General features: G+C 45.7%; 1 long non-coding RNA gene, 3 other non-coding genes and 2 pseudogenes across 4 annotated transcripts; 1 reads left to right on the forward strand and 5 right to left on the reverse strand.

Moving 5' to 3' along the window:
- Nucleotides 1-9,388: 9,388 nt before the first annotated feature.
- Nucleotides 9,389-9,544, reverse strand: LOC112940381 (5.8S ribosomal RNA). Its single transcript, XR_003244460.2, has one exon. It is a non-coding gene; the product is annotated as a 5.8S ribosomal RNA (ribosomal RNA).
- Nucleotides 9,545-20,578: 11,034 nt separating this feature from the next.
- Nucleotides 20,579-25,048, reverse strand: LOC112940386 (28S ribosomal RNA; annotated as a pseudogene).
- A 210-nt stretch (nucleotides 25,049-25,258) lies between these two features.
- LOC112940390 (5.8S ribosomal RNA) lies at nucleotides 25,259-25,414 on the reverse strand. The gene has a single exon (XR_003244464.2). It is a non-coding gene; the product is annotated as a 5.8S ribosomal RNA (ribosomal RNA).
- A 19,158-nt stretch (nucleotides 25,415-44,572) lies between these two features.
- LOC112940385 (28S ribosomal RNA) lies at nucleotides 44,573-49,658 on the reverse strand (annotated as a pseudogene).
- Nucleotides 49,659-49,893: 235 nt separating this feature from the next.
- Nucleotides 49,894-50,049, reverse strand: LOC112940417 (5.8S ribosomal RNA). The gene has a single exon (XR_003244489.1). It is a non-coding gene; the product is annotated as a 5.8S ribosomal RNA (ribosomal RNA).
- A 4,529-nt stretch (nucleotides 50,050-54,578) lies between these two features.
- LOC112940353 (uncharacterized) lies at nucleotides 54,579-57,150 on the forward strand. Its single transcript, XR_003244362.2, has 2 exons — nucleotides 54,579-55,593; nucleotides 56,584-57,150. It is a non-coding gene; the product is annotated as an uncharacterized lncRNA (long non-coding RNA).
- The last annotated feature ends 14,939 nt before the right edge of the window (nucleotides 57,151-72,089 follow it).

The raw sequence follows: 72,089 nt of genomic DNA on the forward strand, positions 1-72,089 counted from the left end.
GTCATGATATTAGCTTCAGCCCCGGAATCTACCATGGCCCGAACTGGTTGCCCATTGATGGAGATATCCACATATTGCGTACTGAAATCCCCTGCGTGGTCGGCCTGTTTGGCTATGGCTCCACAGATTCCAACCATGCCCAACTGAGTGGTGTCTACCGATTTCGCCTTGTCTTGTGCCTCCTTTTCCTTCCGCTCACGAACGATGGCACTAAGGCTCTTCATCTCTGGGCACCTGGCATAACCGTGTGGTCCGCCACATATATAGCACCCGTCTCCATTGCTGGAATGCGTCCGCTTCTCCGAGTACTTCTGACGTTCAAACCGTCTGCCATCGGGCTTGGGCGTGTCTCTGCCTCGGCCACGGTCTCCCCCGCCTTTAGCTTGACTACCCCCTGCCTCCTTGCCCTTCGCCTTGTCCAAACGATCATGTTTGAAATCTGTCAAGGTTTCGGCTTGAGTGATGGCCTCATCAATGGTTTTTACTTGACGCCGCTCTAACTCTGTCCTCGCCCAATTCTGCAGCCCGTCCATGAAGGTGAACAGCATGTCATCTTCCGTGAGTTGGGGAATTTGGATGGTCAAGATTGTGAGCTCTTTCATATATGCCCTAATACTTCCCGTCTGCTTCAACTCTCGGAGTTTGCGTTTCATTTCATAAACAGCATTGTTGGGGAAGAAAGCTTTCTTGAATTCCTCAAGGAATTGTTCCCATGTGTTGATGGTGCGTGTGCCCATCTTGATCTCGGCATCTTTGCGTTTCCACCACAACATGGCTACATCCAAAAGATACAACACGGCAGTGTTGATCTTGTTTGCATCGCTCCTGACCCGATTACACCTGAAAATAATTTTCCAAGTGCCATAGGAAATTTCCTACCTCTAGGGCATCGCAGACACCCTTGAATGTTGGTGGCTTGGGAACCTCGACTCTGGACTACCTTTCCTGGACAAGTGATGTTGATGCTCCAACCTCCCTCTCTTCTTCGAGAGATTCTACCTTGTTCTTCAGTGTCTGGATCATCGTAAGGGCGTCCGAAAATCTGAACTCAAAGGAAGTAATGGTTTCCTTCATCGCTAATACAGACCGCTTGCATACCTCCAACTCCTTCCTAATGGCGTCAACTTCCTCAAGGGATTGCTCTTCAGGTCTTTGACATCACTGTCCAACCCATTCAAGCGCTGGCCTAAAATCTCAACAGCTAGCCTTGCCCTCTCGACGCTTGCAAGACATTCATGTCCAAAAGTGACGTCGATGGTATCTTCGTTGTCGTCGTCGTCACTTCCATTGACAATATTATGCTGGAAAGATGTTTGTCCATCGCTTGGTGGAGGAACATCTGGCGGTAGACCGCCTGATGGAAGACCGCCTGGTGGAAGACTGCTTGATGGAAGACTGCCTGATGGAAGACCGCCTAGTGGATGATCAGTTGGTGGAGGATCAGTGGGTGGAAGATCGGGCAAATTGGGCAGATTGGGTTCATTTCCCTTCTGCTGCTTCTTCCCTCTCTTGTTATTCTTTACTACCTGAACGTTGGGGGTGTTGCTAGCGCCGCTTCCGTCTCCTTCGTTCGTCATTCTATTACGATGAACCTGCTCTGATACCAATTGTCACGGACTTTTTGATTCGAACAATACTCCGTGCGGCACTTGACGGTTTACTCACGATTCTTGCATGTTCTTGCAAACTCAAGTTAGCCTCTCACTCGGATCGCTAAGAAAATAAGAAGTAGACAGAATTTTGGAAGAAGGAACTTCTATTACTTGCTGAAATTATTGGATGCTTTACAAGTAAAATGAACTACTATTTATACTACTCTAATGCCTAAGAGTTAGTAAATGCTACACTATACAAGTTCCTAAGTCTATGCCTACAAGACATGCTTCTAACTCTTTCAAAAATGACTCCTAGATGCTCCTAGTCTGCCCTAACGCCTAGAGGCCTTGAACAAGCCTCTTCAATGCTTGTAACTTCCTCCCCACTACCTGCTGTAACAGCTGTAACAGCTGTAACTACCGTAACTGCTGAAATTGTTGTAACGGTTGCCTCTCCAACTGCTGCCTGCCCCTTGGCCTGCTGGCCGGCTTGGGCTGTCTCCCCCCTTGCGCCTGCTACTGGCTGCCAGGTTGGGTGGCGTTCTGCCTGGATGGATGGCTGGACGTCTTAGTAGGCTTTCATTGAGCACTCTAATTCTTCAAAGTAACAGCGTCGGAGGCATGACCCGGCCACTAAACGACATGAGCGCATCGCCCGACAGAAGGGACGAGATGACCGGTGCACATCTAGGGCGGACCGGCGGACCCATCCCAAAGTCCAACTACGAGCTTTTTAATTGTAAAAACTTAAATATACGCTATTGGAGCTGGAATTACCGCGACTGCTTGCACCAGACTTGCCCTCCAATGGATCCTCGTTAAGGGATTTAGATTGTACTCATTCCAATTACCAGACTCATGGAGCCCAGTATTGTTATTTATTGTCACTACCTCCCCGTGTCAGGAATGGTTAATTTGTGCACCTGCTGCCTTCCTTGGATGTGGTAGCCGTTTCACAGGCTCCCTTTCCAGAATCTAACCCTAATTCTCCGTCACCCGTCACCACCATGGTAGGCCACTACCCTACCATCAAAAGTTCATAGGGCAGAAATTTGAATGATGCGTGGCCGGTATGACTGCCGTGCGATCCGTCGAGTTATCATGAATCATCGCAGCAACTGGCAGAGCCCGCGTCGACCTTTTATCTACTAAATGCATCCCTTCCAGAAGTCAGGGTTTGTTGCACGTATTAGCTCTAGAATTACTACGGTTATCCGAGTAGTAGATACCATCAAACAAAGTATAACTGATTTAATGAGCCATTCGCAGTTTCACAGTCTGAATTTGTTCATACTTACACATGCATGGCTTAATCTTTGATACAAGCATATGACTACTGGCAGGATCAACTAAGTAGCATTCCTCAAAAACGTCACGCGCCGCATGAGACCGGCGTGCCCTTTTAGTCACGGTCGGGTCTAAGGAGAGCGCGACGGTTATTCGGAAGGAGCATTCATTTTTGGCAGATAGAAGCCGATGAAGGCCCCATGCCCACTATATCTACCGTATCTGAGAATTTGACGCGCCGCTCACGGACCACGCCATTGTACAACGAAGCGAGGGAAGGCGTGGGACGCGGAAGCGTCTTTTGGGTTCACCCCGCACTTGAGACTCGAAGGGAGAAAGGGGACCATTTGCACGTGCACAATGCCTAGGCATTAGGTATGCAGCACAGGATTCCGACGTCCGACCATCCTAGATTACGCTTCATCCGCCACGGAATTGGCATGTGAGTTAAGACGTCGCTTCTCGAAACAGGGATCCAACCTACCAACAAATTCCCAAAACCACTCATGCGCCATAGCTGAATAGCTCTGTCAATGCACGCTCGACATCCACCCTGACGCCCGACATGAGATGTCGTGCGAAGACTCCGATTCCTTCTTTGCAAGGCCAATGCTACACCCGCCGTTGCACTCCTACCCAAGGGAGTTGAGAATTTAATCACTGCAAAGATTGTTGGAGGAAGACCAAGGTTCACACAAGGGAACCGCCCACGACGTCGTTCGACCGTGTGCGCTGTCCAAAGGCGGTGAGAGCATGCCACGCCCGACGTCGTTTGACCGTGTTTGCCATTCAAGGGCTATGATGGCATTCCACGCCCGATGTCGTTCGACTGTCTGTGCTGCCCAAAGACGATGATGGCATGCAACGATCGACGTCGTTCGACCGTGTGTGCTGTCAAAAGGCAGTGATGTCATGCCACGCCCGACGTCGTTCGACCATGTGTGCTGCCCAAAGGCGATGATGGCATGCCACGCCCGACGTCGTTCGACCGTGTTTTCCGTCCAAGGGCGATGATGGCATGCCAAGCCCGATGCCATTCGACTTTGTGAGCTAGTCCAAAGGCGATGATGGCATTCCACGCCTGATGTCGTTCGACCGTTTGTACTGCCCAAAGGCGATGATGGCATGCCACGCCCGACGTCGTTCGATCGTGTGTGCTGCCCAAAGGCGATGATGGCATGCCACGCTCGACGTCGTTCGACCGTGTGTGCTGTCCAAAGGCGGTGATGGCATCTCACGCCCGACGTCGTTCGACCGTGTGTGCTGTCCAGATGTGGTGATGTCGTGCCACGCCTGACGTCGTTTGACCGTGTGTGCTTCCCAAGATGATGGCATGCAAAGCACGATGTCGTTCGACCGTGTGTGCTTTCCAAAGGCAATGATGGAATGTCATGCCTGACGTCGTTCGACCGTGTGTGCTGTCCAAAGGCGGTGATGGCATCTCACGCCCGACGTCGTTTTACCGTGTGTTCTGCCCAAAGGCGATGATGGCATGCCACGCCTGACATCGTTCGAGCGTGTGTGCTGTCCAAAGGTGGTGATGTCATGCCATGGTCGACGCACTCCAACCGTGTGTGCTACCCAAGTGCGGTGATGTCATGCCACGCCCAGCGTTGCTGACCGTGTGTGTTGTCCAAGGGCGGTGATGTCATATCACGCCCAACGTTGCTGACCGTGTGTGTTGTCCAAGGGCGGTGATGTGCTGCCACACCCGACGTCATCTGACCGTGCATGCAGTCCAAGTGGTGGTGTCATGCCACGCCCGACGTCGTTCAACCTTATGTGCTGTCCAAGGGCGGTGATGTCATACAACGCCCGACGTCGTCCGACCCTGCGTGTAGTCCAAGGGTGGTAATGTCATGCAACGCCTGACGTTGTCCGACCGTATGTGCGGTCCAAGGGCAGTGATGTCATGCCACATCCGACGTCGTCCTACCATATGTGCTATCCAAGGGCGGTGAGGCATGTCACGCCCGATGTCGTTTGACCGTTTGTGCTGTCCAAAGGTAGTGATGTCATGCCACGCCTGATGTCGTTCCACCATGTGTGCTGCCCAAAGGCGATGATGGCATGCCACGCCCGACGTCGTTCTACCGTGTGTGCTTTCCAAAGGCCGTGATGGCATGTCACGCCTGACGTAGTACGTTGAGAAAGAGAGTACAGAGTTAGAGATTAGAGATAGAGAGTAGAGTGTTGAGAGAGTAGAAGATGAATAGATGATTTTGTGATTTAAAAGAATGAAATTTAGGGGTATTTATTGGTAAAAAAAAATGGGTTAAACTGTAATTTTTAAAACTTTAGGGTATTAAAAGGTTAGGGTGGGTAGGGCTCCTATTGGCTGAAATTCTACTCAAATATCGTTGGGGGCCCCACTAGCCTATACCCAACGGCAGGTAATGGATTTATTTTTTTAAAATTTTTTTTTAACCGAACCGGTTATTATCAAAACCGATAAATTCCAGTATTTACCAATTTCTGTCCCGGTACCTGTACCGGAACAGAAATTAACGGTGATTAACGGTACTAACTGGTACTGAACCGGACCGGGACAGGCCGGATTGGAATCTGGTAAGTACCGATTCCGCTGCCACGTATAGATAGGAGTAGACATTGATTTTCTAGAGAATCATAATGGAAATGTACAACCCAAATATGCACGTTCTAAGGTACAAAAACACATCAGCTTTCACAAATGACTTTAATATGTATAAAAAATATTTTTCACCATTTTTTTTAATTTTTTTGAAAATTCCAAAAAATTAGTAATAAATTAATAAAAATAGGGAAAATATCGAAAAAAATATGAAATCAACTCCGAAAATTCACAAATAAATATGAGAACCTTAAAATAAAAAATTAAATGAATTTTAATTTTTAAAAGGAGATGTAAAAAATTAAAAAGCGTAAAAATAAATTTTAAAATAATGATTAGAAGTCAGAAAAATACGAAAATGCTTGAAAACACTTCTAAGTCGCTGGCATGTTTTTGTTGGTGGAGCACGGTCTCCCCGCAGATGTCGGTGGCGTGTTTTTATAAGCGCCCAACGGCGAAGCACGGACTAACAACCATGCCGTCAAGCGCCCACACAACACGCCTACTAAGCCCACAGGACACCCTTGACGTCCGCCTGCTTTCGCCTCAGTTGCCCCGCAGAAGTCGCTGGCATGTTTTTGTTGACGCCCAACGGCATAGCACGGACAAGCAACGCATGTCGTCAAGCGCATATGTAGCACGCCTACTATGCCCAAAGGACGCCCATGACATCCGCCTGCAACCGCCTCAAACGCCCTGCAGACGTCGCGGACATGTTTTTGTAAACGCCCAACGGCGTAGCATGGACAAGCCATGCATGCCGTCAAGCGCCCACGCAGCACGCCTACTAAGCCCACAGGACGCCCATGACGTTTGCCTGCCACCGCCTCAAACGCCCTGCAGATGTCGCAGGCGTGTTTTTGTAAACGCCCACAGCGTAGCACGGACGAGCCATGCATGCCGTCAAGTGCCCACGCAGTATGCTTACTAAGTCCATAAGACGCCCTTGACTTTCGCCTGCCTTCGCCTCAGCCGCCCCGCAAACGTCACTAGCATGTTTTTGTAGACGCCCAACGGCGTAGCACGGATGAGCCATGCATGCCATCAAGAACCCACGCAGCACGCCTACTAAGCCCACAGGACGCCCTTGACGTCTGCCTACCTTTGCCTCACTCGACCCGTCGACGTCGCCAATGTATTTTAGTAAACGCCCAACGGCGTTGCACGGACAAGCCATGCATGCCATTAAGCAACCACACAACACGCCTAATAAGCCCAAGGGACGCCTATGCCGTCTGCCTTCCTACGCCTTAGTCTGCATCCAACACCTCTATCCCCTTTATATATGCTTAAAAAAGTTTTACCCATGTGACAGGAGTAGACATTGATTTTCCAGAGAATCATAATAGAAATGTACAACCCAAATGTGCACGTTCTAAGGTACAATCACATATATGCTTTCACAAATGACTTTAATATATATATATATACTATTTTTCAACATTTTTTTATTTTTTTCGAAATTTTCGAAAAATTAGTAATCAATTAATAAAAAATCGGGAAAATATCGAATAAATATGAAATCAACTCCGAAAATTCACAAATAAATGTGGGAACCTTAAAATAAAAAATTTAATAAGTTTTTATTTTTAAAACGAGACGTGAAAAATTTAAAAGCGTAAAAATAAATTATAAAATAATGATTAAAAGTTGGAAAAATACGAAAATGCTCGAAAACACTTCTAAACATGTCAAATTAATGATAAGATATATACTTGCACAAATAAAAGATGTTTCAAAATCATACGAACCGTAGAAGTAATGAAAATGATGCGAAAGAGCCACATAAGGTGGAAACGTTAGAGAATAGATAAAAAAGTCGATGAATATGTTTGTTATGCATGGGAGTTGTTTCAAAATCCTTCGATTCATGTACGTCATGAACATCCGCATGTTTCATCTAGTTATCGAACAATGTTGTGCAAGCCACGATCTATGCGGGACGGCCACGGCGGACCGTGGTGTGTAGGCATGTCCGACGACGGCCGACCGTTTGTGCTGTCCAAGAGCTATGACGGCATGTCACGCCTGACGACGGCCGACCATCTGTGCTGTCCAAGGGCGATTATGGCATGCCACGCTCGACGCCTTCCAACCGTCTGTGCTTCCCAAGGGCGAAGATGGCTTGCCACGCCCGTCGTCGTCCGACCGTGTCAGCTTGTCCAAAGGCGACGATGGCATGCGACGCCTGATGTCGTCCGACTGTGTCTGCTGGTCCAAAGGCGATGATGGCATGCCACGCCCGACGTCGTCTGACCGTGTCTGTTTTCCAAGGGCGATGATGGTATGCCACGCTTGACGACGACCTACCCGCCGCGCCCTCCTACTCATCGGGGCCTGGCACTTGCCCTGACGGCGGGTGTAGATCGCGCGCTTAAGCTCCATCCATTTTCGGGGCTAGTTGATTCGGCAGGCGAGTTGTAACACACTCCTTAGCGGATTTCGACTTCCATGACCACCATCCTGCTGTTTTAATTGACCAACACCCTTTGTGGGATCTAGGTTAGCGCACAGTTTCGCACCGTAACCCGGCTTCCGATTCATCCTGCATCGCCAGTTCTACTTACCAAAAATGGCGCACTTGGAGCTCTTGATTCTGTGGCGCGGCTCAACAAAGCAGTCGCACCGTCCTACCTATTTGAAGTTTGAGAATAGGTCGAGGGCGTTGCGCCACCGAGGCCTCTAATCGTAGACTTTACCTGATAGAACTCGCACGCGAGCTCCAGCTATACTCAAGGAAACTTCAAACGGAACCAGCTATTAGACGGTTCGATTAGTCTTTCGCCCCTATACCCAGGTCAGACAATTGATTTGCACGTCAGTATCGCTGCGGGGCTCCACCAGAGTTTCCTAGGGCTTTGCCCCGCTCAGGCATAGTTCACCATCTTTCGGGTCCCAACAGGTATGCTCACAGTCGAACCCTTCTCAGAAGATAAGGGTCGGTCGGCGGTGCACCCCTCAGGGGGATCCCACCAATCAGCTTTCTTACGTCTTACGCGTTTACTCGACCGTTGACTCGCACACATGTCAGATTCCTTGGTCCGTGTTTCAAGACGGGTCGAATGGGGAGCCCACAAGCAAGCGCCCGGAGTGCACAGATGCCGAAGCACGCCGGAGGCGTGCGCTGTCTTCCATAATAGGGGAGATGGCGTTCCATGGTCATATCGAGAGCCCGGGCTTTGTCCTCCCCCCCAATCCACGTTGGTCCATGCCCCGAGTCGATCGACGGACCGGCTCGTCACCTTTCCACATCCGATCGTGGCGCATCGCCGGCCCCTATCCGCTTCCCTCCTTATAATTTCAAGCACTCTTTGACTCTCTTTTCAAATTCCTTTTCATATTTCCCTTGCGGTTGTTGTTCGCTATCAGTCTCTCGCAAGTATTTAGCCTTGGACGGAATTCACCCCCCGATTTAGGCTGCATTCCAAAACAACCGAACTCGTAGACAGAGCCTCGTGGTGCAACAGGTTCCGGGCACGACAGGGATCTCACCCTCTCCGGCGCCCCCTTCCAGGGGACTTGGGCCCGATCCGCCGTTGAGGACGCTTCTCCAAACTACAATTCGGATGACAGAGATGCCCAATTCTAAGGCTGGGTTGTTCCCGCTTTGCTCGCTGTTATTAGGGGAATCCTTGTAAGTTTCTTTTCCTCCGCATATTGATATGCTTAAACTCAGCGGGTAATGCCGCCTGACCTGGGGTCGCGGTCGGAGCGCCCGATGAGGCGCAGTGAGGGTCGGGGAGTCCGGACATACGACGGGCTGTAGTCGCGACAACTAGAGAGAATTGAGTTTCAACAACCCATTTCCGCGACGTACGTCGACGTGGACTCACATATAGGCCGGGCGCACGGGAGGCCAGCTTTCGCCTCCGCGCTCAGCCTTGCAACGTGCAGAGGAGGGCAACGTGATGCGTGACGCCCAGGCAGACGTGCCCTCGGCCAAATGGCTTCGGGCGCAACTTGCGTTCAAAGACTCGATGATTCACGGGATTTTGCAATTCACACCAAGCATCGAATTTCGCTACCTTCTTCATCGATTCGAGAGCCAAGATATTCATTGTGAAGAGTCGTTTGTGTTATCAGCGCAGTGTGCATCCCCCATGATCCGTGAACAGGGCGCGAGGGGAGGGCTGTCAATTGTTGTATTCCTTGGTGCTTTCCGCTCCGGGATTCGGTGGTCGCCCGAAGAGCTTGAGCGCATTGGGTGACAGGAGGGAGGCGCGCAACGAGCGAGCGCCTTCCCCAGGTGTTTAAAACGAGTTCGCAGGTCGTTCTGCTGTGCAGGTTTCGACAATGATCCTTCCGCAGGTTCACCTATGGAAACCTTGTTACGACTTCTCCTTCCTCTAAATGATAAGGTAAAATGGACTTCTCGCAACATTGTGGGAAGCGAACCGCCCATGTCACCGCGATCCGAACATTTCATCGGATCATTCAATTGGTAGGAGCGACGGGCGGTGTGTACAAAGGGCAGGGACATAGTCAACACGAGCTGATGACTCGCGCTTACTAGGAATTCCTCGTTGAAGACCAATAAATGCAATAATATATCCCTATCACGATGAAATTTCAAAGATTACCCGGGCCTGTCGGCAAAGGCTATAAGCTCGTTGAATAATCAGTGTAGCGCACGTGCGGCCCATAACACTTAAGGGCATCACAGACCTGTTATTGCCTCAAACATCCGCGGCCTAAAAGGTCGTAGTCCCTCTATGAAGTTGGCCGCGAAGGGATACCTCCGCATAGCTAGTTAGCAGGATGAGGTCTCGATCGTTAACAGAATTAACCAGACAAATCGCTTCACCAACTAAGATAAGCCATATACCACCACCCGTAGAATCAAGAAAGAGCTCTCAGTCTGTCAATCCTTACTATGTTTGGACATGGTAAGTTTCCCCGTGTTGAGTCAAATAAAGCCGCAGGCTCCACTCCTGGTGGTGCCCTTCCGTCAATTCCTTTAAGTTTCCGCCTTGCGACCATACTCCCTCCGGAACCCGAAAATTTTGATTTCTCATAAGGTGGCAGCAGAGTCCTAAAAGCAACATCCGTCGATCCCTGGTCGGCATTGTTTATGGTTGAGAATAGGATGGTATATGATCATCTTCGAGCCCCCAAATTTCGTTCTTGGTTAATGAAAATATTCCTGGCAAATGTTTTGCAGTTGTTCATCTTTCATAAATCCAAGAATTTCACCTCTGACTATGAAATACGAATGCCCCTGACTATCCTTGTTAATCATTACTCCTATCCTGAAGGCCAACGTAATATGACCGAAATCCTATAATGTTATCCCATGCTAATGTATGCAGAGCATAGTGTCACGGACTTTTTTATTCGGACAATACTCCGTGCGGCACTTGACAGTTTACTCACGATTCTTGCACGTTCTTGCAAACTCAAGTTAGCCTCTCACTCGGATTGCTAAGAAAATAAGAAGTAGACAGAATTTTGGAAGAAGGAACTTCTATTACTTGCTGAAATTATTGGATGCTTTACAAGTAAAATGAACTACTATTTATACTACTCTAATGCCTAAGAGTTAGTAAATGCTACACTATAGAAGTTCCTAAGTCTATGCCTACAAGACATGCTTCTAAGTCTTCCAAAAAGGACTCCTAGATGCTCCTAGTCTGCCCTAACGCCTAGAGGCCTTGAACAACCTCTTCAATGCTTGTAACTGCCGCCCCACTACCTGCTGTAACAGCTGTAACGGCTGTAACTGCCGTAACAGCTGAAACTGTTGTAACGGCTGCCTCTCCAACTGCTGCCTGCCCATTGGCTTGCTGGCCGGCTTGTGCTATCTGCCCCCTTGCGCCTGCTGCTGGCTGCCAGGTTGGGTGGCGTTCTGCCTGGATGGATGGCGGGACGCCATAGTAGGCTTTCATTGAGCACTCTAATTCTTCAAAGTAACAGCGTCGGAGGCATGACCCGACCACTAAACGCCATGAGCGCATCGCCCGACAGAAGGGACGAGACGACCGGTGCACATCTAGGGCGGACCGGCCGGCCCATCCCAAAGTCCAACTACGAGCTTTTTAATTGCAACAACTTAAATATACGCTATTGGAGCTGGAATTACCGCGACTGCTTGCACCAGACTTGCCCTCCAATGGATCCTTGTTAAGGGATTTAGATTGTACTCATTCCAATTACCAGACTCATGGAGCCCAGTATTGTTATTTATTGTCACTACCTCCCCGTGTCAGGGTTGGGTAATTTGCACACCTGCTGCCTTCCTTGGATGTGGTAGCCATTTCACAGGCTCCCTCTTCGGAATCGAACCCTAATTCTCCGTCACACGTCACCACCATGGTAGGCCACTATCCTATCATCAAAAGTTCATAGGGAAGAAATTTGAATGATGCGTCGCCGGCACGATGGCCGTGCGATCCGTCTAGTTATTATGAATCATTGCAGCAACCGGCAGAGCCTGCGTCGACCTTTTATCTAATAAATGCATCCCTTCCAGAAGTCGGGGTTTATTGCATGTATTAGCTCTAGAATTACTACGGTTATCCGAGTAGTAGATACCATCAAACAAAGTGTAACTGATTTAATGAGCCATTCGCAGTTTCACAGTCTGAATTTGTTCATACTTACACATGCATGGCTTAATCTTTGATACAAGAATATGACTACTGGCAGGATCAACAAGGTAGCATTCCTCAAAAACATCACGCGCCGCATGAGACCGGCGTGCCCTTTCAGTCACGGTCGGGTCTAAGGAGAGCGCGACAGTTATTCGCAAGGAGCATTCGTTTTGGGCAGATAGAAGCCGATGAAGGCCCCATTCCCACTATATCTACCATATCTGAGAATTTGAGGCGCCGCTCACGGACCACTCCATTGTACAACAAAGCGAGGGAAGGCGTGGGACGCGAAAGCGTCTTTTGGGTTCACCCCGCACTTGAGACTCGAAGGGAGAAAGGCGACCATTTGCACGTGCACAATGCCTAGGCATTAGGTATGTAGCACAGGATTCCGACGTCCGACCATCCTAGATTGCGCTTCATCCACCACTGAATTGGCATGTGAGTTAAGACATCGCTTCTCGAAACAGGGATCCAACCTACCAACAAATTCCCAATACCACCCATGCGCCATAGCTGAATAGCTCTATCAATGCACGCTCGACATCCACCCTGACGCCTGACATGAGATGTCGTGCGAAAACTCCGATGCCTTCTTTGCAAGGCCAATGCTATACCCGCTGTTGCACTCCTGCCCAAGGGAGTTGAGAATTTAATAACTGCAAAGATTGTTGGAGGAAGACCAAGGTTCACACAAGGGAACCGCCCACGATGTCGTTCGACCATGTGCGCTGTCCAAAGGCGGTGATAGCATGCCACGCCCGACATCGTTTGAACGTGTTTGCCATTCAAGGGCTATGATGGTATTTCACGCCCGAAGTCGTTCGACTGTCTGTGCTGCCCAAAGGCGATGATGGCATGCCACGATCGACATCGTTCGATCGTGTGTGCTGTCAAAAGGCGGTGATGTCATGCCACGCTTGACGTCGTTCGACCATGTGTGCTGCCCAAAGGCGAAAATGGCATGCCATGCCCGACGTCGTTCGACCGTGTTTTCCGTCCAAGGGCGATGATGGCATGCCAAGCCCGATGCTGTCCAAATTTATGAGCTAGTCCAAAGGCGATGATGGCATGCCACGCCCAACGTCGTTCGGTCGTTTGTGCTGCCCAAAGGCGATGATGGCATGCCACGCTCGACGTCGTTCGACCGTGTGTGCTGCCCAAAGGCGATGATGGCATGCCACGCCTGATGTCGTTCGACTGTGTGTGCTGTCCGAAGGTGGTGATGGCATCTCACGCCAGACGTCGTTTGACCATGTGTGCTCTCCAGATGTGGTGATGTCATGCCACGCCAGACGTCGTTTGACCGTGTGTGCTGCCCAAAGGCGATGATGGCATACCAAGCCCGACGTCGTTCGATCGTGTGTGCTTTCCAAAGGCGGTGATGGCCTGTCTCGCCTGACGTCGTACGACCGTATTTTTCGTCCAAGGGCTATGATGGCATGCCACGCCCGACGTCGATCTACCGTGTGTTCTGCCCAAAGGCGATGATGGCATGCCACGCCTGACGTCGTTCGAGCATGTGTGTTGTCCAAAAGTGGTGATGTCATGCCATGGTCGACGCACTCCGACCGTGTGTGCTACCCAAGGGCGGTGATGTCATGCCACGCCCGACGTTGCTGACCGTGTGCGCTGTGCAAGGGCAGTGATGTCATGTCACGCCCGATGTTGTTGACCGTGTGTGTTGTCCAAGGGCGGTGATGTGCTGCCACACCCGACGTCGTCTGACTGTGCATGCAGTCCAAGCGGTGGTGTCATGCCACGCCCGACGTCGTTCAACTTTGTGTGTTGTCCAAGGGCGGTGATGTCATGCCACGCCCGACGTCGTCCGACCTTGCGCGTAGTCCTAGGGTGGTAATGTCATGCCACGCTTGACGTTGTCTGACGGTATGTGCTGTCCTAGGGCCGTGATGGCATGCCACGCTCGACGTCGTCCGACCATGTGTGCTATCCAAGGGCGGTGAGGCATGTAACGCCCGACGTCGTTCGACCGTTTGTGTTGTCCAAAGGCAGTGATGTCATGCCACGCCTGATGTCGTTCGACCGTGTGTGCTGCCCAAAGGCGATGATGGCATGCCACGCCCGATGTCGTTCAACCGTGTGTGCTTTCCAAAGGCCGTGATGGCATGTCACGCCTGACGTCGTATGTTGAGAAAGAGAGTACAGAGTTAGAGATTAGAGATAGAGAGTAGAGAGTTGAGAGAGTAGAAGATGAATAGATGATTTTGTGATTTAAAAGAATGAAATTTAGGGGTATTTATAGGTAAAAAAAATGGGTTAAAGTGTAATTTTTAAAACTTTAGGGTATTAAAAAAGTTAGGGTGGGGTAGGGCTCCTATTGGCTGAAATTCTACTCAAATATCGTTGGGGGCCCCACTAGCCTATACCCACCGGCTGGTAACGGATTTATTTTTTTAAAAAATTTTTTTTAACCGAATCGGTTATTATCGAAACCGATAAATTCCCGTATTTACCAATTTCTATCCCGGTACCTATATCAGAACAGAAATTAACGGTGATTAACGGTACTAACAGGTACTTAACCGGACCAGGACGGGCCGGATTGGAATCCGGTAAGTACTGGTTCCGCTGCCACGTATAGACAGGAGTAGACATTGATTTTCTAGAGAATCATAATGGAAATGTACAACCCAAATATGCACGTTCTAAGGTACAAACACACATCAGCTTTTACTAATGACTTTAATATGTATAAAAAATATTTTTCAACATTTTTTTTAATTTTTTTGAAAATTCCAAAAAATTGGTAATAAATTAATAAAACATAGGGAAAATATCGAAAAATATGAAATCAACTCTGAAAATTCACAAATAAATATGAGAACCTTAAAATAAAAAATTAAATAAATTTTAATTTTTAAAAGGAGATGTAAAAAATTAAAAAGCGTAAAAATAAATTTTAAAATAATGATTAAAACTCAGAAAATACGAAAATGCTCGAAAACACTTCTAAACATGTCAAATTAATGATAACATATATATTTGCACAAATAAAAAATATTTCAATATCGTACGAACTATAAAAGTAATTAAAATGATGTGAAAGAGCCACGTTGGGCGGAAACATTAGATAATAGATAATTGAAAGTAGATGAATATGTTTGTGATGCAAAAAGGTTCTTTCAAAATCCTTTGATTTATGTACGGCATGAACATCCACATGTTTCATCTAGAACTCTTACAATGTCGCGCAAGCCACGACTAATGCGGGCAGGCCATGGCCCACCGTTGTGTGCAGGCGCGTCCAACGACGGCCGACCATTTGTGTTGTCCAAGGGCTATGATGGCATGCCATGCCCGACGTCGTCCGACCGTCTATGCTGCCCAACGGCGAAGATGGGATGCCACGCCCGACGTCATCCTACCGTATCATCTATTCCAAAGGCGATGATGGCATGCGACACCCGATGTCGTCCGACCATGTCAGCTAGTCCAAAGGCGACGATGGCATGCCACACCCAACGTCGTCCGACCGTGTGTGTTGCCCTAGGGCTATGATGACATGCCATGCCCGACGACGGCTACCGTCTGTGCTGTCCAAAGGCGATGATGGCATGCCACGCCCGATGTCGTCCGACCGTGTGTGCTGTCCAAGGGAAATAATGGCATGCCACGCCCGACGACGACCGACCATCTGTGCTGTCAAGGGGTGATGATGGCATGCCACGCCCAACGTCGTCCGACCGTCTGTGCTGCCCAAAGGCGATGATGGCATGCCACGCTTGGAGTCGTCCGACTGTGTGCGTTGTCCAAAGCGTGATGGCATGCCACGCCCGACGTCGTTCGACCATGTTTGCCGTCTAAGGGAGATGATGGCATGCCACGCCCGACGCCGTCTGATTGTGTCTGCTAGTCCAAAGGAGATGATGGCATGCCACTCCCGACGTCTTTCGACTGTGTTTGCCGTCCAATGGCTATGATAGCATGCAACGCCCGACGTTGTTCGACCGTGTGTGCTGTCCAAGGTCCATGATGGCATGCCACACCCGACGTCATTCGTTCGTGTGTGCTGTCCAAATGCCATGATGGCATGTCACGCCCCAAGGGAGATGATTGCATGCAACACCCGAAACTGTCTGACTGTGTGAGCTAGTCCAAAGGCGATGAGGGGATGCTACGCCTGACGTCGTTCGACCGTTTGTGCTGCCCAAAGGCGATGATAGAAAGCCACGCCCGACGTCGTTCGATCGTGTGTGATACCTAAGGGCGGTGATGTCATGCCACGCCCGACGTCGTCCGACTGTGTGTGGTGTCCAAGGTCGGTGATGTCATGCCACACCCGATGTTGCCAACCGTGTGTGGTGTCCAATGGTGGTGATGTCATGCCACGCCCAACGTTGCCGACCGTGTGTGCTGTCTAAGGGCTGCAATGGCATGCCACGCCCGACGTCGTTTGACCGTGTGTGTTGTCCAAGGGTGGTGATGTCATGCCACATCCTTCCATGAGTTCATTCCAAGAGCGGTGATGTCATGCAAAACCTGACGTCGTCCGACCGTGTGTGCTGTCCAAGGGCGGTGATGGCATGCCACGCCCGACGTCATCCGACCATGTGTGCTGTCCAAGGGCGGTGATATCATGCCACTCCCGACGTCGTCTGACCGTCTGTGCTGCCCAAAGGCGATGATGGCATGACACGCCCGACGTCGTCCGACCTTGTGTGCTGTCCTAAGGCAGTGATGGCATGCCACGCCCGACGTCGTTCGACCGTGTTTCCCGTCAAAGGGCGATGAGGGCATGCCACGTCGGACGTCGTCCAACTGTGTCAGCTAGTCCAAAGGAGATGATGGCATGCCACACCCGATGTCGTTCGACCGTATTTGCCGTCCAAGGGCTATGATGGCATGCCACGCCGGACGTCGTTCGGCCGTCTGTGCTGTCAAAAGGCCATGATAGCATGCCACGCCCGACGTCATTTGACCGTGTTTGCCGTCCAAGGGCTACGATGGCATGCCACGCCGACGTTGTTCGACCGTGTGTGCTGCCCAAAGGTGATGATGGCATGCCACGCCCCACGTCGTTTGATCGTGTGTGCTGTCCAAAGGCAGTGATGTCATGCCACGCCTGACGTCTTTCGACTGTGTGTGCTACCCAAAGGCGATGATGACATGCCACGCCCGACGTCGTTCAACCGTGTTTGCCGTCCAAAGCGATGATGGCATGCCACGCCCGACATCGTCCAACCGTTTCTGCTACCCAACTATGATGATGGCATGCCGCGCCCAATGTCGTTCGACCGTGCGTGCAGTTCAAAGGCGGTGATGGAATGTCACGCCCAAAGTCGTTCGACCGTGTGTGCTGTCCAAAGGCGGTGATTGCATGTCACGCCAGATGTCGTTCGACCGTGTTTGCCGTCCATGGGCTATGATGCCATGCCACGCCAAACATCGCTCGACCATGTGTACTGTCCAAAGGCGGTGATGGCATGTCACGCCCGACGTCGTTCGACCGTGTTTGCTGTCCAAAGGCGGTGATGTCATGCCACGCCTAACGTCGTTCGATTGTGTGTGCTGTCCAAGGGCCATGATGTCATGCCACGGTCGATGTGGTTCGACCGTGTGTGCTGCTCAAAGGTAATGATGACATGCCACGCCCGACGTTGTTCAACCTTTTGTGCTCCCAAAGGCGATGATGGCATGCCATGCCCGACGTCTTTCGATCGTGTGTGTTGCCCAAAGGCGATGCTCGCATGCCACGCCAGATGTCGTTTGACTGTTTGTGCTGCCCAAATGTAATGATGGCATGCCACGCCCGACATCGTTGGACCTTTTGTTCTTCCCAAAGGCGATGATGGCATGCCACGCCTGACATCGTTCGACCGTGTGTGCTGCCCAAAGGTGATGATATCATGCCACGCCCGATGTCGTTCGATCGTGTGTGCTGTCCAAGGGCCAAGATGGCATGCCATGCCTGATGTCATTCGACCGTGTATGTTTTCCAAAGGCGGTGATGGCATGTCACGCCTGACGTCATTCGACCGTTTCTGCTACCCTACTATGATGATGGCATGCCACGCCCGATGTCGTTCGACCGTGCGTGCAATCCAAAGGCGGTTATGGCATGTCACGCCCGAAGTCCTTCGACCGTGTGTGCTGTCCAAAGGCAATGATGTCATGCCAAGCCCAACGTTTTTCGACCGTGTGTGCATCCCAAAGGCAATGCTTGCATTCCTGACGTCGTTCGACCGTGTGTTCTGCCCAAAGGTGATTATGGTATGCAACGCCCGACGTTGTCGACCGTGTGTGTTGTCCAAGTGCGGTGATGTCATGCCACGCCTGACATCGTCTGACCGTGCGTGCTATCCAAATGCGGTGATGTCATGCCATGCCCGACGTCTTTCGACCGTGTGTGCTTTCCAAAGGCGATGATGGCATGCCACGCCCGACGTCGTTCGACCGTGTGTGCTGTCCAACGGCGGTGATGGCATGTCACACCTAACGTCGTTCGATCGTGTTTGCCGTCCATGGGCTATGATAGCATGCAATGCCCGACGTCGTTCGACCGTTTATGCTGCCCAAAGGCGATGATGGCATGCCACGCCCGACGTCGTTCGACCGTTTGTGCTACCCAAAGACGATGTTGGCATGCCATGCCCGACGTCGTTCGACCGTGTGTGCTGTCCAAAGGCGGTGATGGCATGTCACGCTCGACGTTGTTCGACTGTGTGTGTTGTCCAAAGGCGGTGATGTCATGCCACGCCTGACGTCGTTCGATCGTGTGTGCTGTCCAAGGTCCATGATGGCATGCCACGCTTGACGTCGTTCGACCGTGTGTGCTGCCAAAAGGTAATGATGGCATGCCACGCCCGACGTTGTTCGACCTTTTGTACTTCCAAAGGCGATGATGGCATGCCATGCCGGACGTCTTTCGATCGTGTGTGCTGCCCAAAGGCGATGCTGGCATGCCACGCCCGACGTCGTTTGACCGTTTGTGCTGCCCAAATGTAGTGATGGCATGCCACGCCCGACGTTGTTGGACTTTATGTGCTGCCCAAAGGTAATGTAGGCATGCCACACCCGTCGTCGTTCTACCGTTTGTGCTGCATAAAGGAGATGATGGCATGCCACACCCGACGTCGATCGACCGTGTGTGCTGTCCAAAGGCGGTGATTTCATGCCAGGCCCGACGTCTTTCGACCGTTTGTGTTGCCTAAAGGCGATGATGGCATGCCACGCCCGACATCGTTCGACCGTATATGCTGTCTAAAGGCGGTGATGGCATGTCACGCCAGATGTCGTTCGACCGTGTTTGCTGTCCATGGGCTATATTGCCATGCCACGCCCGACGTCGTTCGACCGTGTGTGCTGCCCAAAGGCGATAATAGCATGCCACGCCCGATGTCATTCGACCGTGTGTGCTGTCCAAAGGTAGTGATGTCATGCCACATCCGATGTAGTCCGAACGTGTGTGCTTCCCAAGGGCGGTGATGTCATGCAATGCCGGATGTCGTCCGACCTTGTGTGCTGTCCAAGGGCGATGATGTCATTCCACGCCCGACGTTGTCGACCGTGTGTGCTATCCAAAGGCGGTGATGTCATGTGATACCAGATGCCATCCGACCGTGCGTGCGGTCCAAGGGCGATGATGTCATGCCATGCCCGACGTTGTTCAACCGTGTGTGCCGTCCAAGGGTGGTGATGTCATGCCACGCCCAACGTAATACGACTATGTATGCTGCCCAAGGGCAGTGAGGTCATGCCACGACTGGCGTTGTTTGACCGTGTGTGCTGTCCAAGGGCGGTGATGTCATGCCACGCCCAACGTCGTCCGACCGTGCGCGTAGTGCACGGGCGGTGATGTCATGCCATGCACGACGTCGTTCGACTGTGTGTGTTGTCCAAGGGCGGTGATGTCATGCTATGCCCGACGTCGTCTGACCGTGCATGCAGTCCAAGGGCGATGATGTCATGCCATATCTGACGTCATCCGACCGTGTGTGATGTCCATGGGCAGAGATGGCATGCCATGCCCGATGTCGTCCGACTGTGTGTGCTGTCCAAGGGTGGTGATGGCATGCCACGCCCAACGTCGTTCGACCGTTAATGTTGTCCAAGGGCGTTTTTTTGCAGTCCATGCCCATGCTCCGCGGGCCTTGGCAGATGCCGCTTGGCCGCGGACATGCTGCATACGCAGACCCATTTGCCCCTTGACATCTAACTTGGCTTTAAAAATCGCTCCCGACATCTCGAAAACCTTTTATAGTGACATGTCATTAGCCCCTTAACATTTCATTAGGCTTAATAAATGAACTCACCATCACGAAAACCTCGCAATGGGGCTTAGTTATAGGACAAGTGTTTGACCGTCGTATAACGTCTAGCTCAACACTTAGCGGTAGACTAGTGAACTTCACGTGCAATGTTACTTTCGATACTTATATTTCAACACTTAGTTATTTTTTCCCCTTCCAAGGATGCAAGAAGCACGCGAACCTCTCATTTGAAAAGTTAGAAATGATTGGATTTGATTTTGGGGGAAGGGGAGTGTGGGGGGGACGAATAGGAGCGACAAAGGGCTGAATCTCAGTGGATCGTGGCAGTAAGGCCACTCTGCCACTTACAATACCCTGTCGCTTATTTAAGTCGTTTGCAAAGGATTCTACCCGCTGCTCCATGGAAATTGTACTTCAAGGTGGTCACTACGACGCTTATGTTGAGGCGACTTAGCCAACGACACGTGCCCTTGGGGGCCATAGGCCCCTACTGCCGGTCGGCAAGCGGAAGGCGGGCACATGCGTCGCTTCTAGTCCAGATTCTGATTTAAAGGTGTTCAGTCATAATCCAGCACACGGTAGCTTCGCGCCACTGGCTTTTCAAAGGTAAAATTAACCTGTCTCACGACGGTCTAAATCCAGCTCACGTTCCCTATTGGTGGGTGAACAATTAAACATTTGGTGAATTATGCTTCACAGTGACCAAAAGAGCCGACATCGAAGGATAAAAAAGCAACGTCGCTGTGAACGCTTGGCTGCCACAAGCCAATTATCCCTGTGGTAACTTTTCTAAAAAGCTCTAGCTTCGAATTCCAAAGGTCTAAAGGATCGTTAGGCAACTCTTTCACGGTTCGTATTCGTTCAGGATATTAGAATATAACGAGCTTTTACCTTTCTCTTACACACGAGATTTCTTTTCACGTTGAGCTCATCTTAGGACACTTGCGTTATCTTTTAACACATGTGCCACCCTAGCAAAACTCCCCACCTGACAATGTCTCCTTCCCGGATCGGCCCGCAAAGCGAGACTTGGGTCCAAAAAGAGGGTCAGTGCCCCGCTTCCGATTCACGGAATAAGTAAAATAACATTAAAAGAAGTGGTATTTCACTTACGCCTTTCGGCTCCCACTTATACTACACCTCTCAAGTCATTTGACAAAGTCAAACTAGAGTCAAGCTCAAAAGGGTCTTCTTTCCCCACTAATTCTGCTAAGCCCGTTCTATATGTTGTGCTTTTGTTGGATAGTAGACAGGCACAGAGGGAATCTCGTTAATCCATTCATGCGCGTCACTAATTTGATGACGAGGCATTTGTCTACCTTAAGAGAGTCATAGTTACTCCTGCCGTTAACCGCGCTTGGTTGAATTTCTTCACTTTGACATTCAGAGCACTGGGCAGAAATCACATTGCGTAAACATCCTTTGGGACCATCACAATGCTTTGTTTTAATTAAACAGTGGGATTCCCCTTGTCCGTCCCCAATACGGCACGCGGCGACCCGCTCTCGCCGCGAGAGCAACTCGAGCAATCCAACAACGGGTTCGGGACTGGGATCCACGTGCCCATCCCTCAGAGCAAATCCTTTTCCCGAAGTTACGGATCCACTTTGCACACTTCCCTTTCCTACATTGTTTCATCGACCAGAGGTTGTTCACCTTGGAGACCTGATGCGGTTACGAGTACGACCCAGCGTGGACGACATTCGGTCTCCAGATTTTCAAGGTCCGCCGGGAGCGCACCGTACACCACGCGACGTGCGGTGCTCTTCCAGCAGCTGGACCCTACCTTTGGCTGAGCCGATTCCAGGGTGGGCAGGCTGTTAAACATAATAGATAACTCTTCCCGAGGCTCCCGTCGACGTCTCTGGACAGCCCTGTGGCCGTACATGGCCTTACGTGCGCCATGCGTGCGACGCCTAGAGTTAGCTGTAACAGGAGCTCTAGAACTCGCCACTCGTACGAAAGCGCTACAGTTTCCACACCAAACGCTAGTATAAACCAATCTTGAGAAGTTCCCTCGGCGGAGCACGGTCTCCCCGCAGACGTCGGTGGCCTGTTTTTGTAAGAGCCCAACGGCGAAGCATAGACGAGCCATCCATGCCGTCAAGCGCCCACACAACACGCCTACTAAGCCCACAGGACACCCTTGACGTCCGACTGCTTTCGCCTCAGTTGCCCCACAGACGTCGCTGGCATGTTTTTGTCGACGCCCAACGGCATAGCACGGACAAGCCACGCATGTCGTCAAGCGCCCATGTAGCACGCCTACTAAGCCCAAAGGACGCCTATGTCGTCTGCCTTCTTACGCCTCAGTCTGCATCCAACACCTCTACCCCCCCCCCCCTTTATATATGCTTAAAAAAGTTTTACCCATGTGACAGGAGTAGACATTGATTTTCCAGACAACCCAAATATGCACGTTCTAAGGTACAAACACACATATGCTTTCACAAATGACTTTAATATATATATAAAATATTTTTCAACTTTTTTTTATTTTTTTTGGAATATGCAAAAAATTAGTAATAAATTAATAAAAAATAGGGAAAATATCGAATAAAATATGAAATCAACTCCGAAAATTCACAAATAAATATGGGAACCTTAAAATAAAAAATTTATTAAGTTTTTATTTTTAAAAGGAGAATGTAAAAAATTTAAAAGCGTAAAAATAAATTATAAAATAATGATTAATAGTTGGAAAAATATGGAAATGCTCGAAAACACTTCTAAACATGTATAATTAATGATAAGATATATCTTTGCACAAATAAACGATGTTTCAATATCATACGAACACCGTAGAAGTAATGAAAATGATGTGAAAGAGCCACGTTAGGTGGAAACGTTAGAGAATAGATAAAAAAAGTCGATGAATATGTTTGATATGCATGGGGGTTGTTTCAAAATCCTTTGATTCATGTACGTCATGAACATCCGCATGTTTCGTCTAGTTATCGAACAATGTTGCGCAAGCCACGATCTATGCGGGACGGCCACGACCGACCGTTGTGTGTAGGCACGTCCGACAATGATCGACCGTTTGTGCTGTCCAAGGGCTATGACGGAATGCCACTCTCGACGACGGCCGACCGTCTGTGCTGTCGAAGTGCGATTATGGCATGCCACGCCCGACGCCTTCCGACCGTCTGTGCTGCCCAAGTGCGAAGATGGCATGCCACGCCCGACGTCGTCCAATCGTGTCAGCTAGTCCAAAGGCGACGATGGCATGCGACGCCTGATGTCGTCTGACTGTGTCTGCTAGTCCAAAGGCGATGATGGCATGCCACGCTCGACGTCGTCCAACCGTATCTGTTTTCCAAGGGCTATGATGGCATGCCACGCTTGATGACGGCCGACCCGCCGCGCCCTCCTACTCATCGGGGCCTGGCACTTGCCCTGACAGCCGGGTGTAGATTGCGCGCTTAAGCTCCATCCATTTTCGGGGCTAGTTGATTCGGCAGGCGAGTTGTAACACACTCCTTAGCGGATTTTGACTTCCATGACCACCGTCCTGCTGTCTTAATTGACCAACACCCTTTGTGGAATCTAGGTTAGCGCGCAGTTTCGCACTGTAACCCGGCTTCCGATTCATCCTACATCGCCACTTCGGCTTACCAAAAATGGTGCACTTGGATCTCTTGATTCCGTGGCGCGGCTCAACAAAGAAGTCGCATCGTCCTACCTATTTGAAGTTTGAGAATAGGTCGAGGGCGTTGCACCGCCGAGGCCTCTTATCATTGACTTTACACGATAGAACTCGCACGCGAGCTCCAGCTATACTCAGGGAAACTTTGGACGGAAACAGCTATTAGACGGTTCTATTAGTCTTTCGCACCTATACCCAAGTCAGACGATCGATTGGCACGTCACTATCACTGCGGGCCTCCTCTAGAGTTTCCTCTGGCTTCACCCTGCTCAGGCATAGTTCACCATCTTTTGGGTCCCAACAGGTATGCTCACAGTCGAACCCTTCTCAGAAGATCAGGGTCGGTCGGCGGTGCAGCCCTCACGGGGATACCACCAATCAGCTTCCTTACGCCTTACGGGTTTACTCGACCTTTGACTCGCACACATGTCAGATTCCTTGGTCTGTGATTCAAGATGGGTAGAATGGGGAGCCCACAAGCCAGCGTCCGGAGCGCGCAGATGCCGAAGCACGCCGGAGGCGCGCGCTGCCTTCCACAATCGGGGAGACGGCGTTCCATGGTCGTATCGAGAGCCCGAGCTTTGTCCTCCCCTCAATCCACGTTGGTCCACGCCTCGAGTCGATCAATGGACCGGCTCGTCACCGTTCCACATCCGATCGTGGCGCATCGCCGGCCCCCATCCGCTTCCCTCCTGATAATTTCAAGCACTCTTTGACTCTCTTTTCGAATTCCTTTTCATCTTTCCCTTGCTGTAGTTTTTCGCTATCGGCCTCTCGCAAGTATTTAGCCTTGGACGGGATTCACCCCCGATTTACGCTGCATTCCAAAACAACCCAACTCGTAGATAGAGCCTCGTGGTGCGATAGGGTCCGGGCACGACAGGGATCTCACCCTGTTCGGTGCCCCCTTCGAGGGGACTTGGGCCCGATCCGCCGTTGAGGACGCTTCTCCAAACTACAATTCGGACGACAGAGATGCCCGATTCTAAGGCTGGGTTGTTCCCGGTTTGCTCGCCGTTATTAGGGGAATCCTTGTAAGTTTCATTTCCTCCGCTTATTGATATGCTTAAACTCAGCGGGTAATGCCGCCTGACTTGGGGACGCGGTCGAAGTGCCTGGTGAGGTGCAGTGAGGGTCGGGGAGTCCAGACGCACGACGGGTTGTAGTCGCGACAACTCGAGAGAATTGAGTTTCAACAACCCATTGCCGCGACATCCGTCGACGTCGACTCACATTTATGCCAGGCACACGGGAGGCCATCTTTCGCCCCCGCGCTCAGCCTTGCGACGTGCAGGGGAGGGCAACGCGATGCGTGACGCCCAGGCAGACGTGCCCTCGGCCAAATGGCTTCGGGCGCAACTTGCGTTCAAAGACTCGATGGTTCACGGGATTCTGCAATTCACACCAAGCATCGCATTTCGCTACCTTCTTCATCGATTTGAGAGCCGAGATATTCGTTTTCAAGAGTCATTTGTGTTATCAACGCAGCGCACATCCCCCCATGATCCGTGAACAGGGCGCAAGGGGAGGGCTGTCAATTGTTGTATTCCTTGGAGCTTTCTGCTCTGGGGTTCGGTGGTCTCCCGAAGAGCTTGAGTGCGTTGGGTTATAGGAGGGAGGCGTGCAGCGAGCGAGCGCCTCCCCCAGGTGTTTAAACGAGTTCGCAGGTCATTCTGATGTGCAGGTTTAGACAATGATCCTTCTGCAGGTCACCTATGGAAACCTTGTTACGACTTCTCCTTCCTCTAAATGATAAGGTTCAATGGACTTCTCGCGACATCGCGGGCAGCGAACCACCCATGTTGCCATGATCCAAACATTTCACCGGATCATTCAATCGGTAGGAGCGACGGGCGGTGTGTACAAAGGGCAGGGACGTAGTCAACGCGAGCTGATGACTCGCGCTTACTAGGAATTCTTCGTTAAAGACCAATAAATGCAATGATATATCCCTATCACGATAAAATTTCAAAGATTACACGGTCCTGTCGGCCAAGGCTATAAGCTCGTTGAATAATCAGTGTAGCGCACGTGCGGCCCATAACATCTAAGGGCATAATAGACCTGTTATTGCCTCAAACATCCGTGGCCTAAAAGGTCGTAGTCCCTCTAAGAAGCTGGCCGCGAAGGGATACCTTCGCATAGCTAGTTAGCAGGATGAGGTCTCGTTCGTTAATGGAATTAACCAGACAAATCGCTTCACCAACTAAGAACGTCCATGCACCACCACCCGTAGAATCAAGAAAGAGCTCTCATTCTGTCAGTCCTTACTATGTGTGGACCAGGTAAGTTTCCCCATGTAGTGTCAAATAAAGTCGCAGGCTCCACTCCTGGTGGTGCCCTTTTGTCAATTCCTTTAAGTTTCAGCCTTGCGACCATACTCCCCCCGGAACCCAAAAACTTTTATTTCTCATAAGGTGGCGGCAGAGTCCTAAAAGCAACATCCGTCGATCCCTGGTCGGCATCGTTTATGGTTGAGACTAGGACGGTATCTGATCATCTTCGAGCCCTCAAATTTCGTTCTTGGTTAATGAAAATATTCTTGGTAAATGCTTTCGCAGTTGTTCATCTTTCATAAATCCAAGAATTTCACCTTTGAATATGAAATACGAATGCCCCTGACTGTCCTTGTTAATCATTACTCCGATCCTGAAGGCCAACGTAATATGACCAAAATCCTATAATGTTATCCCCTGCTAATGTATACCGAGCATAGTGTCACGGACTTTTTGATTCGGACAATACTCCGTGCGGCACTTGACGGTACTCACGAGTCTTGCACGTTCTTGCAAACTCAAGTTAGCCTCTCACTCGGATCACTAAGAAAATAAGAAGTAGACAGAATTTTGAAAGAAGGAACTTCTATTACTTGCTGAAACTATTGGATGCTTTACAAGTAAAATGAACTACTATTTATACTACTCTAATGCCTAAGAGTTAGTAAATGCTACACTATACAAGTTCCTAAGTCTATGCCTACAAGACATGCTTCTAAGTCTTCCAAAAAGGACTCCTAGATGCTCCTAGTCCGCCCTAACGCATAGAGGCCTTGAACAAGCCTCTTCAATGCTTGTAACTGCCGCCCCACTACCTGCTGTAACAGCTGTAACGGCTATAACTGCCGTAACAGCTGAAACTGTTGTAACGGCTGCCTCTCCAACTGCTGCCTGCCCATTGGCCTGCTAGCCGGCTTGGGCTGTCTGCCCACTTGCGCCTGCTGCTGGCTGCCAGGTTGGGTGGCGTTCTGCCTGGATGGATGGAGGGACGTCACAATCTCCCCCACACATGATTCGACGACCGCGACGCATTGCTGCAAGAACTCCTGAATTTTTTCTTTGAACTGGCACAAGTCTTCGTACTATTCCCAAGTGGCTTCTTCAGGAGTTTGTCCCTTCTAATGTACGAGAAACATGGCATTGGCCTGTTGTCCTCATTTCCGTTTGGCTTGGTAATCTATTATAGCTTCAATTTCTCGATCATGGGAGGCAGTAACGGTGATAGGGGCCCGTTGTGATTTGTTCCGGCTGGGATCGTCCTTATCCTCATGATAAGTCTTAAGAACGCTTGCAAGAAAGACCGGGTGGATCCTTAAGTGTGGAGGTAACTCCAACTTGTATGAAGTTTTACCCACCTTGGCAACAATTTTGAAAGGACCCTCATATTTCCGCACCAAATTGTGATGTACGCCTCTATGTGCCTTAAACTGCCTCAGATTAAACTTTACCAAAACCTGCCGCCTTGCCCAAATAAGATTTAGCAAGGTCGAGTTGTTCTTCCCAACCCTTGGCAAGGTTGTAAGCGCCCAAACTCTTCCCTTCAAAATAGGTTGGCAGTAAGTGCGGAGTTTGGGGTTGCTGGCCTATTGCTAACTCGAACAGTGTGCGCCCTGTAGATTCACTCCTCTGCAAATTGTAAGAAAATTGCGCCATGTCTAGGAGCTTAGCCCAATCTTTCTGATGTGCACTGACATAGTGCCTAAGATAGCATTCCAACAAGGCGTTGACGCGTTCAGTTTGGCCATCAGGTTAGGGGTGGAAACTGGTGGAGAAGTGAAGTTTTGAACCAAGAATTTCAAAGAGTTCACTCCAAAATTTCCCTGTGAAACGAGGATCCCGATGGCTAATGATGAACCTCGGCAGCCCCCAATACTTCACAACATTTTTGAAAAACAATTGTGCAGCTTCCTTAGCAGTACAACCAGCTGTGGCAGGCATGAAAGTAGCATACTTGGAGAATCTATCCACTACGACCATAACCGTGCCAAACCCGTTTGACTTCGTCAAAGAAGTGATGAAATCCATAGATATACTCTCCCATGGACGATCAGCTATGGGTAATGGCTCCAACAGCCCTCCTTGTTGCCTTTGCTCTACCTTGTCTTGCTGGCACACAAGACAAGTCTGCACATACTGCTCGATCTCTTCCCGCATTCGTGGCAAGAAATAGAAGGCCTCCACTAATGCCCTCGTTCTCTTCTGTCCTGGATGCCCAGCCCACGGAGTGTCGTGGCTTTCTTTGATAATTCGCCGCCTGATGAATCCAAACTTTGGTACATAAATCCTCCGGCCAGTGGTAAGCAAGAATCCGTCTTCTACCCAAAACCGTTTGGTTTGGCCTTGAGCAGCCAGCTGCATAATCTTCTTGGCTTCCGTATCGCGTTGCATACCATCTTTGATAGAGCTTTTGAATTCAATACCGACTGAGGAGATGGCCGCTAAATCAGTCTTCTTGCTCAATGCATCGACTACCACATTGCCCCTTCCTGGTTTGTACTCCAAGTTGTAGTCAAATTCCGCCAAGAATTCCTGCCAACGAGCCTGCTTTGGTGTGATCTTCTTCTGTGATTGAAAATAGCTAGTGGCAACATTGTCGGTTTTCACTACAAATTTGGAGCCTAGTAGATAGAATGTACGTAGACAATGCACAATGGCCTTCATCTCCTTCTCCTGCACAGTGTACCATCGTTCAGCTTCATTCAGCTTCCGGCTTTCAAAAGCTATGGGGTGCTTCTCCTGCATCAAGACTCCCCCAATGGCAAAATCAGAAGCATCCATATGGATCTCGAAGGTCTTGGTGAAGTCAGGCAACATCAATACCGGTGCTTCAGTAACCTCAGCCTTAAGAACTTCAAATGCTTCCTGGCACTCCTCGCTCCACAGCCAAAACCTGTTCTTCTTCAGCAGCTCGGTCAGTGGGGCAGCTATAGCAGAGTACCCGCTAATGAACCTGCGATAATACTTATCAAGTCCAAGAAAATAACGTAGCTCGGTCACTTTCATAGGCGCTTCCCAATCTTGGATCGCCTTTACCTTTGCCTCATCCATACGAAGTTCACCTTGGCTGATCACATGGCCCAAGAAGTGTATCTTTGGTTGGGCGAACTGGCACTTCTCCCGCTCGACATAAAGCTGATTCTCCCGCAAGACTTTGAAAACCTTCTTCAAGTGCTCCACATGTTCCTGCAAAGTGCTACTATAGACGACTATGTCATATAAGTACACTACTACGAACTGGTCCAAGTAGGGACGTAAAATCTCGTTCATCAGTGTGCAAAATATGGCAGGTGCGTTGGTTTAGCCGAAGGGCATCACCAACCATTCGAATGCTCCATACCTTTTCACGCATGCTGTCTTTGGCTCATCCCCCTCTGCAATGCGCACTTGATAGTAGCCTTTCCGGAGATCCATCTTGGTGAAGTACTTGGCCTCTCCAAGACAATCAAACAAATCAGCGATCAGCGGGATTTGATACTTGTTCCGAATTGTGATCTTGTTGAGCGCCCTGTAGTCAATGCATAGACGCATCGACCCATCTTTCTTTTTCTGAAACAACACCGGCGCTCCATAGGGTGCTTTGGATGGAAGAATGTGACCTGCTTCGAGGAGCTCTTTCAATTGCTTCCTCAGTTCCTCTAACTCAGCCGGAGCCGTGCAATAAGGTGCAAGCGCATGTGGCTTGCCTCCCACCTCCAACTCGATCATGTGGTCTACCTCACGCCTTGGAGGTAGAGTTTTTGGCAGCTCCTCCGGCATCACATCACTGTTTTCCTGCAAAACTGTTTCTATGATAGGTGGCAATGGCTCCATAGCACCATGGTCTTCACCCGAACTTGCGATGGTGGCTAAGAAGGTTGGTGCTCCTTTCTTCAGTCCCTTCACAATCTGCATGGCCGACAATTGGGCATATCCGTCTTTCTTCGGCACCCTAACAGGAGGCACCATACAAGACCCTTCCCCTTCCATCACCATGAGTTTTTGAAGGTAGGGATCAATCATCGTGTGGCAACACTGAAAGAATTCCTGTCCAAGAATAACATCGGATATGTCCAAACGAGCTACGGTAAAATTCGTATTACCTCTCCACCGTCCTAAAGTGATGCTGACCCCATGAGTAATTCGACACATGAGAGTTGGTGGGGCGTTGACCGTCTTGAGGCGATTGTTACTTGGAACAATTTTCAGTCCCAATTTCTCTGCCGCCGTCTTGGTCATGATGTTGGCTTCAGCCCCAGAATCTACCCTGGCTCAAACTAGTTGCCCATTGATGGAGATATCCACATATTGCGTACTGAAATCCCTCGGGTTGTCGGCCTGTTTGGCTATGGCTCCACAGATTCCAACCATGCCCAACTGAGTGGTGTCTGCCGATTTCGCCTTGTCTTGTGCCTCCTTTTCCTTCCACTCACGGAGGATGGCACTAAGTCTCTTCATCTCTGGGCACCTGGCATAACCGTGTGGTCCGCCATATATATAGCCCCGTCTCCTTTGCTGGACTGCGTCCTCTTCTCCGAGTACTTCTTATGTTCAAACCGTCTGCTATCGGGCTTGGGCGTGTCTTGCTGCTTGGGATGTGCCGACTGTTCTCTGCCTCGACCACGGTCTCCCCCGCCTTTAGCTTGACTACCCCTTGCCTCCTTGTCCTTCGCCTTGTCCAAACGATCATGTTTGAAATCTGTCAAGGTTTCGGTTTGAGTGATGGCCTCATCAATGGTTCTTACTTGACGCCGCTCTAACTCAGTCCTCCCCCAATTTTGCAGCCCGTCCATGAAGGTGAACAGCATGTCATCTTCCGTGAGTTGGGGAATTTGGAGGGTCAAGATTGTGAACTCTTTCACATATGCCCTAATAATTCCCGTTTGCTTCAACTCCCGTAGTTTGCGTTTCATTTCATAAACAACATTGTTGGGGAAGAAAGCTTTCTTGAATTCCTCAAGGAATTGTTCCCATGTGTTGATGGTGCGTGTGCCCCTCTTGATCTCGGCATCTTTTCATTTCCACCACAACATGGCTACATCTAAAAGATACAACACGGCAGTGTTGATCTTGTTTGCATCGCTCCTGACCCGATTACACCTGAAATAATTTTCCACGTGCCATAGGAAATTTCCTACCTCTAGGGCGTCGCAGACACCCTTGAATGTTGGTGGCTTGGGAACCTCGACTCTGGACTCCCTTTCCTGGCCAAGTGATGTTAATGGTCCAACCTCCCTCTCTTCTTTGAGAGCTTCTACCTTGTTCTTCAGCATCTGGATCGTCGTAAGGGCGTCCAAAAATCTGAAATCCAAGGAAGTAATGGTTTCCTTCATCGCTAATTCAGACCGCTTGCGTACCTCCAACTCCTTCCGAATGGCGTCAACTTCATCAAGGGAGTGCTCTTCAAGGTCTTTGACATCACTGTCCAACCCATTGAAGCGCTGGCCTAAAATCTCAACAGCTAGCCTTGCCCTCTTGACGCTTGCAAGCCATTCATGTCCAACAGTGACATCGATGGTATCTTCGCTGTCGTCGTCGTCACTTCCATCGACAATATTATGCTGGAAAGATGTTTGTCCATCGCTTGGTGGAGGAACATCTGGTGGTAGACCGCCTGATGGAAGACCGCTTGGTGGAAGACCGCTTGGTGGAAGACTGCCTCATGGAAGACCGCCTGGTGGAAGATCAGTTGGTGGAGGATTAGTGGGTGGAAGATCGGGCAGATTGGGCACATTGGGTTTATTTTCCTTCTGCTGCTTCTTCCCTTTCTTGTTCTTCTTTACTACCTGAACGTTGGGGGTGTTGCTAGCGCCGCTTCCGTTTCCTTCGTTCGTCATTCTCTTACAATGAACCTTCTCTGATACCAATTGTCACGGACTTTTTGATTCAGACAATACTCCGTGCGGCACTTGACAGTTTACTCACAATTCTTGCACGTTCTTGCAAACTCAAGTTAGCCTCTCACTCGGATCTCTAAGAAAATAAGAAGTAGACAGAATTTTGGAAGAAGGAACTTCTATTACTTGCTGAAATTATTGGATGCTTTACAAGTAAAATGAACTACTACTTATACTACTCTAATGCCTAAGAGTTAGTAAATGCTACACTATACAAGTTCCTAAGTCTATGCCTACAAGACATGCTTCTAACTCTTCCAAAAAGAACTCCTAGATGCTCCTAGTCTGCCCTAACGCCTAGAGGCCTTGAACAAGCCTCTTCAATGCTTGTAACTGCCGCCCCACTACCTGCTGTAACAGCTGTAACGGCTGTAACTGCCGTAACAGCTGAAACTGTTGTAACGGCTGCCTCTCCAACTGCTGCCTGCCCCTTGGACTGCTGGCCGTCTTGGGGTGTCTGCCCCCTTGCACCTGTTGCTGGCTTCCAGGTTGGGTGGCGTTCTGCCTGGATGGATGGTGGGACGCCACAGTAGGCTTTCTTTGAGCACTCTAATTCTTCAAAGTAACAGCGTCAGAGGCATGACCCGGCCATTAAACGCCATGAGCGCATCGCCCGACAAAAGGGACGAGACGACCGTTGCACATCTAGGGCGGACCGGCCGGCCCATCCCAATGTCCAACTACGAGCTTTTTAATTGCAACAACTTAAATATACGCTATTGGAGCTGGAATTACCGCGACTGCTTGCACCATACTTGCCCTCCAATGGATCCTCGTTAAGGGATTTAGATTGTACTCATTCCAATTACCAGACTCATGGAGCCCAATATTGTTATTTATTGTCACTACCTCTCCGTGTCAGGATTGGTTAATTTGCGCACCTGCTGCCTTCCTTGGATGTGGTAGCCGTTTCACAGGCTCCCTCTCTGAAATCGAACCCTAATTCTCCGTCACCCGTCACCACCATGGTAGGCCACTATCCTACCATCAAAAGTTCATAGGGCAGAAATTTGAATGATGCGTCGCCAGCACGATGGTCGTGCGATCCGTCGAGTTATCATGAATCATCGCAGCAACTGGCAGAGCCCGCGTCGACCTTTTATCTAATAAATGCATCCCTTCCAGAAGTTGGGGTTTGTTGCACGTATTAGCTCTTGAATTACTACGGTTATCTGAGTAGCAGATACCATCAAACAAAGTATAACTGATTTAATGAGCCATTCGCAGTTTCACAGTCTGAATTTGTTCATACTTACACATGCATGGCTTAATCTTTGATACAAGCATATGACTACTGGCAGGATAAACCAGGTAGCATTCCTCAAAAACGTCACGCGCCGCATGAGACCGGCGTGCCCTTTCAGTCACGGTCAGGTCTAAGGAGAGTACGATAGTTATTTGCAAGGAGCATTCGTTTTGGGCAGATAGAAGCCGATGAAGGCCCCATTCCCACTATATCTACCGTATTTGAGAATTCGAGGCACCGCTCACGGACCACGCCATTGTACAAGGAAGCGAGGGAAGGCGTGGGACGCGAAAGCGTCTTTTGGGTTCACCCCGCACATGAGACTCGAAGGGAGAAAGGCGACCATTTGCACGTGCACAATGCCTAGGCATTAGGTATGCAGCACAGGATTCCGACGTCCGACCATCCTAGATTGTGCTTCATCTACCACCGAATTGGCATGTGAGATAAGACGTCGCTTCTCGAAACAGGGATCCAACCTACCAATAAATGCCCAATACCACTCATAAGCCATAGTTGAATAGCTCTGTCAATGCACGCTCGACATCCACCCCGACGCCCGACATGAGATGTCATGCGAAGACCCAAATGCCTTCTTTACAAGGCCAATGCTACACCTGCCATTGAACTCTTGCCCAAGGGAGTTGAGAATTTAATCACTGCAGAGATTGTTTGAGGAAGACCAAGGTTCACACAAAGGAACCGCCCACGACGTCGTTCGACCGTGTGCGATGTCCAAAGGCGGTGATAACATGCCACGCCCGACATCGTTTGACCGTGTTTGCCATTTAAGGGCTATGATGGCATTCCACGCACGAAGTCGTTCGACCATCTATGCTGCCCAAAGGCGATGATGGCATGCCACGCTCGACGTTGTTCGACCGTGTGTGCTGTCAAAAGGTGGTGATGTCATGCCATGCCCGACGTCGTTCGACCTTGTGTGCTGCCAAACGGGGATGATGGCATGCCACGCCCGACGTCGTTCGACCGTGTTTTCCGTCCAAAGGCGATGATGGCATACCAAGCCCGATGCCGGTGATGATGGCATGCCACACCCGACGTCATTCGACCATTTGGGCTGCCCAAAGGCGATGATGTCATGCCACGCCTGACGTCGTTCGACCGTGTGTGCTGCCTTAAGGCGATGATGGCATGCCACGCCCGACGTCGTTCGACCGTGTGTGCTGTCCAAAGGCGGTGATGGCATCTCACGCCCGACATTGTTCGACCGTGTGTGATGTCCAGAATTGGTGATGTCATGCCATGCCTGACGTCGTTTTACCGTGTGTGCTGCCCAAAGGTTATGATGGCATTCCAAGCCCGACATCGTTCGACCGTGTGTGCTTTCCAAAGGCGGTGATGGCATTCATGCCTGATGTCATAAGACTGTGTTTGTCGTCTAAGGGCTATGATGGCATGCCACGCCCGACGTCGTTCTACCGTGTATTCTGCCCAAAGGCGATGATGGCATGCCACGCCTGACGTCATTCGAGCGTGTGCGCTGTCCAAAGGTGGTGATGTCATGCCATGGTCGACGCACTCCAACCGTGTGTGGTGCCCAAGGGCGGTGATGTCATGCCACGCCCGGCGTTGCTGACCGTGTGTGCTGTCCAAGGGCGGTGATGTCATGTCACGCCCGACGTTGTTGACCGTGTGTGTTGTCCAAGGGCGGTGATGTGCTGCCACACCCGACGTCGTCTGACCGTGCATGCAGTCCAAGCGGTGGTGTGATGCCACGCCCGACGTCGTTCAACCTTATGTGCTATCCAAGGGCGGTGATGTCATGCCACGCCCGACGTCGTCCGACCCTGCCTGTAGTCCAAGGGTGGTAATGTCATGCAACGCCTGACGTTGTCCGACCGTATGTGCTGTCCAAGGGCGGTGATGGCATGCCACGCCCGACGTCGTCCGACCATGTGTGCTATCCAAGGGCGGTGAGGCATGTCACGCTCGACGTCGCTCGACCGTTTGTGATGTCCAAAGGCAGTGATGTCATGTCACGCCTGATGTCATTCCACCGTGTGTGCTGCCCAAAGGCGATGATGGCATGCCACGCCCGACGTCGTTCAACCGTGTGTGCTTTCCAAAGGCCGTGATGGCATGTCACGCCTAACGTCGTACGTTGAGAAAGAGAGTACAGAGTTAGAGATTAGAGATAGAGAGTAAAGAGTTGAGAGAGTAGAAGATGAATAGATGATTTTGTGATTTAAAAGAATGAAATTTAGGGGTATTTATAGGTTAAAAAAATGGGTTAAAGTGTAATTTTTAAAACTTACGAGATTAAAAAAGTTAGGGTGGGGTAGGGCTCCTATTGGCTGAAATTCTACTCAAATATTGTTTGGGGCCCCACTAGCCTATACCCAGCGGCTGGTAACAGATTTATTTTTTTTAAAAAAAAATTTAACCGAACCAGTCTGGTTACTATTGAAACCGATAAATTCTGGTATTTATCTATTTCCGTCCCGGTACCTGTAACGGAACCAGAAATTAACGGTGATTAACGGTACTAACTGGTACTGAACCAGACCGGGACGGACCGGATTGGAATCCGGTAAGTACCGGTTCCGCTGCCACGCATAGACAGGAGTAGACATTGATTTGCTAGAGAATCATAATGAAAATGTACAACCCAAATATGCACGTTCTATGGTACAAACACACATCAGCTTTCTCAAATGACTTTAATATGTATAAAAAATATTTTTTAACATTTTTTTTTTGAAAATTCAAAAAAATTAGTAATAAATTAATAAAAATGGGGAAAATATCGAAAAAAAATATGAAATCAACTCCGAAAATTCACAAATAAATATGAGAACCTTAAAATAAAAAATTTAATAAATTTTAATTTTTAAAAGGAGATGTAAAAAATTAAAAAGCCTAAAAATAAATTAAAAAATAATGATTAAAAGTCAGAAAAATACGGAAATGCTCGAAAACACTTTTAAACATGTCAAATTAATGATAAGATATATATTTGCACAAATAAAAAAGTATTTCAATATCGTATGAACTATAAAAGTAATGAAAATGATGCGAAAGAGCCCCGTTAGGAAGAAACATTAAAGAATAGATAATTGAAAGTAGATGAATATGTTTGTGATGGCATGCCACGCCCGACGACCATGGTCTCCCCCGCCTTTAGCTTGACTACCCCGTGCCTTCTTGCCCTTCGCCTTGTCCAAACGATCATGTTTGAAATCTGTCAAGGTCTCGGCTTGAGTGATGGCCTCATCGATGGTTTTTACTTGACTCCGCTCTAACTCGGTCCTCGCCCAATTCTGCAGCTCATCCATGAAGGTGAACAGCATGTCATCTTCCGTTAGTTGGGGAATTTGGAGGGTCAAGATTGTGAACTCCTTCACATATGCCCTAATGCTTCCCGTCTGCTTCAACTCCCAGAGTTTGCTCTTCATCTCATAAACAGCATTGTTGGGGAAGAAAGCTTTCTTGAATTCCTCAAGGAATTGTTCCCATGTGTTGATGGTGCTTGTGCCTCTCTCAATCACAGCATGTTTGCGTTTCCACCATAACATGGCTACGTCGGAAAGATACAACACGTCAGTGTTGATCTTGCATGCATCGCTCCTGACCCGATTACACCTGAAATAATTTTCCAAGTGCCATAAGAAATTGCCTACCTCTAGGGCGTCTCGGACACCCTTAAATGTTGGTGGCTTGGGAACCTCGACTATGGACTCCCTTTCTTGGCCAAGTAATGTTGATGCTCCAACCTCCCTCTCTTCTTCGAGGGCTTCTACCTTGTTTTTCAGCGTCTGGATCGTCATAGTAGCGTCCAACAACCTGAACTCCAAGGAAGTAATAAATTCCTTCAACTCTAATTTCGTCCGCTTGCGTAGATCCAACTCCTTCCGGATGGCGTTAACTTCCTCAAGGGAATTTTCTTCAAGGTCTTTAACATCACAGTCCAACCCATTCAAGCGCTGCCCCAAAATCTCAACAGCAAGCCTTGCCCTCTCAACGTTGGCAATCTATTCATGTCCAACAGTGACGTCTATAACGTCTTTGCTGACGTCGTCTTCACTTTCCTCATCTATATTCTGCTGGAAAGATGTTTGTCTGTCGCCTGGTGGAGGATCATTTGGTGGCAGATCGCTTGATGGTAGACTGCCTGATGGCAGACCGCCTGGTGGAAGACTGCCTGATGGCAGACCACCTGGTGGAAGACTGCCTGTTGGCAGGCCGCTTGGTGGAAGACTTCTTGGTGGCAGGTCGCCTGGTGGCGGATTGGGCAGACTGGGTTCGTTGCCCTTCTTATTCTTTCCCTTCTTTTTCTTCTTTCCTCCCTGAACGTTGGGGGTGGTGCTAACGCCGCTACCGTCTCCTTCGTTCGTCATTCTCTTACGATGAACCTGCTTTGATACCAAACTGTCACGAACTTTTTGATTCGGACAATGTTCCATGCGGAACTTGACGGTTTACTCACGACTCTTGCACGTTCTTGCAAACTCAAGTAAGCCTAGAACTCGGATCGCTAAGAAAATAAGAAGCAAGACAGAACTTTGGAAGAAGGAACTTCTATTACTTGAAAAATGATTGGATGCTTTACAAGTAAAATGAACTACTATTTATACTACTCTAATGCTGCCTAAGAGTAAGTAAATAAACTATACAAATTCCTAAGTCTATTCCTACAAGACAAGCTTCTAAGTCTTCCAAAAGGACTCCTAGATGCTCCTAGTCTGCCCCATGATCTGCACAAGCCTCTCAAAGGCCTGAAACTCCTGAAACTGCTGCCCCACTAACAAGTGTAACAGCTGTAACGGCTGTAACTGCCGTAACAGCTGAAACTGTTGTAACGGCTGTCTCTTCACCTGCTGCTGGCCCCCTTGGCTGCTGGCCTGCATGGTCAGCCTGCCCCGTTGCGCCTGCTGGCTGCCTAGTTGGGTGGCGTTCAGCCTGAATGGATGGCGGGATGTCACAATGGGCTATGATGGCATGCCACGCCCGACGTCATTCGACCGTGTGTGCTGCCCAATGGCAAAGATGGCATGCCACGCCCGACGTCGTTCGACCGTGTGTGCTGTCCAAAGGAGGTGATGTCATGCCACGCCCGACATAGTCCAACCGTGTGTGCTGCCCAAGGGCGGTGATGTCATGCCATACCGGATGTCATCCGACCGTGTGTGCAGTTCAAGGGCGGTGATGTCATGCCATGTTCGATGTTGTCGACCGTGTGTGCTGTCCAAGGGCGGTGATGTCATGTAATGCCCGACGCCGTCCGATTGTGCGTGTGGTCCAAGGGCGATGATGTCATGCCATGCCCGACGTCGTTCAACCATGTGTGCCATCCAAGGGCGGTGATGTCATTCCACGCCAGATGTCGTCCGACCGTGCGTGGAGTCCTAGGGCGGTGATGTCATGCCACGCCCGACATCATCCGACCGTGTGTGTTGTTTAAGGGAGGTGATAGCATGCCACTCCCGATGTCGTCCGACCGTCTGTGCTGCCCAAAGGCGATGATGGCACGACACGCCTGAGGTCGTCCGACCGTGTGTGCTGTCCTAAGGAAGTGATGGCATGCCACGCCCGACGTCGTTCGATCGTGTTTCCCGTCCAAGAGCGATGAGCGCATGCCACGCCGGACGCCGTCTAACTGTGTCAGCTAGTCCAAAGGCGATGATGGCATGCCATGCCCGACGTCATTCAAACGTATTTTCCGTCCAAGGACTATGATGGCATGCCACGCCGAACGTCGTTCGACCGTGTGTGCTGTCCAAGGGCCATGATTGCATGCGACGCCCGACGTCGTTTGACCGTGTTTGCCGTCCAAGGGCTATGACGGCATGCCACGTTGATGTTTTTCGACCGTGTGTGCTGCCCAAAGGCAATGATGGCATGCCACACCCGACGTCGTTTGATCGTGTGTGCTGTCCAAAGGCGGTGATATCATGCCACACCTGACTTCGTTCGACCGTGTGTGCTACCGAAAGGCGATGATTGCATGCCACGCCAGACGTCGTTCGATCGTATTTGCCGTCCAAAGTGATGAAGGCATGCCACGTCCGACGCTTTCCGACCGTTTCTGCCACCCTACTATGATGATGGCATGCCGCGCCCGATGTCATTTGACCGTGCGTGCAGTCCAAAGGCGGTGATGGCATGTCACGCCCGAAGTCATTCGACCGTGTGTGCTGTCCAAAGGCGATGATGTCATGCCAAGTCCAACATCTTTCGACCGTGTGTGCATCCCAAAGGCGATGCTGGCATGCCTGACGTCGTTCGACCGTGTGTTCTGCCCAAAGGTGATTATGGTATGCAACGCCCGATGTTGTCGACCGTGTGTGTTGTCCAAGTGCGGTGATGTCATGCCATGCCTGACATCGTCCGACCGTGCGTGCTGTCAAAATGCGGTGATGTCATGCCACGCCCGATGTCTTTCGACCGATTGTGCTGCCCAAAGACGATGATGGCATGCCACGCCCGACGTCGTTCGACCGTGTGTGCTGTCCAAAGGCGGTGATGGCATGTCACACCTGACGTCGTTCGATCGTGTTTGCCGTCCATGGGCTATGATGGCATGCCATGCCCGACGTGGTTCGACCGTTTATGCTGCCCAAAGGCGATGATGGCATGCCACGCTCGACGTCGTTCGACCGTTTGTGCTGCCCAAAGACGATGTTGGAATGCCACGCCCGACGTCGTTCAACCGTGTGTGCTGTCCAAAGGCGGTGATGGCATGTCATGCCCGACGTCTTTCGACCGTGTGTGCAGTCCAAAGGCGGTGATGTCATGCCACGCCTGATGTCATTCAATCGTGTGTGCTGTCCAAGGGCCATGATGGCATGCCGCGCTCGACGTCGTTCGACCGTGTGTGGTGTCCAAAAGTAATGATGGCATGCCACGCCCGACGTTGTTCGACCTTTTGTGCTCCCATAGGCGATGATAGCATGCCATGCCCGACGTCTTTCGATCGTGTATGCTGCCCAAAGGCGATGGTGGCATGCCACGCCAGACGTCGTTTGACCGTTAGTGCTGCTCAAAGGTAATGATGGCATGCCACGCCCGACATCGTTTGACCGTGTGTGCTGCCCAAAGGTGATGATGGCATGCCACGACCGACATCGTTCGAACGTGTGTGCTGTCCACGGGCCATGATGGCATGTCACGCCCGATGTCATTCGACCGTGTGTGTTGTCCAAAGGCGGTGATGGCATGCCACACCCGACGTCGTTCGACCGTGTGTGATGCCCAAAGGTGATGATGGCATGCCACGCTCGACGTCGTTCTACCGTGTGTGCTATCCAAAGGTAGTGGTGGCATGTCATTCCCGACGTTGTTTGACCGTGTGTTTTGTCCAAAGGCGGTGATTATATGCCAGGCTCGATGTCTTTCGACCGTGTGTGTTGCCTAAAGGCGATGATGGCATGCCACGCGTGACATCGTTCGGCCGTATGTGCTGTCCAAAGGCGGTGATGACATGTCACGCCAGACGTCGTTCGACCGTGTTTATCGTCAATGGGCTATGATGGCATGCCAAGCCCGACATCATTCGACCGTGTGTGCTGCCCAAAGGCAATGATGGGATGCCACGCCCGACGTCGTTCGACCATGTGTGCTGTCCAAAGGCGGTGATGTCATGCCACGCCCGACGTAGTTCGACCGTGTCTGCTGCCCAAGGGCGGTGATGTCATGCCATGCCGGATGTCGTCCGACCGTGTGTGCTGTCCAAAGGCGGTGATGTCATACCATGCCCAACGTTGTCGATCGTGTGTGCTGTCCAAGGGCGGTGATGTCATGTAATGCCCGACGCTGTCCGATTGTTCATGCGGTCTAACGGCGATGATGTCATGCCATGCCCGACGTCTTTCGATCGTGTGTGCTGTCCAAGGGCCATGATGGCATGCCACTCCCGATGTTGTTTGACTGTGTGTGTTGTCCAAAGGCGGTGATGGCATGTCATGCCCGATGTCGTTCGACCGTGTTTGGTGTCCAAAGGCGGTGATTTCATGCCAGGCCCGATGTCTTTTGACCGTGTGTGTTGCCTAAAGGCGATGATGGCATGCCACGCCCGACATCGTTCGACCGTATGTGCTGTCTAAAGGCGGTGATGGCATGTCACGCCAGACGTCGTTCGACCGTGTTTGTCATCCATGGGCTATTATGGCATGCCACGCCCGACGTCCATCGACTGTGTGTGCTGCCCAAAGGCGATGATGGCATGACATGCCCGACGTCGTTCGACCATGCGTGATGTCCAAAGGCGGTGATGTCATGCCACGCCCGACGTAGTTCGACCGTGTGTGCTGCCCAAGGGCGATGATGTCATGCCATGCCAGATGTCGTCCGATCGTGTGTGCTGTCCAAGGGAGATGATGTCATTGCATGCCCGTCGTTGTTTAACCGTGTGTGCCGTCCAAGGGCGGTGATGTCATTCCACGCTAGATCTCGTTCGATCGTGCGTGCAGTCCTAGGGCGGTGAGGTCATGCCACGCCCGACGTCATCCGACCGTGTGTGCTGTTTAAGGGCAGTGATAGCATGCCACTCCCGACGTCGTCCGACCGTCTATGCTGCCCAAAGGCGATGATGGCATGACACGCCCGACGTCGTCCGATCGTGTGTGCTGTCCTAAAGCAGTGATGGCATGCCACGCCCGATGTCGTTCGACCGTGTTTCCCGTCCAAGGGCGATGAGGGCATGCCACGCCGGACGCCGTCAAACTGTGTCAGCTAGTCCAAAGGCGATGATGGCATGCCACGCCCGACGCCATTCGACCGTATTTGCCGTCCAAGGGCTATGATGGCATGCCACGCCGAACGTCGTTCGACCGTGTGTGCTGTCCAAGGGCCATGATGGCATGCCACGCCCGACGTCGTTCGACCGTGTTTGCCGTCCAAGGGCTATGATGGCCTGTCACACCGACGTTGTTCGACCGTGTGCTGCCCAAAGGCGATGATGGCATGCCACGCCTGACGTCGTTCAATCATGTGTGCTGTCCAAAGGCAGTGATGTCATGCCACGCCTGACATCGTTCGACCGTGTGTGCTACCCAAAGGCGATGATTGCATGCCACGCCCGACGTCGTTCGACAGTGTGTGCTTTCCAAAGGCGGTAATGGCATGTCACACCTGACGTCGTTCGATCGTGTTTGCCGTCCATGGGCTATGATGGCATGCCATGCCCGACGTCTTTCGACCGTTTATGCTGCCCAAAGGCGATGATGGCATGCCACGCCCCACGTCGTTCGACCATTTGTGCTGCCCAAAGATGATGTTGGCATGCCAGGCCCAACGTCGTTCGACAGTGTGTGCTGTCCAATAGCGGTGATGGCATGTCACGCCCGACGTCGTTCGACCGTATGTGCTGTCCAAAGGCAGTGATGTCATGCCACGCCTGACATCGTTCATTCCTGTGTGCTGTCCAAGGGCCATGATGGCATGCCACGCTCGACGTCGTTCGACTGTGTGTGCTGCCCAAAGGTAATGCTGGCATGCCACGCCCGACGTTGTTCGACCTTTTATGCTCCCAAAGGCGATGACGGCATGCCATGCTCGACGTCTTTCGATCGTGTGTGCTGCCCAAAGGCGATGCAGGCATGCCATGCCAGACGTCATTTGACCGTTTGTGCTGCCCAAAGGTAATGATGGCATGCCACGCCCGGCATCGTTCGACCTTTTGTGCTTCCCAAAGGCGATGATGGCATGCCACGCCCGACATCGTTCGACCGTGTGTGCTTCCCAAAGGTGATGATGGCATCCCACACCCGACGTCGTTCGATCGTGTATGCTGTCCAAGGTCCATGATGGCATGCCACGCCCGATGTCGTTCGACCGTGTGTGTTGTCCAAAGGCGGTGATGGCATGTCACGCCTGACGTCATTCGACCATTTCTGCTACCCTACTATGATGATTGCATGCCACGCCCGATATCGTTCGACCGTGAGTGTAGTCCAAAGGCGGTGATGGCATGTCACGCCCGAAGTCGTTCGACCGTGTGTGCTGTCCAAAGGCGATGATGTCATTCCAAGCCCAACGTCTTTCGACCGTGTGTGCATCCCAAAGGCGATGTTGGCATGCTTGACGTCGTTCGACCGTGTGTTCTGCCCAAAGGTGATTATGGGATACGACGCCCGACGTTGTCGACCGTGTGTGTTGTCCAAGTGCGGTGATGTCATGCCACGCCTGACATCGTCCGACCTTGCGTGCTGTCCAAATGCGGTGATGTCATGCCACGCCCGATGTCGTTCGACCGTGTGTGTTGTGCAAAGGCGGTGATAGCATGTCACACCTGACGTCGTTCGATTGTGTTTGCCGTCCATGGGCTATGATGGCATGCCATGCCCGATGTCGTTCAACCGTTTATCCTGCCCAAAGGCGATGATGGCATGCCACGTCCGACATCGTTCGACCTTTTGTGCTTCCCAAAGGCGACGATGGCATGCAACTCCCGACATCATTCGACCATGTGTGCTGCCCAAAGGTGATGATGGCATGCCACTCCCGACGTCGTTCGATCGTGTGTGCTGTCCAAGGGCCATGATGGCATGCCATGCCCGATGTTATTCGACCGTGTGTGTAGTCCAAGGGCGGTGATGTCATGCCATGCACGACGTTGTTCGACTGTGTGTGTTGTTTAAGGGCAGTGATGTCATGCCTTGCCCGACGTCATCCCACCGTGCGTGCAGTCCAAGGGCGGTGATGTCATGCCACATCCGACGTTGTCCGACCGTGTGTGATTTCCAAGGGCGGTGATGGCATGCCATGCCCGATGTCTTCTGACTGTGTGTGCTGTCCAAGGGCGGTGATGGCATGCCACGCCCGACGTCGTTCGACTGTCAATGCCGTCAAAGGGCGTTTTTTGCAGTCCATGCCCATTCTGCGTAGGCCTTGGCAGATGCCGCTTGGCTGCGGACGTGCTGCATACGCAGACCCATTTGCCACTTGACATCTAACTTGGCTTAAAAATCGCACCCGACATCTCAAAAACCTTTTATAGTGACATGTCATTAGGCTTGATAAATGAACTCACCATCACGAAAACCTCACAATGGGGCTTAGTTATAGGGCAAGTGTTTGACCGTCGTATGACGTCTAGCTCAACACTTAGTGGTAGACTAGTGAACTTCACGTGCCATGTTACTTCCGATACTTATATTTCAACACTTAGTTATTTTTTCCCCTTCCAAGGATGCAAGCAGCACGCGAACCTCTCATTTGAAAAGTTAGAAATGATTGGATTTGATTTTGGGGGAGGGGGAGTGTGGGGGGGGGACGAATAGGAGCGGCAAAGGGCTGAATCTCAGTGGATCGTGGCAGTAAGGCCACTCTGCCACTTACAATACCCCGTCGCGTATTTATGTCATCTGCAAAGGATTCTACCCGCTGCTCCATGGAAATTGTACTTCAAGGCGGTCACCGCGACGCTTATGTTGCGGCGACTTAGAAAACGACACGTGCCCTTGGGGGCCATAGGCCCCTAATGCGGGTCCGCAAGCGGACGGCGGGCGCATGCGTCGCTTCTAGTCCGCATTCTGATTTAGAGGCGTTCAGTCATAATCCAGCACACGGTAGCTTCGCGCCACTGGCTTTTCAAAGGTAAAACTATCCTGTCTCACGACGGTCTAAACCCAGCTCACGTTCCCTATTGGTGGGTGAACAATCAAACATTTGGTGAATTATGCTTCACAGTGACCAAAAGAGCCGACATCGAAGGATCAAAAAGCAACGTCGCTGTTAACGCTTGGCTGCCACAAGCCAATTATCCCTGTGGTAACTTTTCTGAAAGCTCTAGCTTCGAATTCCAAAGGTCTAAAGGATCGTTAGGCCACGCTTTCACGGTTCGTATTCGTACTGGAAATCAGAATCAAACGAGCTTTTACCTTTCTCTTACACACGAGATTTCTTTTCTTGTTGAGCTCATCTTAGGACACCTGCGTTATCTTTTAACAGATGTGCTGCCCTAGCAAAACTCCCCACCTGACAATGTCTCCTTCCCGGATCGGCCCGCAAAGCGAGGCTTGGGTCCAAAAAGAGGGGTTGTGCCACGCTTCTGATTCACGGAATAAGTAAAATAACATTAAAAGTAGTGGTATTTCACTTACGCCTTTCGGCTCCCACTTATACTACACCTCTCAAGTAATTTGACAAAGTCGGACTAGAGTCAAGCTCAAAAGGGTCTTCTTTCCCCGCTGATTCTGCTAAGCCCATTCTATTGGTTGTGGTTTCGCTGGATAGTAGACAGGCACAGAGGGAATCTCGTTAATCCATTCATGCGCGTCAATAATAAGATGACGAGGCATTTGGCTACCTTAAGAGAGTCATAGTTACTCCTGCCGTTTAGCCGCACTTGGTTGAATTTCTTCACTTTGACATTCAGAGCACTGGGCAGAAATCACATTGCATAAACATCCGTTGGGACCATCGCAATGCTTTGTTTTAATTAAAGAGTGCGATTCCCCTTGTCCGTACCAGTTCTGAGTTGGCTGTTCGATGCCCGGGGAAGGCCCCCGAAGGAACCGTTCCTTGTCCGTCCCCAATCCCGCACGCGGTGACCCGCTCTCGCCGCGGGAGCAGCTCGGGACTGGGATCCACGTGCCCATCCCTCAGAGCAAATCCTTTTCCCGAAGTTACGGATCCACTTTGCAGACTTCCCTTTCCTACATTGTTCCATCGACCAGAGGTTGTTCACCTTGGAGACCTAATGCGGTTAGGAGTACGACCCGGCGTGGACGACATTCGGTCCTCCAGATTTTCAAGGGCCACCCGGAGCACACTGTATACCACGCGACGTGCGGTGCTCTTCCAGCAGCTGGACCCTACCTTTGGCTGAGCCGATTCCATGGTGGGCAGGCTGTTAAACATAAAATATAACTCTTCCCGAGGCTCCCGTCGACGTCTCTGGACAGCCCTGTGGCCGTATATGGCCTTACGTGCGCCGTGCGTGCAACGCCTAGAGTTAGCTGTAACAGGAGATCTAGAACTCGCCACTCGCCCGAAAGCACTGTCGTTTCCACACCAAACGCTAGTATAAACCGATCTTGAGAAGTTCCCTCGGCGGAGCACGGTCTCCCCGCAGACATCGGTAGCGTGTTTTTGTAAGCGCCCAATGGAGAAGCACGGACGAGCCATCCATGTCGTCAAGCGCCCACACAACACGCCTACTAAGCCCTCAGCACACCCTTGACGTCCGCCTACTTTCGCCTCAGTTGCCCCGCAGACGTCGCTGGCATGTTTTTGTTGACACCCAACGGCATAGCACGGACAAGCCAAGCATGTCGTCAAGCGCCCATGTAGCACACCTACTAAGCCCAAAGGACGCCCATGACGTCCGCCTGCCACCGCCTCAATCGCCCTGCAGACGTCGCGGACATGTTTTTGTAAACGGCCAACAGCGTAGCATGGACAAGCCATGCATGCCTTCAAGCGCCCACGCAGCACGCCTACTAACCCCAAAGGACGCCCATGACGTTTGCCTGCCACCGCCTAAAACGCCCTGCAGACGTCGCGGGCATGTTTTTTGTAAACGCCCAACAGCGTAGCACCGACGAGCCATGCATGCTGTCAAGTGCCCACACAGCATGCCTACTAAGCCCACATGACGCCCTTGACGTTCGCCTGCCTTCGCCTCAGCCGCCCCGCAAACGTCACTAGCATGTTTTTGTAGACGCCCAACGGCGTAGCATGGATGAGACATGCATGCCATAAAGCCCCAAACAGCACGCCTACTAAGCCCACAGGACGCCCTTGACGTCCGCCTACCTTTGCCTCACTCGACCCGTCGACGTCGCCGATGTGTTTTTGTAAACGCCCAACGGCGTAGCACGGACAAGCCATGCATGCCATCAAGCGACCACGCAGCACGCCTACTAAGCCCAAGGGACGCCTATGCCGTCTGCCTTCCTACGCCTCAGTCTGCATCTAACACCTCTACCCCCTTTATATATGCTTAAAAAAGTTTTACCCATGTAACAGGAGTAGACATTGATTTTCCAGAGAATCATAATAGAAATGTACAACCCAAATATGCACGTTCTAAGGTACAAACACACATATGCTTTCACAAATGACTTTAATATATATATATAAAATATTTTTTAACATTTTTTTATTTTTTTCAAAATTTCCGAAAAATTAGTTATAAATTAATAAAAAATAGGGAAAATATCGAATAAAATATGTAATGAACTCCGAAAATTCACAAATAAATATGGGAACCTTAAAATAAAAAATTTAATAAGTTTTTATTTTTAAAAGGAGACGTAAAAAATTTAAAAGCGTAAAAATAAATTATAAAATAATGCTTAAAAGTTGGAAAAATACGGAAATGCTCGAAAACACTTCTAATCATGTTAAATTAATGATAAGATACATATTTGCACAAATAAAAGATGTTTCAATATCGTACGAACCGTAGAAGTAATGAAAATGATGCGAAAGAGCCACGTTAGGTGGAACCGTTAGAGAATAGATAAAAAAATTGATGAATATGTTTGTTATGCATGGGGGTTGTTTCAAAATCCTTTGATTCATGTACGTCATGAACATACGCATGTTTCGTCTAGTTATCGAACAATGTTGCGCAAGCCACGATCTATGCGGGACGGCCACGGTCAACCGTTCTGTGTAGGCACGTCCAACGACGACCGACCGTTTGTGCTGTCCAAGGGCTATGACGGCATGCCACGCCCGACGAAGGACGACTGTCTGTGCTGTCCAAGGGCGATTATGGCATGCCACGCCCGACGCCTTCTGACCGTCTGTGCTGCCCAAGGGCGAAGATGGCATGCCACGCCCGACGTCGTCCGACCGTGTTAGCTAGTCCAAAGGCGACGATGGCATACGACGCCTGATGTTGTCCGACTGTGTCTGCTAGTCCAAAGGCGATGATAGCATGCCACGCCCGACGTCGTCCGACCGTGTCTATTTTCCAAGGGCTATGATGGCATGCCACGCTTGACGACGGCCGACCCGCCGCGCCCTCCTACTCATCGGGGCCTAGCACTTGCCCCGACGGCCGAGTGTAGGTCGCGCGCTTAAACGCCATCCATTTTCGGGGCTAGTTGATTCGGCAGGTGAGTTGTTACACACTCCATAGCGGATTTCGATTTCCATGACCACTGTCCTGCTGTCTTAATCAACCAACACCCTTTGTGGGATCTAGGTTAGCGCGCAGTTTGGCACCGTAACTCAGCTTCCGGTTCATCCCGCGTCGCCAGTTCTGCATACCAAAAATAGCCCACTTGGAGCTCTTGATTCCGTGGCGCGGCTCAACAAAGCAGCCGCACCGTCCTACCTATTTAAAGTTTGAGAATAGGTCGAGGGCGTTGCGCCCCCGAGGACTCTAATCATTGGCTTTACCCGATAGAACTTACACACGAGCTCCAGCTATCCTCAGGGAAACTTCGGATGGAACCAGCTACTAGACGGTTCGATCAGTCTTTCGCCCCTATTCCCAACTCAGATGATCGATTTGCACGTCAGTATCGCTGCGGGCCTCCACCAGAGTTTCCTTTGGCTTCGCCCCGCTCAGGCATAGTTCACCATCTTTTGGGTCCCGACAAGTATGCTCACACTCAAAAACTTCTCAGAAGATCAAGGTCGGTCAACGGTGCACCCCTCAGGGGATCCAACCAATTAGCTTCCTTACGCCTTACGGGTTTACTCGCTCGTTGACTAGTACACATGTCAGACTCCTTGGTCCGTCTTTCAAGACGGGTCGAATGGGAAGCCCACAAGCAAGAGTCCAGAGCGCGCAGATGCCGAGCACACCGGAGGCGCGCGCTGCCTTCCCTAATCGGGGAGACGGCGTTCCGCGGGCGTATCGAGAGCCCGGGCTTTGGCCTCCCCCATAATCCACGCTGGTCCATGCCTTGAGTCGATCGGCGGACCGGCTCGTCACCATTCAACATCCGACCGTGGCGCATCGCCGGCCCCCATCCGCTTCCCTTCCAACAATTTCAAGCACTGTTCGACTCTCTTTTCAATGTCCTTTTCATCTTTCCCTCGCGGTATTTTTTCGCTATCGGTCTCTCGCCAGTATTTATCCTTGGACGAAATTCACTGCCCGATTTGGGCTGCATTCCAAAACAACCCTACTCGTAGACAAAGCCTCGTAATGCGACAGGGTCCGGGCTCGACGGGGATCTCACCTTCTTTAGGACCTCTTCTAGGGGACTGGGCCCGGTCTGCCTTTGAGGATGCTTCTCCAGACTACCATTCGGACGACGGAGCCGCCCGACTCTAAGGCTGGGATGTTCCCAATTCGCTCTTCGTTACTAGGGGAATCAGTGTAAGTTTCTTTTCCTTCGCTTATTGATATGCCTAAACTCAGCGGGTAATCCCTCCTGACATGGGGCCGCGGTCGGAGCGCCTGGAGAGGCGCAGTGAGGGTCGGGGAGTCCGGACGCACGACGGGCTGTAGCTGCGACAACAAGAGAGTGTTGAGTTTCAACCACCACTTGCCGCGACATTCGTCGACGTGGACTCACATTTAGGCCGGCCACTCCTTCTGGGCGCACAGGAGGCCAGCTTCCGCCCCCTCACTCATCCTTGCGACGTGCACGGGGGGGAGGGGAGGGGGGTGATGCGATGCGTGACTCCTAGGCAGACGTGCCCTCGGCCAAATGGCTTCGGGCGCAACTTGCGTTCAAAGACTCGATGGTTCACGGGATTCTGCAATTCACACCAAGTATCACATTTCGCTACGTTCTTCATCGATGTGAGAGCTGAGAAATCTGTTGTGGAGAGTCATTCCCCCCCCATGATCCGCGAATGGGGCGCGAGGGGAGGGCTGTCGATTGTAGTATTCCTAGACGCTTTCTGCGCTGGGGTTCGTTGGTCGCCCGAAGATCTTGCGCGCATCAGGCGACAGGAGGGAGGCGCGCGACGAGCGAGTGCCGCCCCCAGGTGTTTTAAACGAGTTTGCAAGTTATTCTACTGTGAAGGTTTCGGCAATGATCCTTCCACAGGTTCACCTACGGAAACCTTGTTACGACTTCTCCTTCCTCTAAATAATAAGGTCCAATGGACTTCTCGTGACGTTGTGGGCAGCGAACCGCCCACGTCGCCGCGATCCGAACATTTCACCAGATCATTCAAATGGTAGGAGCGACGGGCGGTGTGTATAAAGATCAAGGACGTTGTCAACGCGAGCTTGTGACTCACGCTTACTAGAAATTCCTCGTTGAAGACCAACAATTGCAATGATTTATCCCCATCACGATGAAATTTCAAAGATTACCCGGTCCTGTCAGCCGAGGCTATAAGCTCATTGAATACATCAGTGTAGCGCACGTGCGGCTCATAAAATCTAAGGGCATCGCAGACCTGTTATTGCCTCAAACTTGCACGGCCTAAAAGGCCGTAGTCCCTCTAAGAAGCTGGCCGCGAAGGGATACCTCCGCATAGCTAGTTAGCAGGCTGAGGTCTCGTTCGTTAAAGACAAATCGCTCCACCAACTAAGAACGACCATGCACCACTACCGTAGAATCAAGAAAGAGCTCTTAGTCTGTCAATCCTTACTATGTCTAGACCTGGTAAGTTTCCCCGTGTTGAGTCAAATTAAGCAGCAGGCTCCACTCTTGGTGGTGCCCTTCCGTCAATTCCTTTAAGTTTCAGCCTTACGACCATACTCCCCCCGGAACCCAAAAACTTTGATTTCTCATAAGGTGCCGGCGGAGTCCTAAAAGCAACATCCTCAGATCCCTGGTTGGCATCGTTTATGGTTGAGACTGGGACAGTATCTGATCGTCTTTGAGCCCCCAACTTTCGTTCTTGATTAATGAAAACATCCTTGGCAAATGCGTTCGCAGTTTTTCGTCTTTCATAAATCCAAGAATTTCACCTATGAATATGAAATACGAATGCCCCCGACTGTCCCTGTTAATCATTACTCCGATCCCGAAGGCCAATGTAATAGGACCGAAATTCTATAATGTTATCCCATGCTAATGTATAAAGAGCGTAGTGTCACGGACTTAGAGTATTCGCTAAGACTCCGTGCAGCACTTGAAAACTTACTCACGATTCTTTCACGATCTCGTAAACTCAACTAAGCCTTTTAACTCAGAACGCTAACAGAATAAGAAGAAAGACAAAGAAAGATTTTGGAAGAGAGGACTTGTATTGATTGTTGGACTATTGGATGCTTTACAAATGAAATGATCCTCCGATTTATACTACTCCCTAAGGCCTAAGAGTAAATAAATGTTGTTTTACAAGTCCCTAAGTACAAGCACTTTAATACATGTTCTACATTCCTAGAACGTGTCTCTAACTCTTCCAAAAGACTCCTAGAATTCTCTAGTCTGCCTCCAAGTCTGCCACAAGAATCTAGAAGGCTCTAGAGTCTTCTACAAGCCTCTCCAAGGCTCTAGGGCCGCCTGCCCCATCCGAATGCTGCAAAATGGCTGGAAATGTGGCGGGACGTCACAATCTCCCCCACATAATGATGCGGCGACTGCGACGCATCGCTGCAAGAACTCCTGGACTTGGTCCTTGAATTGCCACAAGTCTTCGTACTTCTCCCATGTGGCTTCTTCAGGAGTTTGTCCCTTCCAATGTACGAGAAACATAGCGCTTGCTTGTTGTCCTCGTTTTTGTTGGGCTTGGTAATCTATGATGGCTTCAATTTCTCGATCGTGCGAGGTAGTGACAGTGATAGGGGCCCGTTGTGATTTGTTCCGGCTGGGATCGTCCTTATATTCATGATACGGCTTAAGGACGCTTGCATGAAAGACCGGGTGGATTTTCAAGTGTGGAGGTAACTCCAACTTGTATGAAATTTTGCCCACCTTGGCAACAATCATGAGTGGACCCTCATATTTATGCACTATGTTGTGATGGACGCCTCTTAGTGCCTTAAACTGCCTCGGATTGAACTTTACCAAAACCATGTCGCCTTCTTTGTAGTCCGTGGGATGACGCTTTCGGTCGGCAAACTTTTTCATCCTCTCTGCTGCCTTGTCCAAGTAAGACCTTGCGGTGTTAAGTTGTTCTGCCCATCCCTTGGCAAGGTGGTAAGCGCCCCAACTTTTCCCCTCAAACGTAGTTGGCAGTGAATGCGGAGTTTGGGGTTGCTGACCCGTTGCCAACTTGAATGGTGTGCGTCCGATGGATTCACTCCTCTGCAAATTATAAGAAAATTGTGCCATGTCTAGGAGCTTAGCCCAATCTTTCTGGTGCGCACTGACATAGTGCCTAATATAGCACTCTAACAAGGCATTGACGCGTTCAGTATGGCCGTCACATTGCGGGTGGAAACTTGTGGAAAAGTGAAGTATTGAGCTAAGAATTTAGAAGAGTTCATTCCAAAAGTTCCCAGTGAAACGAGGATCCCGATCGCTGATGATGTACCTCGGCAGCCCCCAATATTTGACTACATTTTTGAAAAACAACTGAGCGGCTTCCTTGGCGGTGCAACCGACTGTGGAAGGCATGAAGGTAGCATATTTGGAAAATCTGTCTACCACGACCATAATCGTGCCAAGCCCATTTGACTTCGGCAAAGAAGTGATGAAGTCCATAGTTATTCTCTCCCATTGACAATCTGCTACGAGTAGTGGCTCTAACAGCCCTCCTGGTTGCCTCTGTTCTACCTTGTCTTGTTGGCACACAAGACAAGTATGCACATAACGCTCAATATCGTCCCGCATACGTGGCCAGAAGTAAAGAGTCTCAATCAATGCCCTCGTTCTTCGCTGCCCTGGATTCCCAGCCCACGGCGTGTCGTGGCTTCCTTTTATAATACACCGTCTGATAGATCTGAACTTGGGTACATAAACTCTCCGTCCGGCGGTAAGCAAGATTCCATCTTATACCCAAAAATGCCTGGTTTGGCCTTGGGCAGCCAGCTCCATTATCTTCTTGGCTTCCGGATTGTGCCGCATACCATCTTGGATTGTGTCTTGGATTTCACAACGAGCTGTGGAGATGGTCGCTAGCTCATCCTTCCTGCTTAATGCATCGGCCACTACATTTCCCCTTCCTGGTTTGTACTCCAAGACGTAGTCAAATTCCGCCAGGAAATCTTGCCATCTAGCCTGCTTTGGTGTGATCTTCTTCTGCGACTGAAAATAGCTAGTGGCAACATTGTCGGTTTTCACCATGAATTTGGAGCCTAGTAGATAATGTCTCCATGTGCGTAGACAATGTACGATGGTCGTCGTCTCCTTTTCTTGCACTGTGTACCGTCATTCAGCTTCATTTAACTTTCGGCTTTCAAATGCTATTGGGTGTCTCTCCTGTATCAAGACTCCCCCAATGGCAAAATCGGAGGCATCCGTATGAATATCGAAGGTCTTTGTGAAATCGGGCAGCATCAAGACTGGTTCTTCTATAACCGCAGTCTTGAGACCTTCAAATGCTTCCTGGCACTCCTCGCTCCACACCCATGGCTTATTCTTCTTCAATAGCTCGGTCAGTGGGGCAGCTTTAGCTGAGTACCCACTAATGAACCTACGATAATAGTTCACAAGTCCAAGAAATGAACGCAGCTCAGTCACCTTCGTAGGCGCTTCCCACTCTTTGATCGCCTTAACTTTTGCCTCGTCCATCTGAAGTTCACCTTGGATGATAATATGGCCTAAGAAATGTACCTCGCACTTTTCCCGCCATTTGACATAACTTTAATTTAGGACCACATGATCAAAAGTCTTCTTTATTTTCTTAAACTCCGTGCCAAATCAAACTAGGTTTTTCTTTATAAAATGCAGGGAGTAATTAGTTTTATAACATCCAAAATATTTTCAAGTTATTTTGAAAGTAACTTCAACATTTATTTACTTTTTCAATAATAAATATGCCTCTCTCTCTCTCTCTCTCTCTCTCTCTCTCTCTCTATATATATATATATATATATATATATATATATATATATATATATTGAAAATCTTATTTCTTTAAAATGTTTTATTAAATTAGTCTATTCTAAAGCAACTATTATAATCCTGAGTTAATTAATTTTTATGAAATTCAAAATATTTTTAAGTTATTTTTGTCAATTTTATAATTTTTAAAACAATAAATATAATATTAATAGTTATGTACATAATTAGTATATTTTATAAGTATTTTAAAATCATCACAAAATATCTCATGTTTTAGTTAAATATTTTGTTATTCCCTCCTTTTAAAAAAGGATGACCTAGTTTGACTTGAAACGAAGTTAAAGAAAAGAAAGAAAACTTTTTAATCTTGTGGTTCTAAATTAAAGTTATATCAAATGTATCAAAATGTCCTTTAATCTTGTGGTCTTAAACATGTCACGTGAAAAGTTAAAGTTACAGTGTTGCTAAAAAAGGAAAGGGATTTTTTTTTACTCTTTTTGAAACGGAGGGAGTAATTTAGTTTGATTCACATTATGGTTATAATGTTAAATTAATTAGTTCATAATTAAGTTAATCATTTTATTTTATTAAAATTAAGAATCTTAGTTAATCGATAGTAATTCATCTTATTTAATTTTACCCAAATTTATGAATTATATTCAATTTGGCTAAGCTTGTTAATTGGTTATAATTGTAATCCATCTAACCATTTTGAAATTAAAATTTTAGACCTTTTTTTTTACCTTAGAGTCGAAACCAAATTTGGGCCAATCTCACTTTTCCATTTTCTCCCAGCCAGCCCACTTCTCCAGTCCAGCAAATACGCAATAACAATTTTTCCTCACTTTACCCCAATAGAAAAAATTATTATTTTTTATTAAATAATTATTAATTTTAGTGATATTTTTTTCTTTCTTTTTATTATTTATTACTCTTTACTTTTATTTTTATTTTTATTTTTATATTAGAAGTGACTTGATTCAACATGCCTACTTTATTATTTTAAATGGTATTTAAGTCTTTTTAGCTTTATCTTATAGTTACGTGTTTTCTTTGTGTGTTATCATCCTTTGTCTTTTCAGCTCCATATTATAGCTACGTGTCATCCATCTGTATTAGAAGTGGCTTGATTCAACATACCTACTTTATTATTCTAAATGGTATTTCAGTCTTTTTAGCTTTATATTATAGTTATTTGTCTTCTTTCTGTGTTATCATCCTTGTCTTTTAAGCTCCATATTATAGCTACGTGTCTTCTATCTGTATAGTCAATTTATTTTCTGTGTCTTCATCATTTATACACCACCGTTTTTTCGACATTATATGCAGGTTAGACTCTTTCATTTTTTCATTGAGATTTTTGTATCATCTTTCTTTTCCTCATAATGAAGTTGAGACATATTTCACCATTTTATCTTTCTTTGACCATATTTGATTGGGTGTGTGAATATTCAAAATTTGATCTCGGTATGTAACTACTTTCTTCTTTCATTAGGGTTTGTTATTGAATTTGATTTTTCTTGTGTTTTGAAAATCCCAATAATTTTGATTGTTATGATATCAATTTGGGTTGGGTGATTTTCCTATTCTATTTTGGATTGTTAGGAAACTGCATTCAGATTTTTGTTGTGTATTTCACATGCAATAATTAATGTGATGTTTTGCCGTCAGAATTAACATTATGGGTTTCTTTATTTTAGTTGGGTATCAGTTTTTTGGGCTCATATGAGTTTATTTTGGAGTTTTTTCGTAGCTTCTAGGCAATGAAATTGAAAATTTTCCCCATTAGATCCCAACGATATTGCGTTCAACTTATGCATTACCATACTATATTTATTTGGTTTTAGTATCTCTTTTATCTCTTTATGATGTTCCGACAAAACAAAAATAGCAACATATGAATTTTAGTCGCAAGGGAATGACCTAACGATTGAGAAATAGTTGAGGGGAAATTGGGAATCGAGGTTGGAATCCCAATAGAGGAATAACTCAAAAAGTGCAGAAATTTCTTGCATTGCCTAAGTTTAATGAATGGAGTTAGTCAATATATGTGTTGCTAGGTCCCTATAGGAATAATTGAAAAAGTGCAAAAATTGCTTGCATCTGCCTTTTCAATCTTTCTGTTAAGTATCCCCTTTTAAACTCACTTCTTATGTTTGATTTTCTTCTCATTCTTTCTCTTCTCGCATTTTTTGGGCTTCTTTTGGTAAAGTCCTTCACAGATTTGACTCTTTTCCTCGCTAAAGTTTCACTCTTTATACTTTATGTTATGTAATATATGATTATAGTAATGTTTTGATTAAGTTTCTGTATTTAGAGTTTAACTTCTTGTTCTTGTGCTTTATTGATGTTTTGGTAATTTTTCTTATATGGATTCTTATGTTATGTTTTATTTGGTTATTCCATGACCCCTTCTGGCTTCAGAATCAATAATAGTGTTTTGTTTCTTGTGTGTAGTTGCATTCTTTGAAAGGATTTTGATGATCTACTAGACTAGAAAACATCATATAAAAGTGTCTTGGGTTGATCACTTTTGAACAACTATGAAATATGTCCAGTGTCTGATTTGGATAGTACTATTGTTTTGTAATGGATCTTGTCAAGTACAATTGTTATGTCGCTATTATAACATAACTGGTAGGGCTTTGTGTTAAAAAGTCATTACTTTATGCCTAGATTTGAATCCCAATAAGATGCCTCAATAGTCAAATATCCTATTTTATGTTAATATAACACTCATTTTCTTCCTAACAAAATAATCAAATTATGCAACTTAGCATATATATTGTCAACATTTCTTCTACAACTGATGCTTTCTCCTTTTGTTATTAACATAATTTGTACTACTTTTCTGCATTGCACCACTCTTTTATCCATTCAACTGTTACAAATGTAGATGGCGTTCACTTCTGTTGTTGATAGCTTGGACTCTGCTGCCTGCTTGTTTCTTGGAAATTGTCAGTTAATTAGATTTTGCAATCACTCATAAATTTTGAAATGATATGCTACTATAATTCTCATTTACTCCTCATATCTACATACTAAATTTATATTCCGTATTATTTCACAGATACTTTCTGTCTAGACTGAAAAATAATAGCGTGGAATGTAAATAACACAACCATGACAATAAACGAAATAACTGACATTATAATATCTATATCTATACGTGAGTGTCTCTCCATGTATGCACTATCCTTGCATTCAACTCACAACAATTTTACAACGTAGGGCCGTGCACCTAGTAAAAATGCATATCAATACTAAGTCTGCTATATGTATTTAAAATAAATTATACATGTAAAATATAAGTATTGTGATTGTTTTTTAAATTTATATACACTTGTTTAGTAAATTGAAAGATTGTATTATAAGTAAATTAAAATGTGCAATAAATGTATTATCCATTCGTAAAAATTTTACCATATGTGAATAAAAAATTAATCTTTGTAATATGTATTAAAATTGTATTACTTAAAAGTGATCAAGTGAAACAAAAATATTGTTGTTATAAATGATATATATTTTTTTAATATAGTATAGGAATAAGAATCTGAAAAATATTTCAACTTTGGTTGAATTTGTTATTGCGATATTAAACTTTCATAAGTATCAATTATCTCCATGAACTATTTAATAATGTATTTTAAAGATATATATGTGCTCACGTGGACACATTAATATTTATAATTTTGCATTATTTATTATGTCCACGTGTGTATAAATATATATATATATATATATATATATATATATTGTATTAAATAGTCTAGGGAAATAAAAGATCGTCATGAAAGTTTAGTATCACAATAACAAATTCGATCAAAATTGAATATTTTTCAGATCCTTATTCCTATAATATATTTATACGAGGTTCATAATATTACAAGGGAAAAGGGCATTTTTAACCTTTTTCTATAATATACAAGGCAAGAGTTGCCCGTGCAAGCACGGGCTCAACATTGTTAAATTTTTGTGTTCAGTTTTTTGTGATTTAATAAGGGTGGTGTACACATGGAGACAGAAGCAGACACGCGCACATATATATACATATTGTTTGTTGCCATGACTCTGTTAGTTCGATTGGATAGATACATTGTACAGTATTTATAGAATGCTGCCATTTTGACTGTTTTACTGTGTTACTCAGCGCTAGATTGGAAGTATCTGTAAAATAAGACTGAGAAATGAATTTTGCATGTAGTTATGGGGAGGAGTACATGTGGAGTATAGTACTGGACTATTTAAGAATTTATTAGTGGTTGCAACCTGTAAATTTCTAAGAAGTAGGCAGCAAAGTTGCTATCGACAACAAAAGTGTACACCATCAACAATGTAGTAAGTTGAGCGGCCAAAAGGGTGTTGCCAACCATATTGCAAAAAAGTACTAGACTGATAAACAAAAAGACAAATTATCATGTTATGATATTGACATATAATCATTGGATTTAAATCAATAGAATATTTGACTATGGAAAGGCTTACTGATTCAAATCTAAGTATAAACTATTCAATTGGTGAACTTTCGAGGAAACATGGGTTACAAAAAATAAAAGAGAAAGCATACAGAAGTCTTTATATTGAAAAAAGTAGAAAATGAGTTTAAAATATGTGATACACTAACAAGCAAATATTGAAGTATCAAGACTTCTATTGGTTTCACACATGATAACCAACACTTAGCTATTGAAAAGTAGAGAAGACAATCCTTCTGTACGAAAGACTCATTTCTTTAAGCATTTAAACATAGCAAAAGACAAGGTCAACTTGATAGTCTGGCATCCTAGCGGTAGCTTTACTTCTTTTGTGTGTAGCTAACATTTTCCTTTTGGTTATTTTAACAATTGAAATTTTGTGATGCATCAAGAGATATATTGTTGGCTAACAATTGGATGTTTTGTGGAGACAATACCTTTTAGTCTTCCTTTGTCATGATTTGCTTAAGGTTGTGTTTACTGCTTTCTAGCATTGTTAGTGCAGTGAGAGAAGAATGCCCACGAGCCATAACATATTTAGGAGTATTTAGCTCTTCACCAGTAATCAAAACAGTGCATAATAATGTGATTGAACCGCTACTAATCATGGAGATAATAGGAGGAAGGAGAACGTGGATCGTTATCTATAGTAGAAATCACACTAAAATTGTGTACTCCGATAGAGCAAAATCACATTAGTTAGTTTTGAAGTTTTGATTTATCACCAATCTAGTAAAGTTTTTGGTTTTTTTTTATATTTGACTATTCACGAGTATCTAGTGAATGTGGTTTTGCTCTAAGATATGACACATTTAGCATGGAATACAAATAGTGACCCTGAGTATTTGTTGAGTGTACCTTTCTCTGATATTTGAAACATTTCGTATGGTCGATGGAGAAGTGACAATGCATGAATTTGTGTTGATATATTTCACTATTTAGCGATCAACTCACCAGTAACAAAAACCAATCGTTCGACTCTTCCATTTCATCATTCTGTTCGATTCTAATATTTAAATTATTGAACGATGATTTTAATTCAGGTTTCGAATCGATCTTTTAGAATTATGCTTCTAGCCTATGTATTATATTGCTGGTATCGTTACCACCCAACTAAAAATGGTAATCACTTTTGCTAGCATACTATTATACCCCGTTTAAAGTCCTAGATTCGCAAGGTTGTAATGGAAGAAAAACATGAAAGAAGTGCTCTAAGGGAAGACCAAGTTTCGCGGAAAAAGCTATTGTTGCTGCAAAAGCAGCAGCTGCAGCTGCTGATGTGGCCCGCTTAAGCCAAGAGATGCTCCCATCTAAAACTGAAGGTTTGTTAGGAAAGTTCTTTGTGTTAATACTGAAACAGTTTTTTTTTTGCTTTTTTAATTGCATTACCCCATGCTAAGCTTATCCATTCATAAATATTTTGCAATGAAAATCTTCTTAGCAATTGGAGTTGTTGTCCTCCACAAAAAAGGTACTTTAAGGAACGAAGGGACGATTTCTAAGACAGGTCTGAAATGACTCGAAGAGCTTGGATATTCACTCTTATCCAAGGAAACTTATTATATATAAGCAACTATAGAAGGACGTATAGTGTGGATCAGAGTTATATTGGACAGCTGTAACATGTCAATTAATCAATTAGTTATTGCATAAAGCTTGCTCGCTAAAGATATGTTTGATTAGATTAACCAAATAATTAACAGAATTCAACTTGCAAACCTAAAATGTATATCAATTATAATATATACGGGGAAGATAAAACAGTTGGTATGTAACAATAAAGGAAAATATGATTGCTTCATTTTATTGTATCAAATATTAGTTGATGTACATGTCTTAACATCGCGAGGCTTAGATCACAATTTTCAGTTTTGAAAGTTGGGACGTAAAATGTACTTACTGATAGTCGATGATGGTGAATTCTTGAGTTCTGCTCCCATTTGAGACACATGATGGAGGGCTACCATTTATCACGATGGCAAGAATATCTCGCAGAAAGTAAAGAGTTAATAGTTAGGTAGAATAGTTATGAAAAATGGATCATATGTGTGGTAAGAATAGTGTAAGGATACTTTGAGAAGTACAATGAGTTAGAATATTTTATGATCCCTCCACTGGCCGTCCCTGAATACTTCCATGATTTCGCTTATCCTATGTCATCTTAAGCCTTACACAACAATGGTTTTAAAGTGACAGATTTCATTTCTTAAATGGATTGGTATCTATACAAATTTCAATTCAACTTTCCGGAAATTTAACAAAGAAAATCAACAACATCCAACCCAACCAATAACTTTCCAATAACACAAATTATGCCTACAAAACAAAAAAGACTAAAACTTAGATTTATTCATAATCTTTGTGTCCCATTGTCATAATTTTTAAAAATATTTAGTTAATATTTCAAAAATCATAAGAAACAAATATAATAACAAAGACACAATGAAAAAGTTTAAATATATTTTCAAGAAATGAAAATTTGTATAAAGAATCAAGCACTTCTACAAACCAAAACTCAAAGGCAACAATATTCCAACTAACACTATCAAATGTAGCAAGTAAGGTTTAACTGAAAAAATTTACATAAAATTTCACTTATCAATTTGAAAAGCTTTGGAGATTAGATTCTTTCAATTTAGCAGGTTCCAAAAAGTTGTTACGACACAAAAGTAAATCAGAAAAATGAAACAATGGGTTTTTTTTAAGAAAACCATAATCACCCCCTGCTCAAATGACACAGAGACGAGAGAATTGAACTCAAGCGTGGAATCAAATTAATCAATTACCAACTTTACCTAAAAAGAAACCTCAGAAATCAACTTTCCCTAATTCCACAAAGAAAATCAACAACATTCAATCCAAACTGTAACTTTCATATAACACAAATTATGCCTATTAAGCAAAGAGTAAAACATAAATTTAGAGTGACAATAAATGCTCCACATCAAAACTCACAAGCAACCGAACAGAACTCTAGCGCGAAATCAAATCTATCAATAGCCAAATTTAATTAAAAAGAAACCTCACAATTCTTAGAGCGAGTAAAAAGCAAACTAAAAATAGTATGTAACATATCAATTTAACTACAAAATGATTTGTGAAAATAGATGGCTATTTGTTAGTTTAGTGGCAAATATCTCTTCATCTTGTAATATCATCAATTGATATTTCTTGTTTCCCTCACTGGTTGTTCGAGGATGATCTCTATCTACCACTTGGACTTTACAGGTTCATTCTTCTGCTCATGTCGATTTTGTTGATATTCAACTTTTCTATCATGACTGAAAACTGAGGTTGAAATATGCAAATCAACATCATTAACGGAAGAAGAATGGTATGAAATAGAAAAATATACAAGGTTAAATAGCATTTCAGAAATTTTCAAGACTACCCTGCTCCACCATTTCCCCTCTCCAACTGAGCTCAAACAACTTAACCAATAAACCTCCCTCGCTACTCGCACTTTCTCGGTTAACTTATACCTTGTTCAATGAACTTAATTTGCCTACACTAATATATTTCATAATCAATTACTAATACAAAATTCATGTCCCAAAAAATTAATATAAAGCGCCATAATTTAGAGCTTGTTCGGATTGAATTAAAATTTCATCAAATCTACAAGTTATTTTTAAATTTTGGGAGAGATTTTTAGCTCCATTGATCAGCAAGAAGTTGCTATATGGAGTAGCTGTAAGGTTGTTCTTTAATTCAAATGCGTAGTTACAATGTGAGTGTTGACTATTTCACTTTCTCATTTGTTCTTAAGGCTTGTGTGGGGTTATGAGATTCTTTATGTGGGAGAATTGTTCATGTGTATGTATAGGAATTTGGGTTTCAATCGAATTTAGTTTTGTTAAATGCAATTTTTCATTTGTATTCTACTTCTGGAGCAATAGATGATGTTATCTTTCTGTTACCCTAGATCAGTAAGTCCATTCGAGTATGAATAATTGAACATCCTTAAACTCCAAGCTAAACCACAACAGCCTAGAAAACTGATTTTGATGGAGAACTCATATATGAACAGAGGAAGTTCAAAAGGTTTTTGATTAAAAAAAACCCAACTAAAATAAAAAAACTCAAAATTCCGAAGAAAAAAGACCAAACTAATTAGTGCATGTGAGAAAACACATGAATTACTTTACTCTTATAGTAGAAAAGGTTAGTTAAAACTGCAATTTGGATGCTAAATTTTGTCTGATTTCTGCTCTTTTCTTATCTCTGGATATTCGATTGTTAGATCGAAGAAAAAATGGAAAGTCAAAGAATCATACTGCACACAATCAGTCCTACAAGGCTCACAGGACTGGAATCAAGAAGCCAAAGAGTCATCGTCATAGCTCCACCAAAGGGGTATGTAAAAAGAAACCAACTTTTATTTACAGATTTTGCTTCTCTTGATATTTTTCTATTGATATCAATCTCTTTTACAACTTTGGCTGTTGGGTACATTAGCTCCTGTTACGCTGTAAATTTAAAATTTGAGTTGATGAAGTGTTAATTTTGGAATATGAAAATTGTGTTTGAACACCAAGGATGTAGTTTTCTAATAATCTAAAATAATACATGGAAGCATAATCACCCAACCAAAAGGATAATCCAACATCAATAACAAATTCAAATAAAAAAAGTAAGAAAACACTTTCGCATCCAGATCAAATTTGGAACTTTGATTTTGACGAAGAGGAAGATGACACAAAAAAAAACCTCAACTGAATCATGTAAAAATCACACTGGAGAATGCTGAAGAGAAAACTTAACATTGATGTGCACACGGTGGAGAAGACACATCAGAATAAGGAACTGAAATGACAAAAATTGTTAAGCTAGGACAAAGACACGTATACTTTTTAGAAAATGAAATCACAAAACTACCCTTGAGAGAAGTGAAACAGACATGTTGAAACAAGCCTTTTCTAATATATACTAGGTAGACATGGCACGTGCAAGCACGGTCCCGACGTTGAAAAATATTTGCGAGCTAAATGCTTGTATACAGAGAGACACACGTATTTCATTTACATGTTGCACTATATAGTGTTGCATCTTGCCTACATTACGATATTTGAAAAAAAGTATCTGCAGATAATGGAAAATTACTTCAAGTTCAAAGTGGAATATTTAGCTATACATGTCTTTTTATAGCAAGTCAGAGTTCCCTTCACACCAATCAAAGTTTTAATCTAATAAATCTCCCTATCTTTTTCAGTAGCTTTGTAATAACCTGCAACAGTTTTTCAATTTCTCCTCAGCCCTGTTAGGAGCATTCTTGTCTCTCATACATGGATAATACCATTCTTTTAAACACTATTTTTGAGTTCACTACATTCTAACCCAATACCGGCCAAGAAAAGAACATGCCACAACTAATATTAATTAAGTTGCGGTCAATTACATAAATATCCACGGATTATAACAAGAGAAATATAACACTTGTAATGCTCAACTATCAAGTAAAAACATCTGTAAGCTACCATTAAGATTGGTGATATCTTTTTTCCAGATTCATTATATTTTCGTTCATGAAGATGTCTTCTTTTTTTCTAAGAGTTTTTTACCCAAATGTCTAAAGGGACTCCTACGAGTGAATGTTGTGGAGCAGGTTAATAACCACATAGAATGTGAAATTCTAAGGAGATGCATTCACAGGCGAAGTATAATCCTGATTCTTGCAACAGAAGAATGAAAAAACTTCATTACAATTGCAAAGTTATCATTAAGGAGATTCATCCAACTAAGGCATATACTCACTTAACCGTATACATGAGAAAGATACATTGTTAATCATAGCAAGAATCTAAGCCTAATGATTATGTCAAAGCACAATTGTAAAACCAAACACTAAAATAGTGGAAGAAGCAAAAAGCTCCAAATTCAGTTGAAACAAACAATACAAACATATATAAATATCTCGGAAGACATAAATTTGATTAAACAAAAAAAACAAGTTGAAATCAAACTAAAAGCAACCAAGCACACAGTAGGATAGTAAACCCAAAATGAAAGAGATACATACATACATTACATGAAAAGTGAAGTAAACTGGATTGGGAGGGTAACGAAATCTACTTTGTTGTGTGGTGACAAAGCGTGACACCATTGACTCCACCTCTAAACTCTCCTTCAAGTTTACAACTAACATTACTATATTCTAATGAACTATTAGTATCTTGATCTCGATATAAACTTAATCACATTGAATATTTATATTCAATCGGCATGTCAATAGCGATGTTGGGATTATCGCCAAATTGGGCTACCATAGTCAATAAACATAGTAATTGAGGCATGAAAAATGTAATTCTTAGATCTTAAAATGTTCAATATAAGGAAGAACCAATCATCACACTTGTGATGAGAGTCTTTTCTTCCTTCATTGTTTTAATGCTTAAATAAAAGATATCCTATCTTAAAATGCAATACATGAAATTTCATCTATGCATTATTGTTGAATATGTTATAGTGAACTTCCGTATGCTAGATTCACTACTTTAGCAATTAATTAAGACATTTGATAATAAAATTAAAAAGAAAAGAGAAAAGAATGCAAATAAACTACTTATTATATTATAAAAAAAAGTAAAACATATCAAATGTTTACCTTGTCAACCTTCTAATCTAATCAAATACTCTTTTCTCGATTTCACCTATATGCGCTATGAAATCTATTTTGTCCTTACTCTTCATTTCAAATTCCTCTTATTATTCTCTCAACCTGTTTTCAAACTGATCAGCTTGTGCATGAACCTTTTCAACTTTCTTTTAGTATTCTCCTTTTCTATACAAAACAACACGACTTATGGTGCTACGACTTACATCAACACTACAAAGACATTTTCATGAAACAAAAGAGCATACAAAGTGAACTTGCTAATTTGAGGGTCTCACCTGTAGAAATTTTAGGGTTTCACCTACAGAAAGGTCAACTCAGTTGACAATGACTTGATACACCATTTACATAGATACAAAAACATACATGAAGTTAGGAACAAGAAACAAGATGGTTAGTTTTAATATCTCATCATTTTTTTCTTTTCTAAAATGCTCCCTTGAAATGATGGTGGCCATTGATAATGCCAAGCTAACCAAAAAGTTGATTCGCTAGGAAATAAATCTGTCCTGAATTTTTTTCTTCTTTAATTGCACCAAAAATCCATATGAACCAAAAGAAGGCCAAATTAGTTACTGCATGTGACAAAAAAACATTGAAACGCAACATTGGCGAATGAAAAAATGAAACAGCAAAATTTATCCCAAGCAAAAGACAAAATTGAACATCAACAACAAACTCAAATTGAAAAAAATTACAAGTATGAAGAGACCCAGATCGAATTCATGAACAAAACAATGTGAAATAACAACACACCAGCCAGAAATAGATGGGAGAAATCAAAAATTGATATTTGTTAATATAAAAAAGCGAAAAAATCAAAACATCATAGCAGACTTAAATCTATTTTTTTCTCAAGATTATCAAACTGAGCCAAAAATCAATTTTAATTGTTCATTACCTGAACGAATATTGAGATTTTTGAGTAGACGATGGAAGAAACTTCCCAGATAAAGAAGAGGAACAATTGTTCACTAACAACAAGGAATTGATGCAAAAACAAAAACAATGGAAAAAGTGAAGATGAAGGGATACGTAAACAATGATGTGACACATTCAAGACACCTCCAGAGAAACACTAAGCTTTTTGAAAAGACAAATATACCCTCAAATTTGAAATAGAATACATTAAACACACATACTGAAACAAGTCATTTCTATTATAGTAAGTAATAAATATATATAATAGCGTTCAAAAGAACAACAATAAAATCGACCCAGCCTACGTTCTCTTCTTTCAGACGCAAAGAACAGCAGACAAATCAATCCGACAAAATGGGGAAAAAGCTGTGATCTATGACCCATCAGCATCAGTAGGGATTCAAAATGGCGGAGCACTTTTCCGCGTCATCCTACAAGGCTGCACAATGTGCTTTTACTGTAGCCTCGAAAAGGAGCAATGGATTCAAATAATCCAATGGTTTTGCTCAAATCGTCCACGCTTTCCCTATAAATGGGCGTTATGTCCTCATAGATCTCAAGGAGAAAAGTTGGATATGAGGGAATTTTAACAGAAAATTATTTATATTTTAGATTGAAATGATGAAAATCTAGTGCTTGTTTTTATTTGTATTGATTCGCTTCTTCCCCGAGTTAAGCTTAATGGTGTAAAAGCTTCAGTGCTAGTCTCCCTCCCTGCTTCTGAAAAGGTAATTTCCTCTCATTCAATTTCTCCTGTTCTGTTTGAATGTATTTTCAGCATTATAGCTTAATTTTCCTGTAGTTTTTTTTTTTGAAGTGTAGTTAAATCTTACACAGATTCATGTCTTGATTCTAATCCTAAATTAAGCATTTAGAAGATAAATTATGATTGAGAAATGTTGCTCAGTAGCCCAAAGATAATAAGCCTTCATCAATTTTCATTTGGAATACTATGTTTTACTAATGATGAGCTATTTGTTGAGTTATATGTTTGTATTGATTTCTTTATTTATTTTTGAATCAACGGATTAAATTTTCATTTCGAATGGTCGAGTTGACTCGTCCCTAACATTCATGAACCCTATTGTTCTATTTACATAACTGTTTAAGTTGCAATGTACAATGTTTTCTTTGTTTTAGATGCATATATAATGAAATCCGTAGGTGTATGATTCTGATATTTACCATAAAGATGAGCAACTCAGTTGAATAAATGTTGGTGTTTCCTTTCCGTTGGATGTTTTTGTAGACAATAAAATTTGTGTCATGAAAACAATAATCAAGAACGAAAAATTATAGAAACAATCAATTTTATTATTACAAATGCGAGTGTTACAATGTCTATGATTTCTCTGAATTTGCCTTTTCAAATGTACATTCAAGGGCTTTAAAGCTTATTCTTGAATCTCTAATGAACTTGAACTTTATCTTGATCTTAAATTTTATTTGAATTAAAGGGTTTCGAGCTTGTTCTTGAATCTCGATGATCTTGATTTTGATAGTTTTTGAACTTGAATTTTTAAACCTATAGCTTTGTAGAGAATAAAATGACGTTTGTACCATGAATTTTCTCTTGCTTCTTGTTCAGAATTTTCTGTCTCTTTTTTGAATTACGAGGACCCCTATTTATAGTTTTAGAATAGAGAGTTGCTATTGGAATAGGATTCTATTCGACCAATCAGATTTAAGTGAAATGATATATGAACTTTATGGAGCGGACTTGTCATCTTTGACGCATGTCATGATTCTATTGGTTTCTTATTTTTTTTTGGCATGCCACGTCATTTGCATATGTGGCGCCAAGATGAGCTCTAGAATGAGATGAAATTGGGCTTAACAAATAGGGTTCATCCATTGTATCCCAAATCAATTAATTTGGTCTTTAATTAAATTCATATTTATTGAATTTAGATATTCAACTCAATTGTATCAATGCACAATATTTATTTGGATTAATATATTTACGAATATAATATAAGACAAATTATTTTATAAATTTATATTTAATAAATTTTAAATGATTACAAATGCCTCCTACTTCAAGTTTTGTCGAGATATTTTATCTTTTAGAGACTGGGCTTGAAGAATTAACCGGTTACTAAATTCACCTTAGTTAAAAATAAATTATAATTTAATTAGGAATTGTAATCCTACTCAATTTCATATTCATATATATGTTTTATTGTTTTAGTTAAAAAGAAATTGTAATTGAACTAGGAATTGTAATCCTACTCAATTTCATATTGATATATATGTTTTATTGCCTTAGTAAAAAAGAAATTGTAATTCAACTTGGAATTATAATCCTACTCAATTTCATATTTATATATATGTTTTATTGCCCAAGCCATAAAGAAATTGTAATTGAGAGAAGAATTTTATTCCCACCACATGACATCTATAAATAGATACATTGTCTCCACAATTTTATCTTCAATTATAGATTGCGAGCATACGACAAAAGAGAATGTTCAAGGTAATCTTCCTCTTATTTTTCTTTTTTTCCCACTTTTTTACAGCTACACGTGTCTGTCGTAGAAAATTCATATTTCATTGTAGAAAAATCAAAATCATGAATTATTTGATTTTTAAGAAATTAGGCTTCTCGATCTCTAACATATTCGAAATTCAATATTTATTACGATTAGAATATTTCAAGATGATATTTGAAGTTAGTTCTAGATTCTGTCATGCTAACATTTTTAAAATTTGTGACTTTATTAAAAATCTCGTGTCTTGACGTAGGAATGATGAAATCGCAATCCGCTTGATGATTCCGAATCTAGACACAAAGGTCTACAACATATCCAAGATTTAAGATTTAATACCTTTCGAGTCTCAAACATCTTGACGGGTAACAGTCTCTCCTTCACTTGTAATTTCCTCCTTTTTTGTTTTGTTTTGTAGATCAACAAAAAGAATTTTATATTTTACGGAGGCTACATAATGGAAAGATTTATCACACAAAAATGTGTTTAACGTCCCTGCCTTAAAATAAATAAATAAATAATACTCTTAAGGTGTTACATGGCCCCGAATGCTTAACCAACTTGATTTTTTACTAGAATACCCTGTAACACTCTCGCTTTGAAAAAACTCAAGGTGTTACAAGGCTCTGAATGCTTATCAACTTGAAATTTTTCTAGACTACCGTAACACTCCAGCCTTGAAAATAAACTCAAGGGGTTATAAGGTTCCAAGTGCTTAACCAACTTGAAGCTTTACTAGAATACTATGTAACGCTCCCGCCTTGAAATAAACTCAAGGTGTTATAAGGTTTCAAATGCTTAACAATAAAACTTTATTGGAATATCGTATAATGCTCCCGCCTTGAAAATAAAATTAAGGTGTTACAAGGTCCCGAACACTTTATCAACTTGAATCTTTACTAAAATACCGTGTAATGTTTCCGCCTTGAAAATAAATTCAAGTTGTTACAATGTCTTCAATACTTAACCAACTTGAGGCAGGATAAACTCGTGAAAAGACCAGCTTAAGGTGCAAATATTGTCCACTTAAAGGCATGAAAATTTGAAGATCCTTTTAAAGATAAATTCGTGGAAACTCTAGCTTAAGGGGCAAAGGGAAAAGTTTGTCCACCTTAAGACATAGAAATTTAAAGATTCGTTGAAAGATAAATTTGCAACAAAGCTAGATTAAGGTGCAAAGAGATAAATATTGTCCACCTTAAGGTATGAAAATTTAAAGATCCTCTTAAATATACATCAGTGAAAAGGCAAACTTAAGGTTCAAAGGGACAAATCTCGTTCACATTAAGACATGAAAATTTAAAGATTTTTTAAGTATACACCCGTGAAAAGGCCTAGCTTAAGGTGCAAAGGGACAAGTTTGTCTTACCTTAAAGCATATAAATTCAAAGATCTATTGAATGATAATCCGCAACAAGGCTAGCTTAAGGTGCAAAATGGACAAACCTCGCCCACCTTAAGGTATGAAATTCAATTACATGCGTATTTGGAGACTTTGGAGACTTCTACTTACAGACTTGAAGTCTTACCTTCATACTTAGAGGATTTGAATACTTCAACTTGTATACTTAGGGGATTTGGATACTTCAAATAATAAACTTGAAGAATATAAAGACTTCAATTTGCATACTTAATCTAATTTAAAGACTTCAACCGTACTAATAAGAATTCATATTTTATAAGGGTTTTCCCCCCTCCATTGACCCTTCAATACTTCGTACAAGTCTTAAGTTTGATGAGACAAAAAATAAAATAAAATACATATTGCTTTGAATTTCATGCAACAAATCAAATGGGAACTTTTTTTTTGACACTCATGAAACTGAGCTTAGAATATGATTTTAAGCGCCTATGTACCTCAATGAAGAAGATCAAGTCACAACGTAGTTTTGGGGGACTGTGTGATGTTTTTTTTGTGTGTCATACACAGTTTATACTTTTGAGGCAAGTAGTGACATGTAGTTAAGACTCATATCTTAAGGAGCATCATCTTACTTCAAGGGTAGTACCTCTTCAGGAATTTAACATTAATAGGACCGATCCTTAAGCCATCAACATCAACAAGCTTGTAAGCACCATTTAAATATGTTTCTTGTACGACATATGGTCCATCCCACTTTGAGGTAAATTTTCCCTTGACTTGTGAGAAGAAATGATAGGTCTTCTTATAGGGGGAACTTGGCCTCCAACATGAAAGCACCTCAAGCGAACCTTCTTATTGAAAGCATGAGATAGACTATCTTAATAATATTCAAGGTTTTGTTGGGCTTCTAGCCTCTTTTCATCGAGTGCTTCTAATTCAACAAGACACAATCGATCATTTTCTTCCTCAGTGAGCCCATCTTGAATAGCAAGTCTCAAGGAAGGTATTTGATGCTCAAGTGGTAGGACTGCTTCAACTCCAAAAGCAAGTGAATATGGTGTTGTTTGAGTTGGAGTGTGATATGTTGTCCTATATGCCCACAAAGCTTCTTCCATTTTTCATGCCAATCCCGTTTGGATTTGGAGACAAATTTCTTGAGCAGGTTGGATAAAGTCTTATTGAATGCTTCAGCAAGACCATTGGTGGCAGCATGGTACATAGAAGATTTATGCTACTTGAAGCCAAAGAGATCACAAATCTTGTTCATTAACTTGTTATCGAATGGCTTGCCATTATCTGTTATTATATAGCGAGAGATGCCAAAGCAATAAATAATATTTACTCGGATAAAATTTGTCCCATTTTCTTTCTTCACTTCTTTAAGAGCGACAACTTCAGACCATTTTGAAAAGTAATCAGTTGCAGCCCAGCCGAGATGTACAAGTGTCCACCAGAATACTTTGGTAGTGGTCCCACAATATCCAAGCCCTAGGCGTTAAATGGACAAGATGCGATAGTTGTGTGCAATACTTTGGGCTGGTGATGTAGGAAATTCACATGAAATTGACAAAGATCTCACCTCCGAGCATAATCTAAGAAATCTTTCACCATGGTTGGACAATAATATCCCATCCTCTTTATGTGAAAGTGGAGTTTAGGTCCAGATTGATGTGATCCACACACTCCGAAGTGTGCTTCTTGCAAAGCTTGAATTGCTTCTTCCTATCCCAAACATCGTAATAGCACACCCTCAAATGATTCTCTATATAATGTGTCCTTGTAGTAAAGGAAACGAGGTACACACCGACTAATGTCAGTCCTTCTCTTTGGATTTTTTGAAAGTATCCCATAACACATGTAGTCAGCAATGGGTTGTCTCCAATTTTCCTCTGTGGATTCAGAAACGAAAACAAGATGCTCAAACTCATTTTCTATATATTCTTACTCATTTGGTGTTGGTACTATCCATTTTTGACAAATAGTAACTTTTGTTTGATCAGGAAGGGTTAGCGTTGAAGCTAGGGCAGCCAATGCATCAGCTCTTTTATTTTTCGTTCTACGCACATGTTGAAGGGTTACATTTTCAAGCCATCCTATTAACT

This window comes from Solanum lycopersicum, chromosome 11 (genome assembly GCF_036512215.1).
Source record: "Solanum lycopersicum chromosome 11, SLM_r2.1".
In the NCBI taxonomy this organism is placed as follows: domain Eukaryota; kingdom Viridiplantae; phylum Streptophyta; class Magnoliopsida; order Solanales; family Solanaceae; genus Solanum; species Solanum lycopersicum.